This window comes from Pistacia vera, unplaced genomic scaffold, assembly GCF_008641045.1.
Source record: "Pistacia vera cultivar Batoury unplaced genomic scaffold, PisVer_v2 Contig250, whole genome shotgun sequence".
NCBI lineage: Eukaryota > Viridiplantae > Streptophyta > Magnoliopsida > Sapindales > Anacardiaceae > Pistacia > Pistacia vera.
In genome coordinates, this window is record NW_022196058.1 from 1,449,724 (window position 1) to 1,519,608 (window position 69,885).

Sequence of the window (69,885 nt, forward strand, 5' to 3'; positions counted from 1 at the left end):
TTAAAATATCACTTTATTATCCAAATTTATATTCTGACAACGAATAAAACATAAACTCAGTCCAGGCTGTTGAAGTTTTTAAAAAGAAGAGACCGATGAGTTTTTTGGTAGTGGAATATTAGATTTTGGTGGTTGAGATTGATCGGTATTTGACTTGAGAGAGATAATTACGTAAACCTTAATTACTTGATTACCGACGATTGATGGGGTCGATGAGAGTAGGGTTTGAGGGATTTTAGTGAATGATGACCGGAGAAGAGAATGATGGTGGCGTGGGTTAGCAACGATGCCAGAATTAGAAACGGAAAATAAATTTAGATAGTAAAGTGGTATTTTAAAGTACGACTACTAAGAAAATATCCTAAAATTATTATTTGTGTTAAAAAAAGCAATGTTCCAAAAATCGAACCGGACCATGACCCGTTCAAGGGTTTGGTTTCCAGTTTGACAGATTGGATCGGTCGGTTGGACCGTATTCTGTAAAAAAAAATTTAGTCCCTGAATGTTTGAAATTTATCAAAAACACCCCTATAATACTCCCTTAAGGTTTGAAATCTATCCAAAACACCCCTGTCACTCGAAAAGATTGGTGATGGTGGCAGCAACGACGATCGACGGCCAATCGAGGTTTGGAATCATAGGGCTTTTGATGTATACGTGCCCGCGAATCTGATGGTGGTGCTAGGAGTTCCACCGGCGCCGGAAATCGCCGGAATCAACAAAAGATGTCTGACGATCGCGTGAAGTTCAGGTGGACAGCGAGCGACAAAGGCTGGACGACAGCCACTGAAAATGGCTGGGTTTCGTTGTGGAGATGCCATCAAGTTTAATGGCTGTGTTTTCTCCCTCGATCGGTGCTAGAATCCGGCGGGATTCAGCCACTATTGGACCGCGATTCAGCATTATTCCGACAATCCAACCCCCGCTCAATCCGGTTTAAATGTAAATAACGGTTTTTATATAATTTAGGATCGGATATGCCGCCAATTATCGGTCGAATCGATCCGACCGGATGGTCCGTTCTGGTTTTCAGAACACTTAAAAAAAGTAGTTTACTCTTCGCTATTTTGAAAAAGCCGAAGTCCTTAAACAGTCAGATGTCAAACCAAACACGGCCTAAGACTGAAATAAAAGTTTGAAATATGAATTTTTTAAGAATCTCTCTTGGCTTCGCTTATGTCTGGTGTATTCTCCATCACTACTTGTGCAGCTGTGCTCATCAATGGCCAAAGCCAAAGCTCCAAGGCGAACTCTCGAGTCTTACACAGTCAAATCCATCAACAAAACAATTAAACGTAAGTTAAGAGATACTCATCCTCTCTTATATTTTTCAGTAGTAAAGTAAAATTGAAGTTTCAATTATTTATTTTTTTTTTATTTTTTTGTTCTCAGCCGGCGACTGCGTTTTAATGCGTCCGTCGGATCCGTCGAAGTCGTCGTACGTGGCGAAGATCGAGGGGATCGAATCCGACGCGCGTGGCGTCAACGTGAAGGTGCGCGTGCGCTGGTACTACCGGCCGGAGGAGTCGATCGGAGGCCGCCGGCAGTTTCACGGTTCCAAGGAGGTGTTCCTCTCCGATCACTACGACCTTCAGAGTGCCGATACAATCGAAGGCAAGTGTATGGTCCACAGTTTCAAGAGTTACACGAAGCTTGACGCCGTCGGAAACGATGATTTTTTCTGTCGTTTCGAGTATAACTCCTCCACCGGAGCTTTCAATCCCGATCGTGTCGCCGTGTATGTCGCGAGCTTGTTTGGTTTTTCGTTTACTTATGAAGATTTTTTCATGAATTGGTTTATGTTTTGGTCTATGATAAAGGCCATTTTGGTAACTTAGTGATAAATTTGGTTTAATGAAGCTGAATTTTGCTACAAATGTGGAAAAAATGATATTTTTTATATGATTTTGTTCTAATATTATGAAATTTAATTACCAATTATTTTTGCTTCGTTTGATATGTTTGGTAGGATTTTGTATATCACTAATAAAAGCTTCAATGTTGAGAGCACCAGAAAGGAATGTGCTTTTAAGTGTTATGATGAAGTTTTGAGTTGAGATTACCTTAGTTTTACTGTATTTTTTTTTTTTTTTTTGGGTTACTTTTGTAGTTTGATATTTTATCTGTAGATAGTTGTAACTGAAAAAGTTATTAATGTTGCAGGTATTGCAAATGTGAAATGCCTTACAACCCTGATGATCTAATGGTTCAGTGTGAAGGTTGCAGCGATTGGTAAGTTAGTTGTTTAATTCGTTTAAACCCTTTTTATGCCTTTTACATTAAGGGTGTGAAGGAATTTTAATAAAACAACTGGTTTGCTATTGCTCGGGAATAATTTGGAGATTTTCATGTTCATGAAACTGGTTTTCATTTTTTTTTTTTTTTTTTAAATTAACAATTACACAAAAATTAAACTTGAACTCATGTTTCACAATTATGTATGTTCACGTATTTAGTAACATTTATCTGATTTTAGGAAGTCTGGCAACTTGCTTTGCCGCTGACACCACATGTGGTGGAAACATAATTGAATATTAATCTTAAGTCATTAATTATTGAATTTGCTTGTCTTGTTTTTTTGCAATTTTTCTAGTTAATTTACAAAATATAGATATGTTGAGGTTTTTGTAGGAATCACATGTAGTATTTTTTCTATCCACAGACTGAAAATGATTAAATGAGAAAGAAACAAAGAAGGGTGAACCAGCTGTCACGGTACAATTATACTTGTATTGGTGAAGACAGCTTAAAATAGTGGGTTCCAGCTTTGACTGATTGATTTGTTGTATTTTGTCTTGTTCTACTTGAAATTAAGGGGGTTTTGCGAATTAGGTAGAGTGGAATTGTGCTTCGACAGTTCACCTGTGACGACCTATATATTGTCACAGTTTGATTATTAGGCAGCTTTTAAGTAGAAGCACAAAAGATTTGGGAACTTTGCATTGTCTAAAAGATTCTTAGAAGCAACTTCATCACAAATTCACTGTTATTTCCTATGTATTTTAATTTTAACTTGATTTTTCTTTGAATGACTGATTGGAATGGACTACCTGCAAAGCAATTGCCAAACACCTGCCTACTTGTTGTTTTTTATATTCTTAGCTGTACTTTTGCATGAACTGTTAGTTGCTATGTAAATACTTTGCCAATGATAATATTCTGAAACCTGCCCATATCAATGTGGCAGGTAATATTTGGAATGAGCAAGTGCTGTATCTTTGGAGATTAATGATTGTTTGGAAAGTGTGGAGGCTCTTCACGTCTTTTTGCAATTGTATATAAAAAGACTGGACTTTGTTCTTAAATCTAAAGCACCTAGTTACTTATAACAAATAATTAGGATTAAATTTAGAGGCAAGAAGATTGGAAATATAACCTTAAGAGTAGAGTGGAATTGTAAATTTGATTGGATGAGAACTGAGCTTTTAGGGATGATTATATATTTAGTTGAGTTAGTGATATACAAATGTTAATAGGCACAACTTCCTGTGGGTTATACCTCACAGTGTATAGCTTTGGTTGGATGAGAACTGAGTTACCATATGAAACATGTACTATTTGATTTGTTTAAAGGGAGGGGGGAAGTCATAAGGGTGCTTTTTTATTTACAATGTGATTTGGTCTTTCAGTATCTGGCTCTCCAATTTTCTTATATAAAGTTGATTCAGATTTATGCCTATTTTATTGGTTCTTGCTGTTACCAAATGGTTTCATGCATCAAAAACATTAAATTTATAGGAAAAACGTTATGAAATTTTGTGTTTAAACCTTTACAATCTTCAGCATGTTACTTCTGATTCAGGTTTCATCCTACTTGTATAAACATGACTGTTGAGGAAGCTAAAAGACTTGACCACTTCTTCTGTGAAAATTGTTCTACTGAAGGCCAAAAGAAGTTGCAGAATTCTCATACCACAGCCAGACACTCAGATACTAAGGTATTCCCATTTACTGAGGTTATATTCAAGTAGTTAGATAAATTCTCGATGCATATATAATAACTAAGAGATTCTTATTACAACATCAACTAGACAAGCGCATGGAGGCATGCATGGTTTGTTTTACTCATTCTTTCTACAGTTTCACTCATCAGTTTGCGGCGGTTATGTTAATATGTTTAATCATGATATGGAATACCTACTATTTCTGATTAGGAATGTCACGCAGACATGTAATGATAATTTGCATCCTTGTAATGAAGATGTTTGTTTAATCATGATATTGAACCTTGTATTAAAGGCCGGTTCATTCATATATGTAATTTCCACATAGTTGTTATTGTTGAATGGCTTTGACTGTCAGGATCATATTTTTAAGGCCCTAGATTCTAAAGGTCATATGACGTTGATTCCAATTCACTAACATTGATCTCTGATGGAGGTGTTTCAGGTGGATACAAAACGGCGTCGGAGGTGATAGTAGGAACACAAACAAGTGCAGAATCATACCCTGTTAATCTTTGTATAAGCTTCAAGCTGACATGGAGGAAAACTACACCTGCCTGACAGAGTTTAGTGCTTGTGATTAGGTCCAAGAGGCGAACTGGTCTGAAAAAGCTTTGTCTGAGGGACAGACAGACAGACTAGACAGTAACCTCGTTTTCCTTTGAAAGCCGATGATGTGTTAAATTTTCTGTAATTATGTAATGTAAATTCCCCTCCTTCCTTCCCTGTGTCTGGTTTCTTTGTTTATATATGACATAGGTTTGTGTATAAAACAAAGTATTTAGACTTGAAGAGCAATATATGAAACCTTAAAAAGGTCTTTCATACAATGTTTTAAAACCCAATCCGGGTTGAGAACCCGGCAAAGTGACTGGGTCCCAAATTGACCGGTTTAATTGGTTTGACTGACGGGTCGAATTGGTGTTCAAAGGTTTAAAATCTAACAAAAATACCCTTAAAAATTATATATAGGTTTTTATAGGTTTAAAATCTTACAAAAACATCTCAAACACCATTGTTGGCATCAACAAATAGGTTCTGTTTTTGGTGACGACAATACTTTATATTACGACGAAAACACTTTTCTCAGCCTCTTGACCCAAACACATCTCACCCCTCCCCCTTTCAGCTCCTCAATTGCCAACAACAATGTGCTGTTGTGGATGACAATGTTTTACGTTTTTCGATCGATTCATTCATCGAAAATCGATGTCGTTGCCACCATTGCACGTACTAGTCATTTCTCTTCAAAAACCCTAACATTCTAGTCTTCAATTGTTTACGGATTAATGTCCTAATTTCTAAAGTTTTCAATGAATAGAAAAATTTGTAACCTGAGCCAATGAAGGATCTATTTCTTGGTTAAGCCAGTTCAACCAATCAGGTCAGGTCGGCTCGAGTTTCAAAACAATTATTTCATATGTCTTCTTTGATTTGTTTTATTCGGATTCTTTGCCAATAGTGAAAAGTATTCTTTAAAAAATGTTTTTTAAGTAGGTTGAAGTGGTTTCATACGTGACGAAATATTGTCACATTTGGCCTTCATCCATGAAGAAGGCAGCCAATAATTGTATTTAAACATTTTTTTTGTCAAAGAATGATGAGATAAAGCAAAGAAATTTATCTCAGAAAATTTATCCGTACACTATACAAAATTTGGTACTAACTTGTCTTTGCTCGCTTCCACACAATTACAACGCCGTAAAGATCAGATGACGCTAGTAAGTTTTCTCCATGATTCCACGCAACCCCTACGACTGGAAATCGATGGCCCTGCAGTTTCAAATCGTTTGGTTACTTTTGAGAGCAGATTGGTGAATAAAATAGAACAAATTAGAAGCGATCGAAATGGACCTGTAGTTTGTTCACACAAGCATGCTTTGGCCGAGTCAAATCATAGAAGTAGACATTTGAATCCTCACTTCCAGCAACTTCATGTTACATGTCATAATGTCAGCATAAAATAAAACATTTTATTTATGTAACATCGAGCGAAAAAAAAAAAAAAGAGGTAATACTACGCTTACAACTCAATCTCACAAACTGTTTCTCATAACCCGACGTGACAGCTCGCAATAAGTCCCGTCTGTCCAATTACCAGCTGTCACGTCAGGATTGTGAAAGAAAGTTTGTAAGATGCATGAATCTCACTCTTGACAAAACGCCGAGCAACTTCTATAATTCAACATCATTATAAGAAGTGTCTCTTTCTCCTACATTTGATTTTAAATTGTTGATTTCAGTGAACTAAGAAACTTGAGATTAACATACAAACCTATATATTCTCCTTTTTCGAGGGAAAGCAGAGGACAGAAGGAGACTCGAATGCTGTGAACTCGTGAAGCTAATTTGAGGGAGCAACGAAGAGTAAGATAACCTTGTATTTCCAGAGCAACACTGCAAAATCAACGTACCAGTCTTCTGTTAGTGCTACAGACTAAACTTTAATAGCAAAAGGCATGTCCTAAGTACCAGACCTGAAGAAAGTCAAGCTTCCATCTTGAGTACATGTCAGCAACACAGGACCCCGTGCCAACAGAGAGAAACTCCGGTACTGCACGGTTGTGACTGGAGATTTTTGCTTGCCAGTAGATCGATTACGATGGGAACGAGACAATGCACCTGAGTGAGAGTCCATAGTTACTGAGTGTATGCATCCCTGCATATATTAACCCATTTAACAATGTCCAAAAAGGAATATGAGTTTCACCACTAAAGAGAGCAACCATATACAAGATATACCTGGCCATCCCCACAGAAAATTAGCTGACCAGTGTGATCATGATCCATAGAAGTAACTTCACTGTCGAGGACCAGTTTATTAATAATTCTTCCAGTGCTGAAATTGAACACCTGGCAAAAATACAATCAAGTGTTACCAATCAAATGATGGAATGTAACTTGAAATGAAAATATGCCAACATTAAGGGGGATGTGTATAGGGAAGAACAGAAGACTCTCAAATCTACATGTATCCTGGTTTTAATATAGCGTCTTTTGTTCCCTTAACAAAATCAATAAAACATATAAGTTTGGATCTCCAAGAAAAACAAACCAAGAAACCAATATATCCAAGAAGTAAGATAATTTTCTTTCTTAATATGCAGAATGCGAAGGTTTGCAGAGATTACAGTGACTTCTTTGTTTGCATTGCCAACCGAAAGGAAGTTGTTATTTACCTGCACAAAAGACAAAGAAGAAAATGAAAAGAGAAATTGAAATGGTCAAGTAAGTGAACATTCAATTACGATATGAAACATGCATGCCAGACAGAGGGGGAGCAGTTGGTTGCAACATGACTCAATCTTGTGCACATGAACTACTAAAAACAAGATATTCAAAAATAAAAATAAGTTTATATGTTTTAAGTGAATAAAGTTCTGAGTGTGTACTTACAGGGTGAAAACGAATACATAATTGTGGAGAAACTCCATATATTACTCGAATGCAAATGCCTTTTGATAACTCCCATACTCGCACAGTTTTATCCATTGACGATGATGCAATGTATTGATTGTTTGAGGTGAAATCAAAGTCTGAAAATGTATTAGCACTTTAGAAGCATGGTGATACAAAAAATATTGGACCTGAATTTAATTTAACAAAGTGTATATAAAACTCCATTCACTTTAGGAGCTACTAATTAGGCAACGAACAAGAATGCTTATGCTTAGCAATCACATTTACCACTCATTTAATCAAATCTTAAAGAGGTATGTAAGATGACATCCACATTGTAAATGACAGAAACTAGAAGACAAGGCATGGCTGCAAACACTTTACTCAAAAATTTACAAAAGACTACAGAAACAATACCAGTTAATCCAACCTGTGACATCTTTTGAATGTCCATTTAATTGTTTGATGATTGAAGGTGATTCGGAGACAGTACACACTGTCAAGGTTCCATCTGATGCCCCATATGCAAGTAGATCAGAACTCATGTGCCCAAACTTCAAGACAGTAACTGCATATATAAAACCAATCAAGCTGCTTCATAGAGCAAGATCAAAATCTACCACTCAAATTAATGACAACGATGTCAAAGGTTTGATGGGCAAAAATACCAGACGCCTTGCATTGATCAAAGATGCAATGCATTCCTACAAAAGAATATCCAGGTTCAGGCCCTCGACGACGTAACTGATCATTGTCACTTGCAGTTGAGCTAAAACTTGTTCTATGACTTGAAGCTAGATTGCCATTTCTCAGGTCCTGAAAAGAAAGGAAATAGCAACTTACCATAATTACAAGGTAAAAAATAAAATGAAACTAGAATCTTTTAACATGACCTTCTGTAAGCATAAAATTACTGAATATTTATAAAAAAATAAATACTTATGTACTGGAATCTCATACCATTTAGTGATTCATGACAGCACCATATGCATTCAGAAGGAAAAATAATGGAGGTTTATTGAAATTACACATACCCTGCTAGAACTCCAGCTNAGAAAGTTTGTAAGATGCATGAATCTCACTCTTGACAAAACGCCGAGCAACTTCTATAATTCAACATCATTATAAGATGCATCTCTTTCTCCTACATTTGATTTTAAATTGTTGATTTCAGTGAACTAAGAAACTTGAGATTAACATACAAACCTATATATTCTCCTTTTTCGAGGGAAAGCAGAGGACAGAAGGAGACTCGAATGCTGTGAACTCGTGAAGCTAATTTGAGGGAGCAACGAAGAGTAAGATAACCTTGTATTTCCAGAGCAACACTGCAAAATCAACGTACCAGTCTTCTGTTAGTGCTACATAGTAAACTTTAATAGCAAAAGGCATGTCCTCGGTACCAGACCTGAAGAAAGTCAAGCTTCCATCTTGAGTACATGTCAGCAACACAGGACCCCGTGCCAACAGAGAGAAACTCCGGTACTGCACGGTTGTGACTGGAGATTTTTGCTTGCCAGTAGATCGATTACGATGGGAACGAGACAATGCACCTGAGTGAGAGTCCATAGTTACTGAGTGTATGCATCCCTGCATATATTAACCCATTTAACAATGTCCAAAAAGGAATATGAGTTTCACCACTAAAGAGAGCAACCATATACAAGATATACCTGGCCATCCCCACAGAAAATTAGCTGACCAGTGTGATCATGATCCATAGAAGTAACTTCACTGTCGAGGACCAGTTTATTAATAATTCTTCCAGTGCTGAAATTGAACACCTGGCAAAAATACAATCAAGTGTTACCAATCAAATGATGGAATGTAACTTGAAATGAAAATATGCCAACATTAAGGGGGATGTGTATAGGGAAGAACAGAAGACTCTCAAATCTACATGTATCCTGGTTTTAATATAGCGTCTTTTGTTCCCTTAACAAAATCAATAAAACATATAAGTTTGGATCTCCAAGAAAAACAAACCAAGAAACCAATATATCCAAGAAGTAAGATAATTTTCTTTCTTAATATGCAGAATGCGAAGGTTTGCAGAGATTACAGTGACTTCTTTGTTTGCATTGCCAACCGAAAGGAAGTTGTTATTTACCTGCACAAAAGACAAAGAAGAAAATGAAAAGAGAAATTGAAATGGTCAAGTAAGTGAACATTCAATTACGATATGAAACATGCATGCCAGACAGAGGGGGAGCAGTTGGTTGCAACATGACTCAATCTTGTGCACATGAACTACTAAAAACAAGATATTCAAAAATAAAAATAAGTTTATATGTTTTAAGTGAATAAAGTTCTCAGTGTGTACTTACAGGGTGAAAACGAATACATAATTGTGGAGAAACTCCATATATTACTCGAATGCAAATGCCTTTTGATAACTCCCACACTCGCACAGTTTTATCCATTGACGATGATGCAATGTATTGATTGTTTGAGGTGAAATCAAAGTCTGAAAATGTATTAGCACTTTAGGAGTATGGTGATACAAAAAATATTGGACCTGAATTTAATTTAACAAAGTGTGTATAAAACTCCATTCACTTTAGGAGCTACTAATTAGGCAACAAACAAGAATGCTTATGCTCAGCAATCACATTTACCACTCATTTAATCAAATCTTAAAGAGGTATGTAAGATGACATCCACATTGTAAATGACAGAAACTAGACGACAAGGCATGGCTGCAAACACTTTACTCAAAAATTTACAAAAGACTATAGAAACAATACCAGTTAATCCAACCTGTGACATCTTTTGAATGTCCATTTAATTGTTTGATGATTGAAGGTGATTCGGAGACAGTACACACTGTCAAGGTTCCATCTGATGCCCCATATGCAAGTAGATCAGAACTCATGTGCCCAAACTTCAAGACAGTAACTGCATATATAAAACCAATCAAGCTGCTTCATAGAGCAAGATCAAAATCTACCACTCAAATTAATGACAACGATGTCAAAGGTTTGATGGGCAAAAATACCAGACGCCTTGCATTGATCAAAGATGCAATGCATTCCTACAAAAGAATATCCAGGTTCAGGCCCTCGACGACGTAACTGATCATTGTCACTTGCAGTTGAGCTAAAACTTGTTCTATGACTTGAAGCTAGATTGCCATTTCTCAGGTCCTGAAAAGAAAGGAAATAGCAACTTACCATAATTACAAGGTAAAAAATAAAATGAAACTAGAATCTTTTAACATGACCTTCTGTAAGCATAAAATTACTGAATATTACTTATGTACTGGAATCTCATACCATTTAATGATTCATAACAGCACCATATGCATTCAGAAGGAAAAATAATGGAGGTTTATTGAAATTACACATACCCTGCTAGAACTCCAACTTTCCACCTCAAACATTAAGGAGTGTGGACTTAGAGATGGAAGCCATCGCCCACTGATGCATCAACGAGTAAATTAACCTGATGTCAGAATTACGTTGAAACATAAATTTAAAACAGCACCACAAATCAGAAAGTTGCATAGCCATAAGACTTCTTCAGAGGTTTGACTAGAAGGCAAAGCAGAAAAACACAGGCCTAAAAAAGAAAAAAGTAAAAGTAAAACAAACTACTCAGTCATCACAGCTCTGTAAATCGTCCAAATAACAGACTTTTTTTTGACTGAAGAGCATGTCAAATATTCTTTAGTTTTGTATTTGTGTGTGTGTGTGTGTGTGTGTTCAGTAGGGTTTTGTTTATGCTTGTATGCATGCCTATATTTAAAGACTGGAGCCAACAATCAAGGAAAATAACTCATTAAGCTGCTCACAAGCACATGTTTCCTTGAAATAGCAGTGAAAGAATGTGCTTTTGTTCTATCTTGGTATCACATTATCACCTTCAGGAGCATTATAATACTTTTCGGTTAAATTCAACATTTTTGTAATTATGATATCCAACTAGAATTTGAAGTGTTCACTTCTCATGGCGAACTGAATTAGAGTTAAAAAGAAAGTCAACATACAAAATCCAACTCATAAGTAAAATTTTGTCAACCTGTTTCCTGGAGTGCTAGCCTGGCTTGGTATTTGCAATTCCCAATTTCTTGGTCTGCGAATGTAATTACGGTAGGCTACATAGCCTTTCCCATTGCATCTCCAATCCTTCAAAATGGACCAATTTAGAAAGCAATCGCTTATACTTACAGAAATAATGACAATATAATTGCTATTGCTTACTGTAAACAAAATGAAGTAGCTAATTTCCTTAATATCTATTCAAATGAAGATGCTCATAAATTACTTGCAGATGAAAGGAACGTGATTTGTAACAAGATCAACAGAAAGTTCCCAACCATCACTTAGGGGAACATTTCAAAATATTAGAATCTCTTTTACGATATTTAATTAAACCCAAAATAACAGAACTTATTCAAGAATTTAATGGACTACATCAATTTAAATTGTTCACATTTCTTAAAACTAAAGCACTTCATATCATCCAATCACACTATATTCATTTCACCACTCTCCCAGCAAAAGCATAAACACATCAAACAATCATAATCCAACCACAACAAACGCTTATAATTCTACTCTAAACATTCAAAACCATACACATGACCAAAATTAAACATTAACTGAATCATGATAAATTCAAAAAAGTGTTCCTAAATTAGCTCAAATCACACACTAAACATCCAAAATTTCCATTTGAAACACAAACATAAGCAAGCCACGTGGAAACAATACCAGTCGGCCACGGACACCGGACTCCGCTTTGCGGAAAAGAAGGAGACGGCGAATGCCGATATAGCCGGGATCCAAATCGGCACTCGCTGGTTGAAGCAAGCAACTGAACAATTCTGGATCCATTGAATTTACATTTTCCTTGTTATTCCTATCGCTATTTTTGTTATTCTCCTCTTTAGTCGTCGTCGTTGTTGTTGGTGTTGGATCCTCCTCCGCCGTTATATCCGACGCGTCGCCATTCATTCTGAGAATAGAGATCTAACAACCGTATAATTCAAAGTCAATGGATTTGATTGAGGAATTAATCATTTATCAAAATTGAGGTGAAAATGAAGGAAGAGTTGAATCGGTACTGTTGAGCACCTTGAAATGAAAACGCCAAATCGAGATTTGCTTGGTACTTTTATAAGTTTATTATATACGGTTCGTTTGATAAACCATCAATATATAACCAGTTACAGAACCAATTTAATTTTACTGTAGCATTATATAATATTAAATGCTAAAAGAGTAAAATATTTCAACCAAATTTTTACGTCTAAGCCATGCCATAGCATCACTGAAAAGACTGATTATTTACAGTGTGATCTGAATTACCTAAGCCTTCCTGATTACCTCCATCACCAATGGTTGATCCTTTACAGAAGTGCAGTCACCATTTGTGATGCTGTACGCAATGTTGGATACATGTTCCTGTAATTTAGTAAAGGATTAATAAGCAGAAATTTTTGCTATAAATAGAGTTTACTTGTTCTGAAATTTCAAATACCAGAAACAAAAACGTTAATAATATACCAGTGGGATCGTTCATAGACATAAACGTGATCTGAAAATACTGTTAAACAATAAATTTAATTTACGCTCAAGACTATTTAAATTTATGACACTTTTAACTTAATTTTATAACTTTAATCCATATATTTATATTTTGAACCAAGAAAGATCTTGTAAGAATATCTCATTTATCGGAGAGTTATATATATATATATATATATATATATGACACTTTTAACTTAATTTTATAACTTTAACCCATATATCTATGTCTTGAATCAAGAAAGATCTTGTAAAAATATCTCATTTATTAGGGAGTTGTTATATATATATGACACTTTTAACTTAATTTTATAACTTTAACCCGTATATGTATGTCTAGAACCAAGAAAGATCTTGTAAGAATATCTCATTTACGAGGAGTCGTTATATATATTACACTTTTAACTTAATTTTATAACTTTAGCCCATATATTTATGTCTTGAACCAAGAAAGATCTTGTAAGAATATCTTATTTGCCGGGGAGTTGTTATATATATGACACTTTTAACTTAATTTTATAACTTTAGCCCATATATTTATGTCTTGAACCAAGAAAGATCTTGTAAGAATATCTTATTTGCCGGGGAGTTGTTATATATATGACACTTTTAACTTAATTTTATAACTTTAGACCATATATTTATGTCTTAAACCAAGAAAGATCTTGTAAGAATATCTCATTTACTAGGAAGTTGTTTTATATGTATGACACTTTTAACTTAATCTTATAAATTTAGCCCATATATTTATGTCTTGAACAAAGAAAGATTTTGTAAGAATATCTCATTTATGGGGAGTTGTTATATATATGACACTTTTAACTTAATCTTATAACTTTAGCCCATATATTTATGTCTTGAACCAAGAAAGATCTTGTAAGAATATCTTACTTACCGGAGAGTTGTTATGTATATGACACTTTTAACTTAGAGGGTGTTTGTCTAAGCTTATAAGCTGGTCAAACTTGCTTATAAGCTTTAAAATTAAGCTGACCTGTTTGTTTATAATCTTTTTGAGCTTATAAGTTGAGCTTATAAGTAAAAAAAAATAAGTTGGGGGGAGGTACTTTTTTTTTTTGGCTTATAAGCACTCTGCTTATAAGCTAGTTTGACCAAGTATATTACCACATTATCCTTATTTAATTTTAAAATTCCATAGTATACCCTTGTTTAATGTAGTACCCATTTTAGTCATTTTATAATAAAATGTACTTATAAGCCACATTTTACCAAACACGTCAACTACTTATCAGTCACTTATAAGTACTTTAACCAAACACGTAATTGCTTAAAATTTTAAATGCTTATAAGCTAAAATTAGCTTGTAAGTACTTGTTGCTTATAAGCTAATTTTCATAAGCTCAGACAAACACCCTCTTAATCTTATAACTTTAGCTCATATATTTATGTCTTGAATCAAGAAAGATCTTGTAAGAATATCTCATTTACGAGGAGTCGTTATATATATTACACTTTTAACTTAATTTTATAACTTTAGCCCATATATTTATGTCTTGAACCAAGAAAGATCTTGTAAGAATATCTTATTTGCCGGGGAGTTGTTATATATATGACACTTTTAACTTAATTTTATAACTTTAGACCATATATTTATGTCTTAAACCAAGAAAGATCTTGTAAGAATATCTCATTTACTAGGAAGTTGTTTTATATGTATGACACTTTTAACTTAATCTTATAACTTTAGCCTATATATTTATGTTTTGAACCAAGAAAGATCTTATAAGAACATCTCATTTACCGGGGAGTTGTGATATATGTGTCATATGACACTTTTAACTTAATTTTATAACTTTAGACCATATATTTATGTCTTGAACCAAGAAAGATCTTGTAAGAATATCTCATTTACTAAGAAGTTGTTTTATATGTATGACACTTTTAACTTAATCTTATAAATTTAGCCCATATATTTATGTCTTGAACAAAGAAAGATTTTGTAAGAATATCTCATTTATGGGGAGTTGTTATATATATGACACTTTTAACTTAATCTTATAACTTTAGCCCATATATTTATGTCTTGAACCAAGAAAGATCTTGTAAGAATATCTTACTTACCGGAGAGTTGTTATGTATATGACACTTTTAACTTAGAGGGTGTTTGTCTAAGCTTATAAGCTGGTCAAACTTGCTTATAAGCTTTAAAATTAAGCTGACCTGTTTGTTTATAATCTTTTTGAGCTTATAAGTTGAGCTTATAAGTAAAAAAAAATAAGTTGGGGGGAGGTACTTTTTTTTTTTGGCTTATAAGCACTCTGCTTATAAGCTAGTTTGACCAAGTATATTACCACATTATCCTTATTTAATTTTAAAATTCCATAGTATACCCTTGTTTAATGTAGTACCCATTTTAGTCATTTTATAATAAAATGTACTTATAAGCCACATTTTACCAAACACGTCAACTACTTATCAGTCACTTATAAGTACTTTAACCAAACACGTAATTGCTTAAAATTTTAAATGCTTATAAGCTAAAATTAGCTTGTAAGTACTTGTTGCTTATAAGCTAATTTTCATAAGCTCAGACAAACACCCTCTTAATCTTATAACTTTAGCTCATATATTTATGTCTTGAATCAAGAAAGATCTTGTAAGAATATCTTATTTACCAGGGAGTTGTTATATATATGACACTTTTATAACTTTAGCCCATATATTTGTCTTGAACCAAGAAAGATCTTGTAAGATTATCTCATTTACCAAGAAGTTGTCATATATATGACACTTTTAAGTTAATTTTATAACTTTAGCCCATATATTTATGTTTTGAACCAAGAAAGATCTTGTAAGAATATCTCATTTACCAGGGAGTTGTTATATATATGACACTTTTAACTTAGTTTTATAAAATTAGCCCATATATTTATGTCTTGAACCAAGAAAGATCTTGTAAGAATATCTTATTTACCGGGGAGTTGTTATATATATGTCATACGACGCTTTTAACTTAATTTTATAACTTTAGCCTCTATATTTATATCTTGAACCAAGAAATATCTTGTAAGAATATCTCATTTACTGGAGAGTTGTTATGTATGTGACATTTTTAACTTAATTTTATAACTTTAGCCCATATATTTATGTCTTGAATTAAGAAACATCTTGTAAGAATATCTCATTTATCGGAGAGTTGTTATATATATGACACTTTTAACTTAATTTTATAACTTTAACCCATATATGTATTGATATATTAAACCAAGAAAGATCTTATAAAATATCTTCATTTACTGAAAGTTGTTATATAGATGAAACTTTAACTTAATTTTATAACTTTAGCCCAATATTTATGTTTGAACCAGAAAGATCTGTAAGAATATCTATTTACCGGGGAGTTGTTATATATATGACACTTTTAAATTAATTTATAAACTTTAAATCATATATTTATGTCTTGAACCAAGAATATCTTGTAAAAATATATCATTTACCGGAAAGTTGTTATATATATGGCATATGACACTTTTAACTTAATTTTATAACTTTAGCCCATATATTTATGTCTTGAACCAAGAAAGATCTGTAAGAATATCTCATTTATCGGGGAGTTTGTTATATATGTGACACTTTTAACTTAATTATAACTTTAGCCCATATTTATGTCTTGAACTAAGAAAGATCAATAAGAATATTCATTTATCGGGGAGTTGTTATATATGTGACACTTTTAACTTAATTTATAAACTTTAGCCCCTATATTTATGTCTTGAACCAGGAAATATCTTGTAAGAATATCTATTTACTGGAGAGTTGTTATATATATATGACACTTTTAACTTAATTTATAATTTTAACCCATATATGTATTTATCTTGAACCAAGAAAGATCTTATAAGATATCTCATTTACCAAGAAGTTGTTATATATATGACATTTTAACTTAATTTATAACTTTAGCCCATATATTTATGTTTGAACCATGAAGATCTTGTAAGAATCTTTTTACGAGGAGTTGTTTATAATATTATGACACTTAACTTAATTTTATAACTTTAGCCTATATATTATCTTGAACCAAGAAAGATCTTGTAAGAATATCTTATTTACAAGAGAGTTGTTATATATATGACACTTTTAACTTAATTTTATAACTTTAGCCTATATATTTATATCTTGAACAGAAAGATCTTGTAAAAATATCTTATTACGAGAGAGCTGTATATATATGAAACTTTTAACTTAATTTATAACTTTAGCCATATATTTATGTCTGGAACCAAGAAATATCTTGTAAGAATATCTCATTACCGGAAAATTGTTATATATTGACATTTTAACTTAATTTTTATAACTCTAGCCGTTTTAGGTCTTGAACCAAGAAATATCTTGTAAGAATATCTCATTTACCGGAAAATTGTTATATATGACACTTTAATTATTATTTATAACTTTAGACTATATTTATGTCTGAACCAAGAAGATCATGTAAGAATATCTTATTTACGAGAGAGTTGTTATATATATGAAACTTTTAACTTAATTTTATAACTTTAGCCATATATTTATGTCTGAATCAAGAAAGATCTTGTAAGAAATATCATTTACCGGAAAATTATATATATATGACACTTTTAATTTAATTTTATAACTTTAGCCCGTATATTAGGTCTTGAACTAAGAAGATCTTATAAGAATATCTCATTTCCAGGAAGTTGTTATTATATATGACACTTTTAACATAATTTTATAACTTAAACCTCATATATTTATGTCTTGAATCAAGAAAGATCTTGAGAATATCTCATTTACCGGAAAATTTTATTATATTAGACACTTTTAATTTAATTTTATAACTTTAGCCGTATATTTAGGTCTGAACTAAGAAAGATCTTATAGAATATCTCATTTACCAGGAAGTTGTTATATATATAGACACTTTTAACAAATTATAACTTAAACCTCATATTATGTCTTGAATCAAGAAAGATCTTGTAAGAATATCTCATTTCTACGGAGTTGTTATATATATATATATATATATATATATATATATATATATATATTATTATATATATATATATATATATATAATATAATATATATATATATATTGTGGAAGGTGATAAATGATATTAATTAAGGAGTTGAAGCGTAGAAGGCTCCCTTGAGCATTGTAAAATGGTGTCAAATTGTCCACAAACAAGAAACAAACTTGATAAGTTTTCTTTGGGTAAACTCGATAATTGCCTCTCTCGCGATTCAAATCTATTAAATTTATCTCTCAGACACGTGTGACATTGCTAGCTTAATTTATAATTTAGCCCATATATTATTACTAGTTCAAATAAATTCACGTATTTGACTATCTTGAATCAAGAAGATCTTGTAAGATATCTATTTATTGGGAGTTGTTATATATATATATATATATATATATATATATATATATATATATATATATAATATCTTGTGGAAGATGATAAATGATATTAATTAAAGGAGTTGAAGCGTAGAAGGCTCCCTCGAGCATTGAAAATGGTGTCAAACTGTCCAAACCAGAGAACAAACTTGATAAGTTTCTTTGGGTAAACTCGATAATTGCCTCTCTCGCGATTCAAATACAAGATCCCTAGGTACAACTAACCTCAATGACTAAAGAGCTTGTGATTCGGCCAGAAGAAGAGAGACGGGGTCAACTAATTTAATAGATAGAAAATATAATTCACCTCCAAATTTGAGATGTTGCAGTGATGAATGTAACCAGAAGTGTAATTGTAGTATTTTAGGTATAAACTTTGCCCTCCGCCATCTTCTTTATCTGCTATTTTTCACTCCAATAAACCACTTGATTAGAACCTGGTTTGTTTGGAGTCATCCATGGCACTATCACAGCTCTACCCCTTATGATCTCCTTGTGTTATATGAACATTTAAACATCAAACAGAAAAATCAATAATGAAGAATGAAGATATCTTCTGCCAAAAATTATTTAAAAAAATAAGAAAAGAGTACCTGCTGAGGAGCATTATAGCCAGGAGGGACTTGAAAGACATCACATCAGAGGCATAATACATGTAAATAGTGAAAGGACTGTGAGTGTGGTGAACAAATCTCTTTATTGAATATCCAAAGGAAGCTCCATTTTAGATGTTTAAAATTTCTGGGCAAAAGTCAAATTTAAGTAGCAGCCATGTTCATGAAACTTCCCTATGTCTCTTATCAAAGAGAACCACATTTTTACATAAATTTTTCGTTCTATGGTTGAGTTCATCTTTTTTCATTTAGATGTTTTGAGTTCACTTACTTGAATTGTCAGGATCCCTCTCTTTTTTTTTTTTTTTTTTTTGGGGTAGTTGAAATATAATGTCTGGCATGGATTCACCATTCATATTCGTAGGTTTTGAATACAGATTAACACACCCAGAAGTTTGAAGGAAACTGGCTATTCAAACCCTTAAGGATGCCTTTTTTTAAGGGGTAGAGGATTGATACATAGAGAATTTTGCTGACTGTCTGAATCAGTACAGAACACTGCAGATGGCCGGGCGGCACTCTACAGAGATTGACTGAAATTATTTCTGACTTAAATTTATGGTTTTATTCCAGAGAGTTTAGTAAACTCAAGTCTATATATGCTGATGATCAATAGTCATCAACTTGATTCCAATATCTGTTGAAAAACCATTTCTGATCAGCTTCCACTGCATATCCATCTTGATTCCGGTGCCAGCTAAAGTAAGCATGAGTTCGGTTCTTGATGTCAAAAATGTCGTGTCCATAACTAGCTTCACGATAAGCTGAGTAATCCGGCTGTGGCTCTGTCATGCTACAAACACAGAAGAAGAAGAAGAAGAAGAAGAAGCCATTATGTTTAAGTAGACAATAGGGACTGATTATTATTTATACTGTGATCTTACATTGTTGCTAAGCCTTCCTGGTTGCCTCCGTCACCAATGATTATGTATACGGGTGCAGATTCATCCCTTACAGCAGAACAATCACCATTGGTAATGTTGTATGCAATGTTGGATACACGTTCCTGTAATTTAGTAAAGGAGTTGTCAAGCAGAATATGCAGAAATTAATGTCAAATACGAGAATCAAACAGTAGTTAATAATAAATAAGGCCGGCCGGGGCACGCCACTTACAGATCGTTCATAGGCATGGACGTGACCTGCTAATACTACATCAACTTTGTACTGCACAAGCCAAGGCTCATAAACAACTCTCATGGTTTCTCCTTCCATGTTGTTAATGCGTGATTTTTACACCAACGAAACGCACGTATGAAATATTGAGCTGGCTCAAATGACGCACATGAATGTAAGAGAAAACGATAATAAATGCAATGGGGACAGTTTTTAAAGTGGTTCGGATGCTGAGGTAGCAAATCCTACGTCCACTGATGCTTATATTGATGATAAGGGTCAGGTCGCTTTTAGCTGACTGACTTTACAATGATATTATAAGATATCAAATGCTAAAAATTCTAGGGAGAGAGAGAAAGGTTAATCAAGAGTAAAAATATGCGAATCCCCTTAATGAGAGAGAAACTCCCAATTTATAGTGGGATGTATTGAGGCAATGATCACTAAATCTATAAGTTGGTGGGATTATCCGTGCAAATCCTTCTTTATGTCACATTGCCTACCTTCCAGAGTGATTTGCACGATTTAGAGCAGGGAGTGGACATGTGGGATCATCACAGCTTCTAGCTGGCCTGACGCGCATCCACTACTCTGACGGAAGCAGGCTGTGGATGTACCCATAATCTGCATTCCGTAGGCCGACTGAATCTTACGTCAGCCCTTGTTATTTTTTGTAAGGCATAGCACATGTAATGAACTTTGTAGCTATTATAAAATGAAACATGCATAATAACAATCAACCATGGTGTCTTGCTTCTGTTAACTTTTGGTAACTCTTGTTTCAGCCACATATACTGAGGAGTGTATATACCTAAAGAGAAATACATAAGAGATATATATGTATTACAGAAAAAGATTGAACAAGTAAATCACATAATTTAAAGAGTAGGGAATCATTAGTAAAAATATTAAATAATACCATTGATATTCTATAAGTTAGTGGAGATAGAGTAATACTACACTGACAAACCTTTTTCATTAACTTTCTCTAAAAAATGCGACGTGTCAGTTCACAATGAGTCTCGCATGTCAAATAATAAGTCCCGTCTGACCAATTATAAACTATCACGTCGCGTTTATGAGAAAAAGTTGTGAGAAGTGTTTGTCAACCTATCTTTATTCGTGAAAATATGGTAAGAAAAAAGTTTGAACAAATTCTGACTAACTGCTGAGTATGTAGACAGGACTATGATGTATGCTGGACCTCTCTTTATAGAGTACCAAAGGGGAGAAGTACTTCCTGATGCTTTATAAGGCACATAATATCGATTAGTGTAAGGCTTAAAAGGTATTGGCTCGCACTGTAGAAAGATACAACTTTTCTGTTATTAATTTCTTTTTCCATTATACTTTTGAGAGTTTCCATAAACATATATAGTAACAGATGCTTACAATTTCTGGGGCCAAGTCAATATCGTGATTCCCTGCTGACCATATCCATGGTTGATAAGCAAGATTTCTCTCAACAAACCTTCCCCATGTATCCCAAGTGGATACTTACCAGCATAAGAGAGATCTCCAACATACAACACAGTTTTGCCATTATATGGATTATTCTGATAATGAGTAAGTGTGGTGTTTGAATCATAGGTCTGACCAAGATCCCCTGCAATTAACCATCCCCGATTATAGTTATGAGACAACTGCACCAACATATAGAAGAACATATATATATCTTCTGGTTTCAACTAGCTATAGTTTCTACTGACCAATGAGACCAAAATTGTAAGCGACATCAAGGCCAACTTTAGGAGGAGTTTTAAACCAGAACCTCCGTGAAGTTTTTCCCCCTCCAACCACATAATAGTATTTGGTGACAACAAACATAAGATTTAAGAACTAATGCTCACAAATGAAACTTGTTAGAGTCACATCGATTAGACACACTCAACCCTACTGGTTTATAAGAGAGAATAATCATCTCATTCAGCAAAGCTTCAGTCCCACTTCAAATTCTATGTTAGGTTTAATTGAGTTGAATGTTTGATCAACGGGTAAATCAACAGGCATAACCCAACATATGAACTTGACCGTGAGAATGAGTGCTAGAGTTTCATACTAACTAGGCACGATCAAGCCTACTGATTTATAAGAGGGAGTTATTAGATAATAAAAGAAAATCCACCTCCAAATTTGAGATTTTGCAGTGATGAATGTAACAGAAGTGTAATTGTAGAATATATAGGTCAAGACTATGCCCCTAGCCGTCTTCTTTTTATTGCTATTTTCACTCCAATAAACCACTTGGTTAGAACCTGGTTTGCTCGGAGTTATCCATGACACTATCACAGCACTCCCCTCATGGTCTTCTTGTGTTATATGAACCTATATTTGGAACAATTTCATGTCAAATTTTATAACACATTCAAACAGAGAAATCATATAATGAAAGCGTGAAGATATATATAAAGAAGAAGTACCTGCTGAGGAGCATTGTAGCCAGGAGGGACTTTAAAGACATCGCTATCAAGAGGCATATCAACAGTCTCCTCAAGTTTCCTGACAAAACTGCTGGTTTTACCTCCATTATACAACACTGCCACGTTCAAAACCAAACACAATAATATAACTAGACAAGAAGACGAAGAAGAAGATCCAAGCACACCCATTTTTTCTTCTGGCCTAGAATACAAGTTCTTTTATATATATATATATTTCTTTCTATTAATATAATATACCTTTATATATTACAAGTGTTGATCCTTCCATCTCTAGCAAAGCCAAGTTTTAGGATTCGCCCCCAGCCCAAAAACCCCCCACCAACCCCCCCCCCAGCCCACCCCCACCCAACCCCCCCCAATTATCCATATCCATATCCTGAATTTGTTTGGCTGTAAATGAGGAGTTGTGGTGTTAAGTGATATAAATGTCAACACCATATGAGACGATATGGCCCCAGTGGTATTTTTAGTTATAATAATATTCGATAACACAAAGTTTTCAGTTAATATGACCAAAATCAAATAAAGTAAAAGATGTTGAAATTAATGATGTCTATCAAGGATTTAATATCTCCATAGATTCATAGATTGTAATACAAAACACACAAAAGTTTGAAGGGAAATTACCTCCAAGTGGTTTGACGGTTCGTTTAGACTCTTGATATACTACTCAGAGGTTTTGAGTTCGAATCCTCACGACTATTAATAAGGGTAGCTACTAGAGGCTTACTGACGTACGTCAGGTCCCAGGGACTCGTTGAGGTGGGTAAGCTAACCCAACACCCCGAATACCAAAAAAAAAAAAAAAAAAGTTCGAAGGGACTAGCTTAAATCCCTTAATTCTAGGACACACAGGATGCCATTTATTAGAGGTAAAAGAAAAGAACATAAGATTGATACATAGAATTTTGTTGAATGTATGAATAAGTACACGGCACTTGAGCAAATATTTATTAGAATTTAGAAATGCATGCGAGGGCCAGTCTATGGAGAGACTGAAATTCTTGCTGACTTGAATTTTTGTAGTTATTTCAGAGGTTCAGTAAAATAGAAGTTTAATCTGAAGGTTCATCAACTTGATGCCAACTCTGTTGTAAACCACTTCTTATCAGCTTCCTTTGCATATCCATCTTGATTCCTATGCCAACTAAAGTGAGCATGAGTTCGATTCTTGATGTCAAAAATGCCATGGCCGAAACTGGGTTCACGAAAAGCTGAGTAATCCGCTGTGGCTCTATCATGCTGCACCATAAAAAACACACGTATGTTAACTAATATATATATATATAAATGCTACAAGTGCTTATTTATTAATCTGCCATCGATCTTCTCCTTATCTATGCCTTCCTGATTGCCTCCATCACCAATGGTTATGTAAACAGTGCAGATTGATTCTTTACAGAGTGCAATCACCATTTGTAATTCTGTATGCAGTGTTGGATACACGCTCCTGTGATTTAGTAAAGATTGTCAAGTTAAGAGCAAAATTAATACAGAAATCTATTATATATGTATTTGTGGGAGAAGAAGACACTTACAGATCGTTCATAGGCATGGGCGGACCTGAAAATACTACATCAACTTTGTGGTTCACAAACCAAGACTCATAAACTACTCTCATGGTTTCTCCTTCCATGTAAGTTTCACGTAGCTATTATAAAATGGAACTGCATAAAAACAATCAACCTGGTGTCTCGCTTCTGTTAACCTTTTCTAGCTCAGCTTTCAGCCAATAGTACTGGGGAGTGGATCTACCTAGAGAAATTGAAAACAAAGATCTGTGAGTACAGAAAATTGTATGGAAGAGTAAATACAGTTCGATCATGGCAAGTTTCTTACCAACTGCTGAGTATGAAGACAAGACTATGATGATGCTGAAGCTCTCTTTATCGAGACCAAAGGGGAGTAGTACTTCCTGATGCTTTAAAGGGACATATAACGGTGAGTGAAGCTTAAAAGGAATTGTTTCGCCCTGTACGAAGAAATATACAAAATTTTCTGCTGTAATTTCTTTTTCCAGTATCTCTTTCAGAGCTAGCAAAAAATATAAAGAGATCGATGCTTACAATAGCTTGGTTAAAGTCAATATCGTGATTCCCTACTGTAAATACCACATGGTTGATAAGCAGCATTTCTCTCAACAAACCTGCCCCATGTATCCCATCTATTATGTCGAATATGGATACTTATCAGCATAAGAGAGATCTCCAACATACACACAGTTTTGCATTATGTGGATTATTCTCATAATGAGTAAGTGTGCTATTTGAAGCAGAAGTCTGACCAAGATCCCCTGCAAACCATCCCCAATTATAGTTTGAACAATGCACATTCATTAGAAAGAATATATATATGTCTTATGCATAATTCTAGGTCAACAACCCAATCTCACACTCTTTCTCATAACCCTCGACCCAAGTTCACAACTAGTCAACTCCAAATGGACAGATAGCTCTAGCAACGACAAGACCCATTTGTGAGCTATTACACGGAAATTGTAAGAGAAGGTTGTAGATTGGGTTATGGATCTAGCAATTTCATATCTAGTAAGGCTAAGTCCGCAACCCAATCTCACAACCCTCGACCTAACAGTTTCGCAATTGATCAGTTCACAATAGAAGATGTGGCCTATAGCAGCAACATGACTCATTTGCGAGCTAACTAATTGAAGCTGTCACTCAGGAATTGTGAAAAGGTTGTGAGATTGTTTTGTGGACCTAGCATTACTCTATGCATTAATGCTAGGTTCACAACCTTCTCTCAATACCCACGACCTGACATTCGCAATTGGTCAACTCACAAATGATAGGTGGAGCCCATAACAAGCAGGCATGACCCATTTGAGATTGGGTTGTGGACCTATCATTACTCGTATCTTCTGGTTTCAACTAGCTACTTTTTGCTTACCAATGGACCAATGTATAAGGGACATCACGGCCACTTTAGGAGGAGTTATAAACCAAACTTCCTTGCAACTTTTCCACTTCCAACCACTAGTGTATTGGTGTCGAACTGCCCACGAAAGTCACACAAATTAACAAGAGAAAAACTTGAGATTTAACCAAAGCTCACAAGTAAAACTCAGTATGGGTGGGGGGGGGGGGGGGGGGGGGGGGGGTGTTGGTGTGTTAGTATATAAAAAAGCACGTTCCTGTAATTTAGTAAAGGAGTTGTCAAGCAGAATATGCAGAAAACGTTGTAGCTATTATAAAATGAAGCATGCATAATAACAATCAACAATGGCGTCTCAGCTTCTGTTAACTTTTGGTAACTCCTGTTTCAGCCACATATACTGAGGAGTGTATATACCTATAAAGAGAAATAGATAAGAGATATATATGTATTAGAGAAAAAGGTTGAACAAGTAAATCACATAATTTAAAGAGTAGGGAATCATCAATAAAAATGTTAAATAATACTGTTGATATTCTATAAGTTAGTGGAAATACAGTAATACTATATGACAAATCTTTCTCACTAACTTTCTCTAAAAAACGTGATGTGCCAGCTCTCAATGAGTCCCGCCTGTCAAACAATGAGTCTCGTCTGACCAAATGCGAACTAACTAATTATAAACTATTACGTCGCGTTTGTGAGAAAAAGTTGTGAGAAGTGTTTGCCAACATATCTTTATTCATAAGAAAATATGGTAAGAAAAAAGTTTGAAGTCAATCTCATCTCAAATTCTATGTCAGGTTGAGTTGATCTGAGTGCTTGACCAACGGGTGAATCAACAATCATAACTCAACATATGAGTTTGACCGTGAGAGAAAGTGTTTGAGTCTCACACTGACTAGGCACGCTCAAACCTACTAGTTTATAAGAAAGGGTAACCATTTGGTTTTATTGGATCAAATTCTATCAAAACTCAATTAACAAATTAAAAACATAAACTACGGTTATTAAATAGCAAAAGAAAACCCGCCTCCAAATTTGAGATGTTGCAGAGATGGATGTAACCAGAAGTGTAATTGTAGAATTTATAGGTCAAGACTACGCCCGTAGCCGTCTGATTTTCCTTGCTATTTTCTCTCCAATAAACCACTTGGTTAGAACCTGGTTTGTCCGGAGTCACCCATGACACTATCACAGCACTGCCTTCATGATCCCCTTGTGTTATATGAACCTAAATTTGGACCAAACTCACGTCAAAATTTATTTAAATATTCAAACAGTAAAATGAAATAACGAAGTAGTACCTGTTGAGGAGCATTACTGCCAGGAGGGACTTGAAAGACATCTCTATCAAGAGGCATATCAACAGTCTCCTCAAGTTTCCTGACAAAACTGCTAGTTTTACCTCCATCACACAACACTGCCACGTTCAAAACCAAACACAATAATATAACTAAACAAGAAGACGAAGAAGAAGATCCAAGCACACCCATTTTTTCTTGTGGCCTGAATACAACGTTCATATATATATATATATATATATAACATTTGGACGTATAATATTTTATTATAAGAGTATATTATATTAATAAAAAGAAATATCATCTCGAAGATTACTGGTATTGTTTAGAAAATTAAATATGTTTGATTGGTTCAAATAAATTAATGAACAATATGTTTGGTTGGGAGGATGAATGGGTGGGTATGTTATATAGATTACTAAATTGTTCTCCTTTTTAAATATTAATATAATAAGATTTTTTATTATTATTTTTTGAATTATTTCTTTTAACCTCCTATACTTGAAATTTTACTAAAACACTCCAATCATATAAAACTTTAATTTATAGCAAAATCACCCCCACCCACTTCAAGCCACTGCCAACAGCCAGCCACCACCGCTGATCGCCACTGGCAGTCGACGAAATGATGCACAACTGGTCGTATGTGATCGGTTGTACTTCAGCAAAGCTGAAAATGGCCATGGATCACAAATCCATGGCCGGAAAATGACCAAATTTATGACCATTTCACGACTAAAGATATGGCCGTGAGCACGGCCATAAAAACGCCAGATCTGTGGCTATTACCATCTGCCACCGTTTTGTCAAAAATCATATTTTTTAAAATAAAAATATTACTTTTCATTTTGTCAACTATCATATTTTTTTTTAACTATAATATCGATATCACTTCTAAATCTTTCTCCAATCTAGTTGGAAACTAATGCCATCCTTTTCATGTTATTTCTGTGAGTTCTAGAAGTAACATCTTATCCCCGGTAATGTTATTGAAGCTCAGTTCAGTCATCCATTTTAGAACATGGTTAAAGGTCAGGGAGGATTATTATTTACTGTTTAGGATGTTGGGATACGTGGATCGTTTTCCTAATAATTTTCTATGTAAAATTATATGTCTTTAGAAAAACTATTTAATAATAAATACAATTGTAAATATGCATAAAATATTACGAGAATGTAAGAAAACATGATATATTTGATGTAAGAGTTATTGGTAATCCGTTGAGCGTAGTTAGAAACTATGATTATTTCCACGAGTTGTGTACTCTTATATATCATATATATTTATGAAATTAATTATAACGAATTTCTCTAATCTGTAAATGTAAGCGGATTATGCCGAACTACGTAAATACTGTGTCTTTTTTGTGTATTGTGATTTTATTTCTATGTTATATGATTTAGATAAGGAATGGTACATTGTGATGCTTTGTAAGGAACATGATAACAAAGAGTGTTCGATCCTTACAATCTCTATGCAAAAGCCAAGTTTTAGGATTCTCAATTATCCATATCCATGAATTTGTTTGGCTGTAAATGAGGAGTTGAGGTGTTAAGTGATATAAATGTAAACACCATAAGAGACTATATGACCCCAGTGGTATTTTTAGTTATAATAATATTAGATAACACAAAGTTTTCAGTTAAAAATATTGACCAATAAATCAAATGAATTAAAAGATGTTGAAATTAATGATGTCTATCAAGGATTTAATATCTCCATAGATTCATAGATTTTGAATACAAAACACACAAAAGTTTGAAGGGAAATTACCTCCAAGTGGTTTGACGGTTCGTTTGAGACTCTTGAGTATACTACTCAAGAGGTTTTGAGTTCGAATCCTCACGACTATTAATAAGGGTAGCTACTAGAGGCTTACTTGACTGTTAACGTCAGGTCCCAGGGGACTCGTTGAGGTGTGGGTAAGCTAACCCAGACACCCCGAATACCAAAAAAAAAAAAAAAAAGTTCGAAGGGGAACTAGCTTAAATCCCTTAATTCTAGGAACACAAGGATGCCATTTATTAGAGGTAAAAAGAAAAGAACATAAGATTGATACATAGAATTTTGTTGAATGTCTGAATAAGTACACGACACTTGAGCAAATAGTAATTAGAATTTAGAAATGCATGCAGAGGGCCAGTCTATGGAGATGACTGAAATTCTTGCTGACTTGAATTTTTGTAGTTATTTCAGAGAGTTCAGTAAAATAAAGTTTAATCTGAAGGTTCATCAACTTGATGCCAAACTCTGTTGTAAAACCACTTCTTATCAGCTTCCTTTGCATATCCATCTTGATTCCTATGCCAACTAAAGTGAGCATGAGTTCGATTCTTGATGTCAAAAATGCCATGGCCGAAACTGGGTTCACGAAAAGCTGAGTAATCCGGCTGTGGCTCTATCATGCTGCACAATAAAAAACACACGTTATGTTTAACTAATATATATATATATATAAATGCTACGAAGTGCTTATTTATTAATCTGCCATCGATCTTACTCCTTATCTATGCCTTCCTGATTGCCTCCATCACCAATGGTTATGTAAACAGGTGCAGATTGATTCTTTACAGGAGTGCAATCACCATTTGTAATTCTGTATGCAGTGTTGGATACACGCTCCTGTGATTTAGTAAAGATTGTCAAGTTAAGAGCAAAATTAATAAACAGAAATCTATTATATATGTATGTGTGGGAGAAGAAGAGCACTTACAGATCGTTCATAGGCATGGGCGTGACCTGAAAATACTACATCAACTTTGTGGTTCACAAACCAAGACTCATAAACTACTCTCATGGTTTCTCCTTCCATGTAATGTTTCACGTAGCTATTATAAAATGGAACATGCATAAAAACAATCAACCATGGTGTCTCGCTTCTGTTAACCTTTTCTAGCTCAGCTTTCAGCCAATAGTACTGAGGAGTGGATCTACCTAGAGAAATTGAAAACAAAGATCTGGTGAGTACAGAAAATTGTATGGAAGAAGTAAATACAATTCGATCATGGCAAGTTTCTTACCAACTGCTGAGTATGAAGACAAGACTATGATGTATGCTGAAGCTCTCTTTATCGAGTACCAAAGGGGAGTAGTACTTCCTGATGCTTTAAAAGGGACATGATAACGGTGAGTATAAGGCTTAAAAGGAGTTGTTTCGCCCTGTACGAAGAAATATACAAAATTTTCTGCTGTTAATTTCTTTTTCCAGTATCTCTTTCAGAGCTAGCAGAAAAATATAAAGAGATCGATGCTTACAATAGCTTGGTTAAAGTCAATATCGTGATTCCCTACTGTAAATAACCATGGTTGATAAGCAGCATTTCTCTCAACAAACCTGCCCCATGTATCCCATCTATTATTGTCGTAATATGGATACTTATCAGCATAAGAGAGATCTCCAACATACAACACAGTTTTGCCATTATGTGGATTATTCTCATAATGAGTAAGTGTGCTATTTGAAGCAGAAGTCTGACCAAGATCCCCTGCAAACCATCCCCAATTATAGTTATGAGACAATGCACCATTCATATAGAAGAATATATATATGTCTTATGCAATAATTCTAGGTCAACAACCCAATCTCACACTCTTTTCTCATAACCCTCGACCCAAAAGTTCACAACTAGTCAACTCTCAAATGGACAGATGAGGCTCATAGCAAGCAGACAAGACCCATTTGTGAGCTATTACATCGGAAATTGTAAGAGAAGGTTGTGAGATTGGGTTATGGATCTAGCAATATTCATATCTAGTAAGGCTAGATCCGCAACCCAATCTCACAACCCTCGACCTAACAGTTCGCAATTGATCAGTTCGCAAATAGAAAGATGTGGCCTATAGCAAGCAGACATGACTCATTTGCGAGCTAACTAATTGCAAGCTGTCACGTCAGGAATTGTAAGAAAAGGTTGTGAGATTGGGTTGTGGACCTAGCATTACTCATATGCAGTAATGCTAGGTTCACAACCTTCTCTCAATACCCACGACCTGACAATTCGCAATTGGTCAACTCACAAATGGATAGGTGGAGCCCATAACAAGCAGGCATGACCCATTTGAGATTGGGTTGTGGACCTATCATTACTCGTATCTTCTGGTTTCAACTAGCTACTTTTTGCTTACCAATGAGACCAAATGTATAAGGGACATCACGGCCAACTTTAGGAGGAGTTATAAACCAGAACTTCCTTGCAACTTTTCCACTTCCAACCACATAGTAGTATTTGGTGTCGAACTGCCCACGAAAGTCACACAAATTAACAAGAGAAAAACTTAAGATTTAACCAAAGCTCACAAGTAAACTCAGTATGGGGGGGTTAATATATAAAAATAGGAAAATTCACCTCCAAATTTGAGATGTTGCAGTGATGAATGTAACCAGAAGTGTAATTGTAGTATTTATAGGTCAAGACTATGCCCTTAGCCGTCTTCTTTTTATTGCTATTTTCACTCCAGTAAACCACTTGGTTAGAACCTGGTTTGCTCGGAGTTATCCATGACACTATCACAGCACTCCCCTCATGATCTCCTTGCGTTATATGAACCTATATTTGGGACAATTTCACGTCAAATCTTATTACAGATTCAAACAGTAAAATCATATAATGAAAGCGTGAAGATATATATGTATAAAGAAGAAGTACCTGCTGAGGAGCATTGTAGCCAGGAGGGACTTTAAAGACATCGCTATCAAGAGCCATATCCTCAATCTCCTCAAGTTTCCTGATATATCTGCTAGTTGAACCTCCATTACACAACACTGCAATGTTCAAAACCAAGCACAAAAATACAACTACAGAAGAAGAAGAAGAAGAAGATCCAAGCACACCCATTTTCTTGCTTGCCTTGAGCACAGCCTACGACCTCAACCGCATGCATATATATAGTAATATTCTGCATCTATATGTGAGATGTAATATAATATATTTCTCTTTTCTTCACATGTTTATATATTTGTGAGATGAGATATATGTACAACTCGTCGATATAATAAAAAAATGAGTTTACACTTACTACCTAATCTTAAAAACTTTCTCTTCCTATTTCGACGTAGTAGCTTGTAATTGGTCAAATCATAAATAGGTCTCGTTTGGTTATGAGAGAAAGTTTGTAAGATTGGATTGTAAGCTAATCTTTATCCTCTTATTAAAGGTACAATCGAGCTCAGCAACAAGATGTTTGTATCCACAAGGTCTCTAAGGTTTCCATCCCCTATTTAGTAATTATATAGTCGAAACCATTATCTCTCACATATCCATAAATAATTTAGATAGTTATAATAAATTAAAGATCTTGTAGATAGACGTACAGTTTCATGTTCAATTTTCCAGTTGAGTGTTCCACCAGCGTATTTTTTTAAGTTATTATGTGATTTGTGAGCCGAAAATCCGGTAAATCACATGCTTAATATTGTGTCTATATTTAACACGTGAGGATATCATTTATTTTATTGAAATCGAGATCATTAATTAAAGCAATCCCATGTGAGAAAATATTACTTCTAAATCCCCTTTAATTAAGTGAAAATAAAATTATCATTTTCGTGTGTGAAACCCGAGTTCTATTATTTTATTCTACTGTTTATCATATTATTATTTTCGTGTGTGAAACGCGAGTTCTATTATATTATGTTATTATATTGTTTATCATTTTGAGTGATGAGATTATCGTGGAGTGAAAACGAATATGAAATTAATTAATTTTATACATCGTAATAGATATTATAAATTTATCTAATGTGTCACGTTATTTAGTATTATCAATATTATTTGCAAATCACTACCGGGATGGTTTGATGATCATAAAAAAACAAATGAGGTTTTAATATGGTTTCTCAAGTTCGATTCTCTTTAATGGTAAAAGAACAAGAAAAATGTTTAATATAGTCACTCTAGTTTAAGTCTCCACGACCCCTAATAGAATAGTCATTAAAGCTCTTATCGGACCGATAGTTTCAAGATCCTGAAAGATTAATTAAGATACTCGTAAACTCACTCGGGAGGATTGATTAAAAAAAATATCATTTATAAATTATTTATGTTTACATGTTGATGTAATATAAAAAGACATCATTTGAAATAAATAAATAAATAAAACTCAAGATAATACTTAAAAGTCTGACATTATCTTGCAGTTTGGATTAAGATCTATTGATACAAGAGAACATTTTAATTGGTTTGTGGAATAATTAATTAGGGGAGTATTCTAAATTTATATAAATACTGAGAGAGAATATTAAAGAGGCCAGCCATTGTATTGAAGTTTGGACCAAGATGCACAATGAGTTTACCAAAAAAGAGAGCCAGGTAACTGGACCAGACTCACCGGGCACTCCATGGCCCATGACGCAAAAAAAAGGCTAAAAAACTGCATATTTTTGCGTTAACCAATTACGAGTTATCACGTCGCGTTAGTAAGAAAAGTTTATCAGTCTATCTTTATTTGTTAAAGTTATTTAACCAATAGGTAATACTACACTGACAAACAAATCTCACACACTTTCTCTTACAAATCCAACGTGGCACTGAGTTGGCTTTACCAAATCAACTCACGACTTTGACTAGATATGAACAGTCGTTCCTTAAGAATGAATGGTTGTTCATCGTATAAGGAATGCTCATTCCATGAGAAGCGAATGACAGTCCTACAGGAAGGATATGACTTTGACTAAACATGAACGGGCGTTCCTTAAGGATGAACAATCATTTATCGTATAAGGAACGACCATTCCATGAGGAAGGAATGGCCGTTCCGTAGGGATGATGGCCATTCCATGATAGAATGGTCGTTCCTCTAGGTGGAATGGTCATTCCTTCCTACGGAATGGCCGTTCCTTGGAGATGGAATGGTTATTCCTCATCCAAGGAATGGTCGTTCCATCCAAGGAATGGTTGTTCCATCCTAGAAACGACCATTCCTCCATTCATAATAGTCGTTCCCTATGAAGGAATGGTCGTTTCTTAGTTCTTTGAAATCATTCTGAGACAGTTCTGGTGGGGGCTGCCAACTCAGATGCCACGTGAGATTTGTAAGAAAAAGTTCGTAAGATATGTTTGTCAGCCTCAAATATGCACAAATTACAGATCGTTCAACAAAGCACTGTATTGCACAGCACTGGCACATTCAAAAACTAAACACAAAACAGCATCAAAACCTGCAAACAAGAACCAAGGCCTTCTTGAGCTTAATCGTTTTCACTTCATGAAATACAAAAGAGTATTCAGAATAAACAGATTGGTTGTCAACCATGGACATGTCTTTCTCAAGAAAGATTATCATGATGTAGAAACTTTGTACATTTGTTGACTCCAAATTCATGGAAATGCTGTCATGAATAATTGAACACTAAATGGAGTTTTGTGATCTTGGGTTGTTTATTAAGTCCTCAGTGCTATGTATTTTTGTTTCATCTTATATTAGTCTTGTGATAATTGAAGTGTATGTTCCAAAAGATGTCTTGATCGCATTCATTTCCCTAATCACATGTTTTGAATACAGAACACACAGAAGTTTGAAGGAAGCTAGCTTAAAACCAACCCATTAATTCCAGGAATTTCTGTAAATTTCTGAGAGCAGAGGCAAAACAATGATGTGTTTCAAGTCTATAGAGATAATTGAAATTATTTACTCACTGGGATTTTTGTTTTTATTCCAGAGAGTTCAGTAAAATAAAGTTTATGCGGGAGAGTCATCAACTTGATGCCAATATCTGTTGAAAAACCACATCTTATCGGCTTCCACTGCATATCCATCTTGATTCCGGTGCCAACTATAGTAAGCATGAGTTCGATTCTTGATGTCAAAAATGGCATGGCCGAAACTGGCTTCACGATAAGCTGAGTATGCCGGCTGCGGCTCTGTCATGCTACACCACAGAAAAAAAAAAAAAGGCCATGATATTTTAACTATATGCCAACAAATGGAAAACACATCACACAATAGAGGACTCATTCTGTGTATAATATGATCTTACTTGGTTGCTAAGCCTTCAAGATTGCCACCATCACCGATGGTTATGTATACAGGGGCAGATTGATCCTTTACAGGAGTGCAAATACCGTTTATGACAGTGTATGCAATGTTAGATACACGTTCCTGTAGTTTAAGGAAACAAGTTAAAGGAAACTGGATAACACCATATACAATATTAATACTTTCAGACATTAATATTAATAAGTTATAGAAGGAGCACTCACAGATCGCTCATAGGCATGGACGTGACCGGCAAATACTACATCAACTTTGTACTGCACAAACCAAGGCTCAAACATTACCCTCATGGTTTCTCCTTCCATGTAATGATAGTTGTAACTATTATACCACGGCGAATGCAAAAGAACAATTAACCATGGTGTCTCGCTTCTGTTAACTTTTGGTAGCTCATCTTCTAGCCATTTATACTGAGGAGTGTATTTACCTAGAGAAAAATGAAAAAAACGATAGTCGGTTAAGTGGAAGAAGTAAACCACATAATTTTCCAGAGTTAGAGCTCATTAGATGAAATGGATACAAAATCAAGTCTAGAAGTCAGAGACACACAGAAAATCTAGCAAAGGATGCACACACACATCCCTACGAGTTAAAAATTACCAACTGTGCAAACAGCCCTCTTAACTCCACAAACTCACCCAAGGTGACAGGAGAATATAGGTTTCTTATTTGATTTAATGATCATATGAATTGTTTCTCATAAATTTGATTAGCATGTGTTAAGATCCCACATTGGAAGGGAAAGGGGTGGGCACCCTCTCGTGGCAAGACGGTTTCCCAATAAGAGTTACCCAAGCCCATGAAAGACCCATGGCCCAACCCAATTGTTCGAGTTATTGGAGTAGGTTCCTATCAATTAGTATCAGAGCATGATCCTGAACCTATATGGCAGCGCAAGCATGGCAAGTTGACCTTGGGCCCGGGTTGCTATCCGAGAAAGGGTATGGAGGCCCGAGGGAAAGGGAATGGGGACCCGCGTAGTAAAGATCCCACATTGGAAAGGGGGGGGGGGGGGGGGGGGGGGGGGGGGGGGGGCGGCGCGCATGTGAGTTATAAGGACTTGGACACCCTCCCTTGGCAAGCCGGTTTTTCAAGGAGAGTTCTACTCAAACCCATGAAAGACCCATAGCCCAGCCCAATTGTTCGAGTTATTGGAGTGGGCTCCTATTAGCATGACATGAGAAACAAACTATTCATTACCAGGCTTCGAGTTGCATTTACACATGAAGTAGAAAAATCACAACCCTCTGGCCCTCCCTATAAGTTTGTTTCAAACAATATTTATACCACTGAAAAGTTCTTGCGACTGCTGGTTGGAAATACATTTTGCTGCATACATATATTATGCACAATTCAATCTTAACAAGTTTGTTAACAAATACATGTAAAATATCCTTACCATAGGATGAGTATGAAGACAGGACTATGATGTATGCTGAAGCTCTCTTTATTGAGTACCAAAAGGGAGCTGTACTTTGTGATGCTTTATAAGGGACATGATATCGGTTAGTGTAAGGCTTAAAAGGTTTGGTTTCTCCCTGCACAAAGATACAACCTTTCCGTTGTTAATTTCTTTCACCAGTAACTCTTTGAGAAAATTCCAAGCACATTTACTGTTGACATAGCAAGCAATGAGATGAGAGCTCCCACAAATATATTAAGAGTTGCTTACAATTTCTGGGGCGAAGTCAATTTCGTGATTCCCTGCTGTCCATATCCATGGTTGATAAGCAACACTTCTCTCAACAAACCTTCCCCATGTATCCCATCTAACATTGTCGTGGTTCGGATAGTTATCAGCATAAGAGAGATCCCCAACAAACAATACAGTTTTCCCTTTCAGTGGATTCATCTCATAATGAGTAAGTGTCTTGTTGGAATCAAAACTCTGACCAAGATCCCCTGCAAACCATGCCCAACAGTTTGTCACAAATAAAAGTAATTACAAGACAACTGAGCAAACATTTAAAAGAACATCTACCGAAGAGACTATTAGACCATTCAAAGGGAAAAGCCACTAATTATAACCCACAATGGGTTGGCCGAATGGTAAAAGCTTGGGACCAAGGGGTTTGCTCCCCTTGTGGTCTCAGGTTCGAATCACAAGAACGGTTGTTAACATTGTTGGCCACAAACCGCAAGGCTTGTCCTGTTTCAGAAGCCTTGTTCGGGGTGGAGGACTAGTCAAAATGCGCGTAAGCTGGCCCGGACATAACATGTAGCTATTCTAGCTAAACCACTTTAGATTCTGTGTAACCAGTAATCTTCCCACATTATGTTTATGTTTACAGTTGACTTGAACAAAAACAATTACAGATGTTCAACTAGCTTCTACTTACCAATGAGACCAAATGTATAAGGGACATCAGGGCCAACTTCAGGAGGTGTTATAAACCAGAACTGCCGTTCAGTTTGTCCAATTCCAACCACATAGTAGTATTTAGTGTTGAACTGCCCAAAAGTCATACAAACAAGAAAACAAACAGACCACATAAATAAAATTCTCCCCACCAAATTAATACAAAGATAAAGACTCTGCATATACAGAACAATAGAACATAAGCAATGCAGACAGAATCATTTAAGATAAACTAAAATAAAATGAAATTCACCTGCAAATGTCTGATGGTGCAGTGATGAATGTAACCAGAAGTGTAATTGTAGAATTTATAAGTATAGACCTTGCCCTCAGCCATCTTATTTTTCTTGCTATTTTCACTCCAATAAACCACTGAGTTAGAACCTGGTTCGTCCTGAGTCACCCAAGACACTATCACACCCTTCCCCTCATGATCTCCTTGTGTTATATGAACCTAAATTTTGGACCAGCCGCATGTCAAAATTTATTAAAGATTTAAAACATACCCATTAAATCATTCAAGAAGAAAAGCAAAAACATGAGGAAAAAAAAATCCCATTTCTTCAAAAACTAGATAATCCCAGCAGCAGAAAGAAAAAAGAACCTGTTGAGGAGCATTATAACCAGGAGGGACTTGAAAGACATCGCTATCAAGAGGCATATCAACAGTCTTCTCAACTTTCCTGACAAAACTGCTGGTTTTACCTCCATTACACAACACTGCCACGTTCAAAACCAAGCACAGAAACACAACAAAACGAGAAGAAGACGAAGAAGAAGAAGATCCAAGCACACCCATTTTTGTGTTTATTCTGTCGGCCTAGAATTGAGGTGGGCAGGCAACGAACTCAACACATTGTGGTCGTCTTCTTCCTCCTCTCCTTCACATGTATATATATATAGTAATACTGTATATTTAGAAAGAAATCTTATCGTTTTGCCATCAAACCCGGGGAATATTCAGAGCTAAATACGAATATTTAGATTAGTTTTCAACGGTTTTGAATGCTCACAAGACAAGATTCGTTTTTGCTCAACTTAATTAGTTTATAGTTGACTTTGAGTCACGGCAACGTTGTAATAACAGCGATGGAAATTGGAAAGCGCACTGTTTTGCCTCTTAGTACACAGATTTTTTATACCATGCATGAATTATTGAAAATCTGAGTTAACGATAAAACTGATTCAGATAGGAAGAGATTGGAACTGGGAGAAGTCAAAGAAAGAAGCTTGATATTTTAAATAGATTTCTCTACCCCATAACATCTTTTCAATCAGACAGTTCATTGTTTTCTAAAAGAATAAAATAAAAAATAAAAAATTATTTCCATTCCTTTTCCTGGAGCGTGTGTCCAACAAATGCTTTTCCTGAGAATTTGACAGTAAACGACCCTGGGTGGTAGGTTGGGGCAATAAAAACTCTGATATATTATTTAAAGAGTTAACGACTTTTTCCCACCAAAGTTTGTCTTACCGAATTTTACACTCAAAAATTTCAAAATATTACTTTCTCAATCAATATTTATATTTTCGATAATATCTAAAATATATTTCAATTTTTCAGTTGGCATTTGACAGCTTACCAGAGCTAGAATAAGAGGGTTTTTATAGAATAGACTGACAGATGGTGATCAATTAAATCGAAATCAATCAAAAATCAGTTAAAAATAAGAAATTCTAGCTTTGCAGTGATAGAAAATCGACGAGAAATCAGATGTTAGCATGAGAAGGGTTTTATAGAGAAAAGACCGAAGGTTCAAATGGTGGTAACAGAGAGATTTTTTATTACTGAAATCAGTTTTAGATGGTATCATAATATTAACTTTGGGTGAAAAGGTAGCATTTTGAAACTTATTGGGTGGGAAATGTCATTCAGGCAAACCTTGGGAAGGTAGGAATATCCTATTCATAAAAAAATTGACAGTAAATAAATTCATTCACCTAACAAATGAAATTCAAACAATATATAATAACAACATTTGAATATTAATATAAATGAATTTGATTTTATTATTATTGAAAGTCCAGTTAATATAAGGTCGATTACTACAACATTAATAAAAATAATAATACTTAATTCTATAATGAACCAGAAGATGATAGAGATAGCTTAGCTAAATATGCCATTGAAACCATCAAATTAAAAAATTTTGTCTTTTATGACACAACTAGAAATTTGCACAGATGTTTACAGATAAACCATAGCTAACCAAAGTATTTTACTTATACGTCCTCCTAACATGTCATTTGTCTTTTATGAGCAACTAGAAACTTTTATTATTATTATTTTTTTTTTTTTTTTTGGGTATTTGAGGATATTCGAATTAGTTTGTACGTATCTCAATTAATTCAGAACTTTGAAGTTAACAGTCAGGTAAGCCTATGGTGATTATCTCTTATTAATAATAGTAGAGATTTGAACGTAAAATCTCTTGAATAATATACTCAAGAGTCATAAATGAACCGTCAAACTACCTAAAAGTAATTCTATAAATCTTCATTAGCTTATTTATGGTTGTTGATACAGAATTCTGCACCAATCAGTGTGATTCGATCGACCTTGTCGGGATTAAAATCGATATGTGCGTGATTAGTGAAAATCAGCAATGACTATGAATAAAATAAATTAAAAACAAAGAGATTTTTAAAGTGGTTTGTCGAGGTTAACAGCTTACGTCCACTATGTTTTTGTATTTGCCGTGAGAGATTACAATGCAATTCTTATCTGAAAATCGTAATCCATTCCTCATCATTTGAGTGGATTCTTATACAAGCTTTGTACAAAGCAGCGAAAATTAAGAGGATCACAATTGATCTGAACTGTAATTTCGATATTCTCACGATTGGATACTGTGATTACCCAGTAATCGTTGTTGATCAAGTCATTCTCATAATATCTGGGATCTGAAGTAATCTGGAGATTGATTGAATGATTTCTTGAATTGTCTGTGACTAGCTTATGCTGAGTCGAGCTATATCTCGACGAGCTTATACTATATCGATCAATCACAGTAGTCAAACTCATTATGGGTCGAGCTATATCCTTGAGTTGACCTGAGCTTAGTGGAAAAATCACATACAACAATAATAATTTTATTGAGTCAGTCTAGGTTCATAATTCAAGACCAACGGTCTTCAATTGCCCAGTAACGTTGACGGGAAGGCAAGGTAATAATTTTTGGAATGTGAAAGAGATATCATTTAATAGAAGAAGCCAGGATTTGCAGTGATGATGCAGAATGAGTTGACCAATAGGGAGAGTAGGAGGCAGTGGTGGACCAGATTTACCGGCCATCCATGGCCCATGATTCAAATGCAACAAGTGACAAGAGAAAATAGGCCCGCACCCCACCGTCACGGGTGGCCCATTTGGGAGTATCTTGACTCTTGACTCTTATCACTTCACTTTTTAGTTTTTATCGTCTTTCACTTTCTATAGGCTTTACTTTTCGTTTTGTTTTTTTTTTTTTTTTTAATCATGCATGCAATCTTCTTTCTCAACGAATCTTTATTATTATACTTAATTTCTTAAATGCAATAAAGACCGCTCTTGTTCATGTCCTGCCATTATAGAGATGGCAATGGCCCGGTATTTTCAGGTATTCGACCTGACTCAGTCTAAAAAGATCAGACTTTATCTGATGTTTACAGACTTGAGCTTGAGTTTGGACCTGGTTTTAAGGCCTGACCCTGAGTATGGGTCGGGTCTAGCCTAGGCTGGTCTAACAATTTTAAGTATTGATTATACTTAATTACCCTTATACTATATATTTAATTATAAGATTATCTTACATATATATACTCATCTTTCCCAAATCCTACATGGATGGATCATAGATATGCTTTGTGGAAAGTTATTTATATATTTGGTGAGTATTCAAATATAAATTAATATTTAAAAATTGTTTCAAGAATTAAAAATATAAAAAAATGAAATTTATTAATATTTAAAAATTCACATTATAAAAATAGTCGGGCTTGGGCTTGGGCTTGGGCTTGGGCCAAGGGGTACTGTAACGCTCCACTTGAGGTACGTAGTTAAGATTTGATGTATATTACTTAAATGTTCATTGATTCAGCTTCAATTGAGTTTGTATATTGCCATGGTTGGTTGGTTGCCCTTTAATTGAGATGGTATGTTAAGTGGGTTGAGTGTTTGCCTTGAAATTGGTTGGGAGTTGAGGAATCTTGGAATTACAAACTTCGCCGGAGCGAAGAATAGTCTTCGCCGCAGCGACGTTGGCTTTGTAATTGTGCTGTCGGCTCTGTAAGTTTTCACCGGGGCGACGGAAATTGCTTCGCCGCGGGGAAGGGACGACAGAAAAGTTTAGTTGAGTTTCTAGAGAATTCTCCATATGGGTAAAATGACTATTCTACCCCTAATTAGCAGGAAAAGTGGGAAGTAAATATAAGGAAATTTAGTAGAGAATGTGTTGGAGTTGGGGGTGTGTTTGTAATGAATCAAAGGACAAAGATAAAATTTTTAAGGAAGAGCAAGGGCAAAATGGGAAAGAGTGGTTATAATATGAGCTAAAAGGGATTAAGTGTAGTAAACCCTTCATTTCACCCATTTCCACCGCCATTCTCATTCTCTACTTTCTTCCCACTCTCCATTCAATCTTCCAAGATTTCTAAGGAGGTTTAGGGAGCTTTTGGATAATTTTTAGTAGAGATTTCATCTAAAGCATCCTAAGGTAATAATTTTTGCTTTAGATGTAACTTTGCTTATAGTTGTGTTGAAATCTTATTGTTATTGTTGTTGTTTAAAGTGGTAGAGAAAAGCTAGACCACAAAAAGGGAAGGAGAAGTGTTAGAGAAGCCACTTATTCAAAAGGTAAGTAAATCCAACCCAAGTTGAGATGTAAAAACTCCTTTGAGTAGAGATTTATGTATGATTGAATGAATGAATGTGTATGTATTATGTTTGTTGAGATGAGATGAGATTATTAGATATTGAAAAGTATTGAATAGATTGGAATATGAGAAGTATTGAGATTTTATGATGTTGAGTTGAGTTTTAATTGAAGTTGAAGGAAGTTTTGAGCAAACCTTATAGGAGTGTTTTTCTTTGACATGAGTTTAGAGTGTATGAGGGAGTTTTTCTCCCATTTTTGGATGACTAGAGAGAAGAGAAAAGTTATTGTTAAAATAGAGTTTTGTATGCACATGAGTTGTTTGATGAAATGCTCAAGAGAAGCATGAGTAAGAGAAGAAAGCCTTAATTTGTCTACATGACATAATTGCATTTCATGAGTGCATTAATGAGCATGAGTCATCCATATGCATTAATTGCATTAGAGAAAGAGTAGAGAACTTTGAGTGTGAGCTTCATTAAGAGAAAAGAGAGAAAAAGAGAATAGAGTAGGTTGTGCGATGGGGAACCCGTGAGTAATGGGTAGAGTATTCCCGTATGTACGCCGCAAAGAGAGAGAGCGGCTTGAGTATGAGAGAGAAAAGTGGTGTAGCCCGTGAGAGTACATGCGGATGAGGGCTATACCCGAGAGTACCCGAGAGAGAGTTTATACACTCACTTGGCCAAGGGTTCCGAATCCATGCATAGCGAGTCTGATCGGCTAAAACGAGTAGAAGTCACGGAGAGCGGGAATGAGTCCCGGCCGTGCCTCCGGTAAGATGAGGCCATGACTTATAAAAGAGAGTTAGTAGAAAAGAGTTATGGGAAAGAGAAAATAGATAGAAGTATAAAAGAGAGAGTAAATGAGAATTGTAAGGAAAAAATTAGAGAGAGTTACGAGGATAGATGAGTAGAGGATTTACTTACCGAGCATTGTTTTAGTGCTCACCCCGTTGTTTCCTATGTTTTGCAGGATCTATGTGAGGACACGGTCGAATGGACGTCGGCACGCGAGGGGAAGTGGTTACACTGTCTACCATGTTTTTGATAACTTTTGTACTTGATACAAATTTTGTGTAAAGAATGTATATGTTTAATAAAAGAAAAAATTTGGACCCAACTCTTTTTACTATCTTATATGTATTTTCATTATGTATATTTTTGGGAGTATTTGAGTAGAAAGCAGCTATTACAGGTGCTCGGTCCCGAGCTGGCCCATTGCCATCATTACCTACCAAGAAAAGTCTCATTCCTGAGGATCAAGTTTATGAAGTTTAAACTACCTCTAAATAGTTTGACGGTTTGCTTGAAACTTTTAGATGTATTACTTAAGAGGTTTTGAGTTTGAATCATCACGACTACTAATAAGGGGTAATCACTTAAGGCTTACCTGGCTGTTAACTTCAGGATCCCGAAAGAATAGTCAAGGTGCGCACGAGCTGGCCTGGACACCCCTGGATACCCAAAAAAAAAAAAGGTTTATGAAGTTTATGATATGGTTTGTTGCATGCATGTTGGAATAATGTATATGCTTGTTGATTTATTGATGCTAGAAAGAGTATTGTGTAAAGAAAAGAAAAAGAATCATTAAGGATGTTGTTAAATAGCTTATTGCATGCTTTCGACTGTCATTGTAATTGAATATGGTTCTGGTGCTCTTAAATGTGCACGTGTTGATTTGACTATATGTATATTAGAAAGAACAGTTCTATCCTTACAATTGAGTCATACAATCAGATAAAAACTAAAGGATAAAATTATTATTTTATATAAATTTTGTATAATTTTTTGTTAATTGCATGATTCAGTTGTAAACAAAACACGATTTTATTAGAAATGGCATGCATTTGGGCTAGATATCGTATTATAATAAGAATTGATTTGTGTTGATGGGCTTAATTGAATTTGTGGGCTTAATTAGTTTGGTGGGCTAGCCTAAATTAAATTAATTGCTCAAGCCTTTTGGACCCAACGCCTAGTTGTTTGGTTTTCAAAGAAAATGCCGGAGTAGCATTGGGCCAAGCCATTGTTCCAGTCCAAGGAATGTCTTGATCATAATAATCAATAACTTCCACCAAAAGAGGAAAAAAATTAATTACACGCTAAGCTATGTAACAATACCTATGACTTGTACGCTTAACAAACATTCTTTTATTTGTCCTTTTATTTTTTTTATTTTTTTTTTAAAGCCGAAAGTGTTCGGGTCAGCTTATGCATATCTTAACTAGTTTCCCAAAGCTCTGAAGTTGATAGCCGAGTAAATCCCCTCAGTAGTCACCCTTATTAACAACCCAGATGGATTAAACTATTCTTTTATTTGTCTTGTTCATAACATAATACACTATCCAATCTTTTTTTTTTTTTTTAACTTTAATTTAATAAGCTAATTAACTGTTATTAACTTATATCTTTATGTGATAATTTACTTTTGGGTGACTGAATAGTTCGATAGGGCTCTTGGGTGTATTATTCAAGAGGTCTTGAGTTCAGTTACTAATAAAGATAATTATTGGAGCTAGGGGTGTTCAAAACTTCAGTTAACTGATTTTGTGAACTGAACTAGTTTTTTTATTTAGGAATTTTCCTTAATCAAAACCAAACCGGTTTTAATTTAATATTTTATAATAAACTGGATTTTTTTATTTTGATTTAATATATTTATAATAAACCGGTTTATAAAACCGTTACGGTTAACCGGTTCTCATATTCTAGTAAACTGGTAACTGAATCGAAAAATCAGTTTTTATATTTCTTTCAACTGAAATTGGACTAGTTTTTCGAAAAACTGGTTCGGTTCGGTTTCTATATTTCTTTTAACACCTCTAACTATAGCTCTTACTCGGTCGATAATTTTAGGATTTTAGGATATTAATTGAGGTGTACGTAAGTTCATCCGGGACACTCCTGGTCATTAAAAAAAAAAATTGCCATTATTTGGGTTTCAAGAGCCTTAAATGTTACTAATTTTAATATTTACAAACTGATAAAGACAATTTATCACAGAACAGAAATGGATTCCGAATTCTAATCCAACTAACATTCAAAACCGACAGGTCATCCCCTCTATTCGTGGACTCCCAAAACCACACGACAATTGAACTCCACAACCCAATCCCATTAGTAGTCCAACAAGCCAAGCAACCCACCACTCCCACTCTTCCACGTGTCATCTTCCTATTTGTCCACCCCTTCCCCCCAACCTAAGTAACCACCTTCCCCTTCCCCTCTCACGACTGTTAGTTTTTTTCAGCCCTTTATACAAAAAAAATATATATTTTATATAATTATTAAATAATATATCTTACTTTTTATTTATATAAATAGCTTTCCCCTCTCTTTGGATCTTCATTATTTGTTGTTGTTCTCTAAAACATGGATGTCAAAGCGGTGTCGTTTTTGGTCGTCTTTTCTCTCCTCTTTATCTCGGCTATTTCGGCCGATAACTTCTCCGACGATCAGGTGATCCAGCAAGTTACGGACGGCGCCGATGAGCTCTTGGGAGCCGAGCATCACTTTGCGCTCTTCAAGAGAAAGTTCGGGAAATCTTACGCTTCTCGGGAGGAACACGACCACAGGTTCAGCGTGTTTAAGCGAAACCTGAGACGTGCCGCGCGTCACCAGAAGCTCGACCCGACCGCCAGTCACGGTGTGACTCAGTTCTCCGATTTGACTCCATGTGAGTTCCGAAGGACTTATCTCGGTTTGAGGAAGTTGAGGCTGCCTAAGGACGCGAATGAAGCACCGATTTTGCCGACTAAAGATTTGCCTGAGGATTTTGATTGGAGAGAGAAAGGAGCTGTGACGCCTGTCAAAAATCAGGTTTTTATTTTATTTGATTTTTTCTTTGTCTGTTTCATTGTAATATTTAATATTTTTATTTTGTTTATATTAGTGGATTTGGTGTTTATTAGGATTTTTTTAACTAAATAATTAGAGAGCAGGAGGTTGACTTTCTGATCTTCGTTTTTATGTACTGATTTAGGATATGGTAATTTGTTAAATGCTCTCCATTAAGATAAGATTTGTAATAATATTTATAAATTCGATGTTTTATAGTAATATTTATTATTGTTATTTCGTTTATATTACCGTATTTGGTGTTTGTTAGGATTATGATTATTTTAAGTAAATAATTAGAGGGCAGGAAGTTGATTTTTTGATCTGGGTTTTTATTTACTGGTTTTGAATATAGTAATTTGTTAGATGCGCTTTATTATGGTAAAATTTATAACATTTTCTTATATTGAAAGAGAGGTTTCAGTGTGTTTGAGGAGGTGACTTATTAATAAATTTTTTTCCTTTTTAGTATTTGTTTTCATATTAAGCTCTTGCATGATAGGGTTGACTTTGATATTCTTTTAATTGATCTTTTATTGGAGATTATTTCTCAGTGGTGCTTATTTTGAATGCAATTGTGATGAATTATGTATTAATGATGATTGTGTTGGGGATTGATTAGGGTTCATGTGGCTCGTGCTGGAGTTTCAGTACTACAGGAGCTTTGGAAGGTGCTAACTACCTTGCAACTGGAAACCTTGTTAGCCTTAGTGAGCAACAGCTTGTGGATTGTGATCACGAGGTTTGATTCATTTTTGCCTTATCTTTTTATTGCTCTATTTGCATTTGTGAAGAAGACCTGTGTTATATAGTTTATGGTAGATATTGTTGTGCATATGGCATATTGTGACATTGTGTTACACCGGCTTATTCTTCATCCCCCTTGAACCTGCTTTTATTATTGCTCGATGGTGGGTATGACTAAGATTCCTCAAGCATTGCAAGATATCTAATTTCTCTTGGAACTAATCCTCAATGAAGGGAGCACCTATTCTGCTAAAGAAGCCTGGTTCAATGTGGTTGGGCTGGAAGTTCAATTTCTTTTTCTTTAGTGGTTCCTTTTTTGCTAGGTCAGGGGCACTGCAGAACATGCTCTTATGTTTCCTGCAGTACTGCGTCTAATGCCCTTTTGATTCTGTTGTGTGATTGTATAGAGTTATCTTGCCATGAATCCCCTGTTTAACCCTTTGTGATTCCACCGTATTAGGCCACAGTTATATAAGCTCATCTGATGCCCATTTATTGTTTAAATTGACACAGTTTAATGTGTTCATCAACTTTTGCTCACGTACATGTTTCAATGCGATAAGCTTGTATAGTTAAGTGACTCATTAAGCTTAGATTATATTGACTCTTCTAATTGATATGCAGTGTGATCCAGAGGAGCAAGGTGCTTGTGATTCTGGATGCAGTGGTGGGCTCATGAATAGTGCCTTTGAGTACACACTCAAAGCTGGTGGACTTATGCGAGAGGAAGACTATCCTTACACTGGTACTGACCGCAGCACCTGCCAATTTGACAAGACTAAGATTGCTGCCAAAGTGTCCAACTTCAGCGTTGTCTCTCTCGACGAGGATCAGATTGCTGCCAATCTCGTGAAAAATGGTCCTCTTGCAGGTAATTAACTGTTATAGCTTACAGTTATATGTCTCAAGGAATTTTTCTTTGTTGCCTATCGTTTTACAGTAATGGTTAATGGCTATATTTCTCATAACTTTACCTTCATGTGAATGCAGTGGCCATCAATGCTGTGTTCATGCAAACATATATAGGAGGCGTTTCATGCCCATACATTTGCTCAAAGCGTTTGGATCACGGGGTGTTGCTCGTGGGGTACGGTTCAGCTGGCTATGCTCCAGTCCGGATGAAGGAAAAGCCATACTGGATCATTAAGAATTCATGGGGAGAAAACTGGGGAGAGAATGGTTTCTACAAAATCTGCAGAGGTCGCAACATTTGTGGAGTCGACTCCATGGTATCGACTGTTGCTGCTGCTGTTCGTGCCGACTCTGAGTAGTAGGCTACAAACATTTCTGATTTGTATATAAGTTGGTTTAATTCCATTTGGGAAAAAACTTGATTCAACTTTTTAGCTTTTGTCATATTCCCATCAAAGCATAAGATTGAAATTCTTTATGCGATTGGGTTGCTCAAACTATTTAGAGTGTTTTATTTATGACATCTACTGCATCTTCATCTGTCTTTATTGTAAGAATGCTGTATTATCTGGATTTAACTAAATATATGAAACACATGATAGCAAGTCACTGCTATGCTTTAAATAAAAAAGCATTTTATTTGTATGCCTCGTTTTGNGAAATAAAAATGATAAATGTCAAAATTTGAGAAGAAAGAAAGTTACCGGAGAAGCCAAGGGAGAGCAGAGGGTTGGCGGAAGCGAGGCCGGTTAAAGATGGGATGAGTTGTGGTTGATTGTTGAGGCTGAGAGTGAGACGACGCTGGTGGGAAGAAGAGGAGGAGGAAAATCGAATAGAAGAAGAAGAAGTGGAATTGAGTGAAGGAAGAGCTGAACTTAGAGATGCCATACTCCATTTGCTACTACTATCCGTTACGGCCGTTGCCGTTGCCATTGCCATCGCCATTGCTGTGAATTCACTGGAGTGAGTCTGGATAGTTGATGATGAGATAGACTGGATAAGACTTAAAATCACAGCTGCCAGATTATGGACTCACTCTTCCTCAAAGCCCATGCCATTTCTCTGTACATGATCCAGCCCAGATGTTTATCAACTTGGGCCTAGTATTTTAGATTTAAAATTTCAAGGGTTTATAACAAAAACCCCCCTGAGGTATAATTAGATCACAAAGATCCCCATAGTTTTAGTAATAACAGAAATTCTCCTGCCTTTAAGTTTTTTGTATTAAAATAAATGGCATAAGGGTAATGTGATAAATATAAATAAACCCATCATGCTAAATTATTAGGGGAAATTTTGTTGGGTTAGAGTTAGATTAAGCGTAAGCTTCATGGGTTGAGAAAACCCCTTTAAAAAAAAAATAATGGCAATGTTTGGGGCATTATTTCTGCTTTATCCTACCCAAAATACATGTTTTTTTTCTTTATTCTGAAAATTTAATTATATTATATTCAACTATTTTAAACTCACTAGATTTGTTAATTTAACTAAACACCCCAAAAAAAGTTTAGGAATTGATAACAACACCCCCACCTACCCACATTTGCCAGATTCCGACCACCGCCGAGGGAAGGTAGCTAAAATATGGCGTAATGGCACACTACGGGTTGGATCTACCCGGTAGTGCGCTGATATAGCCTTTTCCAACCAGATCTACCATGGATTTGGCCGAAAAAGGCTAGAGCTAAGACCAAAGATCTGGTCGTTGACGGCCAGATCTTTGGCAATAACTGGTCGTCAACAACGGTCATATCTTTGGCCATTGTTGACAATCAAACGTGGTCAAATCTAGCCGAAAAAGGTCATATTGGCTCATGACCAGCCAGATCCAACCTGTCGTATGCTATTACGACGACTGCTAGCCACCTTCTAGCAGTGGTGACCAGCTACTGACATTTAATGGATGGGTGGGGGGTGTTTTGTTAATTTTTAATGTTTTATTGTAGGGGTGTTTAGCTAAATTAATAAAGTTAATGGGTGTTTTGTTTATTTTCAAATCCTACCTCATAATAACCAGGGGTGTTCAAAAGAACATGTTGGAACCGGAACCAGCGGGTACCCGAGGTTTGGTTCCTGTTCCTATCCAGAATCGACCGTCAACAGGTAGGTTTCGGTTCCAAATTTTTTGAACCGTTATTGTGCGGTTCTGGTTCCTATAGTTAGGAACCAGAACCAGGAACCAAGAACCGAGACTAATATAAAATAAAATTAAAGATTAGGGGGGTAAATAAAAACTTTTGTAGAAAAAATAATATGAATACATTTATATTTATATTTCATAACATTTAAAATAAGTTGGTTTGACTTTTGAGAATCTACCTTTACAAAGTAATAGAGTTTTTAATTTTGAATTTATAATTTGTAATCTTATTTTTAGTAACAAGTGCCCTGTGGGGGGGTATTTGTAAGTTTTTAAGGGTTTTTTTTATCATTTTAAAAACTTTTGGGGGGTCATGAATTTTATAGGGTACCCAGAACTGGAACCGGAATCGTTGTTACATGTTCTGGTTCTGGGTACCTAGGAAATGGAACCGTCGATTCTGGTTCCAATTCCTTCAAAAAATGCAGGGTACCCGGAACTGAACACCCCTAATAATAACCACCCAACTTAACTTTTTCAAAAATCATACTCAAAATAATAAAACAAACACACCCAACAATTTTTTTTTTTTAAAATACATTTTGTTCCTGAGATTTGATCTATAAGGTCCTGAATAATTTGAAAGTACACTTAAGGTTCGTATCAGTCAACTTGATTATCCTCAGCCAAAGTTAACAATGGCAAAAATAGCTTGAATGCTTTACACTACCAAGTCCAATATGGTCATCGAGTTTATTATGGTTTAACATAGTCTAGTGTTATTCGATAGAGATCGTATCCTTCGTATTTTTATTAAGGATACTCTCGGTAAGCTACTTAATTTTACAATTAGTTTTGTCTTTAAATAAAACCTTCACATTATGAGAAACCAAGATTATTGATGTGGTTATATATGTTCAAACCTTCAAAAATTATTCGAATATTTTCTTTAAAATCTAGGGTCAGTTTATTTTATTATTTTGGATAGGATTTTGGGAATAATATTGGATAGTTGAATAGGGGAGTATTACGAGGTCAAATTTAAAAATTTACAAAAAAACCCTAGGTTTGCTAATTTAACTAAACACCCCAATATATAAAAGTTTTGTAAAATGACAAAAACATTTCCACCCATCCACAGTGCCAGATTTCGGCTACCACTGTCGGAATCTGGCCAGAAAATGGCGTTACGACGTAGATCGGTCGGATCTGGCCTTTTCCGGCTAGATTGGTAAATTACCAGCTAGTTCCGGTCGTTTGTAGGCCATTGTGACAGATTCCGACTACCACTGACGGTGGTTGCTAGAATCTGGCAAGTATGGGCAGGTGAGGGTGTTTTTGTTAATTTTTAAACTTTTTTCTGGAGTTATTAATAAAATTAATAAACTTAAGGGGTCTAAAAGTAATTAAAAAATATACTAATATTTCTCAAATAACAAAACAAACAATATTTGGGGAATAAGATTGAGAATATGGGTATAAATAATGTGCCAAAAGGAGCCTAAAATATCCTTGATTTATTAATTTTTGTTTTCTTATAATTAACAAAATTGTCGGTTAATGGTCATTGACTTTATTTATTTATATAATTCTATCAATTTTTAATACTACTTTCAGAAGATTAGGGGTATTTTAGAATTTCACAAAAAAATTTAAACCGTTGATAATTGATAAAGACCTAAGTGTCATTTTCAGATTTAATTGGACGTGATTGTAGTTGAAACTAAATCTCAGGAACGAAAATGTATTTAACTCTTTGCTTTTTAAAAAAATTATCTTTGAGAGGTAAAGTAAAAAAAAAAAAAAAAAAAAGCAAAAAGCGAAGGGGAGTGGAGATCCACTTACTGTTTAGTAAAACAAAGAGAGAGGGACTGGACTGGGTTTCACTCTCACTCACTCCAATCGCCACTGAGAAAAAAGGCAAAGGAAGACAGACGAGACGAGAAGAGACGAGAAGAGAAGAGAGGTTGGATTATTTGTTATTCAAGTAATTCTAGTTATGGAGGTTTAACTAATATGTAATTTCCATTTTTCAATTGTCCTTTTTTTTTAAGTATTTTAAAGAAGAAAGTGCTTGTACTGAAACAGCGAGGAAAAAAATAGCTTTGGCAGGGCGAAGAATGAAACTCAGCCTGAGCGCCATCAGGAACGTTACGCAAGTGGAAAATGGGCAACTGTGGTACTAGAGAGGAATCGGCCGTTGTTACCAATGCTCAAGGTCTTCAGATCTAACTTCTCTTTTTCATTTATTTGTTAATTTTAGGGTTTTATTTTTTAATCATTCGTTTTTGTGGTGTTCGACACTGTTACAGTTCAGCAGCTACATATTTTATCGTCTTTGCCTGTTAAAACCGAGAAGAAGCACAGTCGTTCTGTGTCAGATCTGAGTGATTCTTCTATTCCACGTAATTTAGAGGATTCTAGAAGCAATGCGGTGCTTTATACTCATGTAATTGCCTTCACTTTGTACGAGCTCGAGACTATCACTAAGAGTTTTCGCTCTGATTATATTCTTGGAGAAGGTGGTTTTGGAACTGTTTACAAAGGTTACATTGACGAGAATGTCAGGGTTGGTCTTAAATCTCTCCCTGTCGCTGTAAAGGTTCTCAATAAGGAGGGCCTTCAGGGCCACCGTGAATGGCTTGTATGTCTTTCTGTCTCTCTTTCGTTTCATTGTAATGTTGTTTTTTCAATTAATTAATTAATTGTTTTTCGCAGACGGAGGTCAACTTCCTCGGCCAACTTAGACATCCAAATCTTGTTAAATTGATCGGATATTGTTGTGAGGATGATCACAGGTTACTTGTGTATGAGTTTATGTTCAGAGGAAGCCTTGAAAATCATCTGTTTCGCAGTATGCACCTGTCTTTTCTACTTGTTATGCTTGTTATTCCATATATTTAGAAGCATTGAGCAAATTTACAACTTCTCTACTACCTGTAAATATCTACTATATGCTTAAGTCAAACAATTTGAACTTTTTCACTCCGTGTTGTAGGATCTAAATGCAAATCCTGTTTGGTTTTGATTGCTTAGGAAATTCCCTAGAAGGTTCTACTCATACTCATAGCCTTTTCGTCCTTTTTGGGTGGTGTTATTGTGTTACTCTATTACTTCCATTGTTGAGTGTTGTCAACTTTGCACTTTATATGTCTTGGAAAGTGCTCTTTAAGATAAAAAATTCGCATGAAATACAGTTCATTGTTTCTCAAAACTTAATCAAATGTAGTTAGGATAATAACCTCAAGCAGATAGAAACCACAGATTTTTTAAGAGAAAAACTGCTGATTCCACCCTAATGAAAGGGTAAAATCAAGAATTCATGATCAGGTGTAAGTGTCATTTACACGGAAGAGAAACTTTCAGTTATAATTTTTGTTTCCCATATTCAATAGTTAAGAGCATGTCATACTCAAATGCTTCTTGCTTCAAATGGGGTGTTATTTATCTGTACTATTCATCTTTGGAAGAGGCTTCTACATTGCAATATCAACTTTGAATTTTATTAGACTATTTTGTTAAAATGTTATTTAATTTATTCATATAACATTGTGGTGATCTATTGTCCTGTGTGTGAGTTACTGAGGAAAATAATGCTGACCAAATAATAGCAATTAATTCTGATGACATTAGGGGGCATTATTTTCTACTTAGTTTCCAGTAACATATCAGTTTTTCATTTAAACAAAGTGTTTCCTGATGCATTTAGAGGCAACTGTTCCGCTATCATGGGCCACAAGAATGATGATTGCTCTTGGAGCTGCCAAAGGGCTTGCTTTCCTTCACAATGCTGAAAGGCCAGTTATATATCGGGACTTCAAAACCTCTAATATATTGTTGGATTCTGTGAGTTAAAACTTCAAACATTCCATTTTACAAATTTTCTATTAAGGTCGTGTGGTATATTTGTTCTTGTTCATCAAAGTTTGTTGTCTTGGAATCTTCAGGATTACACGGCCAAACTTTCTGATTTTGGTCTTGCAAAAGCTGGACCACAAGGTGATGAGACCCATGTATCAACTCGAGTGATGGGTACATACGGCTATGCTGCTCCTGAATATGTAATGACTGGTATGCCCTCAATTTTATCTTAGAAATTCCTAATTTATCAGTGCTCTTTTGTCCTAATCTATATAGGAAGATAAAAAGGAAATCTTTAGTTTGAAAGCTGTAATCAACTGGTAGTTGTTTTTGAATCTATGTTCTGTATATAAGGAGAATGAAATCTTTTTTTGATGGCATTGATGATAAGAACTGCATGATAGAGAGGTGGCATGGGATTCTGTGGTGTGATGTTACTATCTGATACAAATTGGATGATATATCATATGGGCCATTTTAAGGTTCTTTACTGGAGTTTTACTTGGGTTGTCTCTTGTATACCTGAAATTTGAGTCTTTCTTCTATTTTTACATTAACATGTACATATTAAGTACCGGTATATTTTCATGTTATCTCCAGAACCAGAAGTAATGCAAAATTTCTTGGTTATGAGAAAGGACAATGTAGTTGATGGGGAACAAGAAATTTGATGAAGAAAAGAATAAGAAATTAATGATTCATCTATTAACTAATAAAAGAACATTAGTAAGAAAATAATGATTGAACTATGAAGTGATAGAACATATGGTGGTAGTTTGACACCGGAAAAAAAAAAAAAAAAGTACAAAGGAAGAAAAAAAAAAAAAAACCATTGATGGAAGGGCAAAATTTCCATACTTGTCTTGTAGTGAGGTTTTGAAAAGTTTTGAGAGACGTTTGTAATGAAATTCAGAAGTGAAAGTGAGGTTTCTAAAAACTTCCAGAACTCTTTTAGTTTGCATTAATTTTAGCCAAAGGGTTGAAAATATCCTGTTATGTTTCTTGATGAAACCAGAAGAGTGGAAGCTTTTGCCTTTGACAATGGTATGAAGTTTAGTGTCATTGTTGATTTCTGGCAACTAAAACTCTTCATTCAATTTCCAAACAAAAATGAAGGAATAAATAATAGATGATACTGAAGACGGGCTTCCACTCTTAAGCACATTACTGTGTTTAGCCTTGTAACACCTCTCAGGAACCAACTGAAATCATGGATTTTTTGAGAAATTGTGATTCCTATCCTTCCCATAGCATTTTTTATTGTTAAAAGTACAAGTGATTAGTGAATTTCAGTAATTTGGTGCATTGTTGAGTGCATCCTACCCTATTATTGACCCCTTGTTCTTCATGCCGACTAATTTTTTGAATTCATTTCTCATGTAATTTGTGGCTTTCCTTTAAATAAGTCAGTAGATGAAGTAGCAGTGATGTCTGTGTTGTGCATGTGAGCAGTTTCATGTTTCTTGTACTTAAAAGAATTCTAATTTCTGCTAGTGCTTGTGCATTAATAAGATCTGAATGAATTGAACAGGCCACCTGACTGCCAGGAGTGATGTATACAGCTTTGGAGTTGTTCTTTTGGAGCTTTTGACTGGAAGAAAATCTGTTGACAAAACAAGACCAAGCAAGGAGCAAAGTTTGGTAGATTGGGCCCGGCCAAAACTGAATGACAAGAGAAAAATGTTGCAAATAATTGACCCTAGATTGGAAAATCAGTACTCAGTGAGGGCGGCTCAGAAAGCCTGTAGCTTGGCATACTATTGTCTAAGCCAAAATCCTAAAGCAAGGCCTTTGATGAGCGATGTAGTTGAAACTTTGGAACCTCTACAATGTACTAGTGATGTTGGTAATGAAGTCTCATTATCACTGACCCCAACCTTTGCCGTTAGTGGTGCTAACGCTTTTGCAATGGGAGGAGTCCCAGGTTACCGGGTGCGTTCTAGGTTCGGCAATAATGTTGGTCCTGGTGCTAATTGTCGATCGCCCAATCCAAATTGTTCGCCCGGTGGTCCTGCAGCATGCAGGGTTAGATGAAAAAATGTGAGCTATTGTATACTTGTTTGGTGTGCGGTTTCCTCTCCAACCCCTTTTCAAGATAACAAAAAATTTCTTGTTAAATCATGGGTGCATTTTCTTCTTTGTACTTAATGTACACTGTACCACTCTGAACCCAAGCCCCCTGTTAATTGTTGCTAGCCAACACGGTGGCTTGTGTCGATTTTCTAATTGTGTTCGTCGAGGAAATTTGCCATGTTAAATATTTGTTCCTCTACATACACATATTTTGAACTTGTAGCTTTTGTTATGAACTGTTAATGCTACTGTTGATATTGCGAGGATAACAAGATTTTGTGGGTTTCTGCAACTCTTGATAATTTAGGGTTATCAATTCTTGATTGATTCTATCTTGAACATGAAAACCCTAACCCTAATTATTTCACTACAAGATGTGTGTAATTTTAACTGCTTATGTGAGAAATGGAAATATCGAACTACTGTAATAGGCTCAAAACTTTGTAGAATCTCTAATTGGTAGCGAAAATATCTAAACTGACCCATGATGTCGAATCAATTATTAATCTCTTCTCCACCACATATTTTTTATGCACAAAATCCCCAGCTCCAACCCTCATCGTCCTCTCTCTCTGTCTGGCTCTTTCTGTCGCTGTATCTGTGTCTCTGGTTGCACGATGAATTATGGAATCAAAGTACTAGCGTTGGTTTTATTGATCGTCCATTTCAGGGCAAGGGTGGCTCAAGGACTAGGTGTTTTGTTTAGATTAAATGTATAAGTATATATATATATATATGTTAATCTGTAATTAATTCACTTACCATAAATGGTTATTAATTATTAAATGCAGATGGAGAACTACTACAGCCAATTGGAGGTACTGAGTACAGAGTTATGGAGGTGGTGGTGGACAATAGACGAAGGCTTACACCATTTCAGCTCTGCTTGCTCTGCAAATGCTGCGGCGGTTCAAGTTCCAGCACCACCACCTGTGTAACCATTCCCTGTTGCTTTGGGATCGACTGCCGGCTTCCCAACAAGCCTTTTGGGGTTTGCGCATTCGTTCCCAAAACCTGCAACTGTACTTCCTGTGCCCATCAAATTTAACATCAAATCTACTGTTATATATATATATCTCATATTTTTAAATCAAACAAGCATTTTCCATTTCTATTCTCTTCACGTAAGTGTTATTGCTTTCATGAAATATCAAGTAAAGGAAATACATATCAGTGGCCAAGCCCTGCTGTTTGAACATTTCATATACATTCATTTAGCTCTAGTTTCCATGTGCTTTCTCGCTCTGCAAATGCATATCAGAAGTTAAGTTAGACATGTGCTTTTCTCAGAAAGTTTAATGCATTGGTGGTGAAAAGGTGTTGGATTTTTCTTTCATTCTTTTGTGTGTGACCTGGAAGCGCACTACCATATAAGATGGGAAGGTTAATCCTCCATTAACATTTGTTTAATTGCATAACCTTATTCCTATCAGATTGCTTTTTCAGTTTTGAGTTTGATGATGGCTGCTGAAACTTACCACTACCAGAGACACTTACCTGAATTCTATCCATTTCCTGATAGAATATATTTAAAAACTAAAAGAAGGTATAATCACTACAATGGAATTTAATTGCTGTCACAAAGTCAATGCTCTGAATGTCTTCATCTTCTTCATTAAAATAAAAATACTTCCATTTCCGAAGATCAAAATCAAACCCCCTTTCTATCCGCATGTTAATATATAAACTACAGGAGTTAATGCAGTACACATTCTCCATTAAGTAAATTATCGTTTTCGCCTTTAGTTCACATTTCTTTATCGCAGTTACATTATATATATATATAAATATATACAACTACCACCACGAACCTAATGCTTTTGCCAAGTGTGATGATATTAGACCACTAGCTACTACTTCACACATGAACATCAAAAACAAATATATTATCCCGTTTTTGCATAATTCTAATCCATTCTTGTCCATCGAGTAGGAGTGAAATCGAGTCGAGTCGAGTCGAGTATCTAGATACTCGAACTCGTCTCGTTTGCTATAGTACCAAGTTCTAGTTCAAGTTCGAGCTTGATTAATAGAGTTCAAACTCGAACTCAGTACCAAAAAGTCAAATTCGAGTTTAGTTAATCGAGTTTTAGTCAAACTTTTTGAGTTTAATTAAGTTTTAGTCGAGCTTAATCGAGCTTTTTGTACAGTAATCGAACTTGACTCATGGGATTATTCGAGCCAAAGCTGAGCCACTCGATTTTCTCCCATACGGTGGAGTATATAAATCAGCATGCATATATACAACGACCACCACCAACCTAATGCTTTTGCCAAGTGTGATGATATTAGACCACTAGCTACTACTTCACACATGAACATCAAAAACAAATATATTATCCCGTTTCTGTATCATTCTAATCCATTCTTGTTCATCAAGTTGGAGTGAAATCAAGCAGAGTCGAGTATCTGGGTACTCGAACTCGACTCAGTTACTACAGTATTGAGTTCGATGAATCGAGTTCGAACTCGAACTCAGTACCTAAAAGTCGAATTCGAGCTTAGTTAATTAAGTTTTAGTTGAGCTTAATCAAGTTTTTTTAGCTTTTTGTACAGTAATTGAACTTGACTCATGGGATTATTCGAGCCAAAGCTGAGTCGAGCTTGAGCTGCTCGATTTTCTCCCCTACCTTGGAGTACATAAATCAGCATGCATATGTACTTTTGATCTCTATAAACACAACAATTTAATTGCAGAGTCATTCATTAATTAGGTTGAAATTTGTTGATGCTTGATTTTAGATACCAATGACTCGCATATGCAAAGTGCTAAAAGAGTCTTAGAAATTACACGTGATGAATCTATGACATTTGAATATGGTAGTGAGATTATATATGTTGTAGAAACGTAAATAATATACTGACAATAGAGGTTTTTATAGTGGTTCAAATGCTTAAAGCAACTCCTACATCCACTGTTATTTTATTATTTTTTGACTATTTTTATGATATTGCCCGTAAGACATACAAAGATGAAGAAATACTCTGCTTACAGAGAGAAAGAATAAAGCTCAAATCTATGCCTAGCTCTCATATGCCCAACCCCCCTTTTCGTGAAGAGAGGTGCTCATTTATACACTTTTTAGGTCAATTTAATGAATGCTTTTGCAAGTTGCTCTGACACATGGAGACTATTCCTTAATCCTTATCTTTTTGTTTTAATAAAGTTGGGATAGGTGTGCGGTCCTCATCCACTCATAGACAAAACTTGAATCTGCTGGGTTAGTGACAACCGTATCCCTTCTATCTTGGGACGATATAGCAGCTCTTGGATGACACAAAGCCTTCATAAACTCTGATTGGTTGGTACTGATATCAGTGCGATTTTTTAGGCACAACAAAATTAATTAACTTGGGGTTTTAGGAGGATTTAATTACTTACCTAATTGCTGGTTTCTGCTTTGTTTCAAGTGAGGAAACTGCAGATGGTTTAGGTAATTGGATGGATGTCTGTCACTGCAATGAAGAAAGTCATCTTTTGTTTTGTCAACAATGTTACGCAAGTAGCTAATCTGGTCTTGTATATATTCATGAAGAAAAATGATGCCATAATATTCAACAAAAAGACTGATTATTTAGTGGTTTCCTGACTCAAAATTTTAAACCAAGTTGCTCTAGTTTAATATCAACCGCAGATTAAATTAATATTAATGCAGGAATAAACCCTCGTCAGATTGGCTGTCCATCATTCCATTCTTTATCTTGCTCTCTTGTTTTATTCACAGAATTCTTCCCCGCAGGATAAAATTAACATTAATCACTGTACGCGTGTGTTGGGAGAATCAAATTGAAATTCTCTGGATAATCAAGACACCATATAAAAACAAGAAGAAAGAAGAAAAATATACACATTCGTACACGATGATTTCATTCTGCTGAGCTTCTTCCAACTAAAACCCACGTTTATATAAAGTCTTGGCCTTTGAATACTGTCCCTGGAGATCAACTTGATGCATAATTTAATGAAAAATTAGATAACGAAGTTTCTTTATCACGACAAAGAATGTGATCACATGAAGGTTTGAATAATCCTCCGCCACTTGATTTATACTATACTATAGTATTATAGCTAGCCCAGCAGCCATTGTTTACCACTCCGTACGATATGAGTTTTCCAGTAAAGCAAAAATCCATTTATTATGTTAAAAAAATAGGGCTGACACGGAGTCTTGTCAGCATGATTGGTTAGAACTTAAAATGGTTCTATGATCGTTTAGATGTGGTCATATTGCATGATGATGTGAGTGACATGCTCTTGTCAGTGTAGTGGGTCTATGCCAGGTTGGCAAATGGTTGGAGATGATCTACGTGTCCAATCTTTATACAAATCGAGAAAATCACTCGGGTAGGTGAGCAATAGGATATAGAGAAAGATTTGCACGGTATCCACCCCACTCACAGATTTAGTAATCATTACCTTGATTCATCCTATTATAAATAGATGTCTCCTCTCCCATTTGTGGGATTGGCTAATTTCACTCTAGAATAGTATACTCTCTCTCTCTCTTGTATTCTCTAAGTTGTAGCTCAACTCGTTGAACGCGGCATAACTTTACTCATTAATACAATATTAGTGGACGTAGGATTCGCCTTGTGAGCATCCGAACCACTTTAAATATTGTTCTTCACCCTTTATTCAATTAAATACTTTCATAACCACGTGTGGTTTCTAAGCCCATTTAACATTTTTCACGTGCGAATAGTTAGTGTCAAAATCAAGCATAAATACTGTTGAATTGACATCTACAGGACTGGGACTGATACAAATGTATACAACAAAATATATAGATGTTAATGATGGGTGTTTGATAATGGCTTCCCAAAGGGAAAATATGGGAAATGATGGTTTCCCTTACTTCCAAGACCGCTAACTTTTGTGTGTCTCAATGTAACATGATTATGCATGAGCAAATTCAGGTAAAAGAGGAGGCTCCTCTTATTAAGAAATGGACTGGACATAGTTTTGAAATAAAAAAAGAAAAAAGAAAACCAGATGAATAAATGGAGGGGGCCTAGGGGTGTTAGTTGTGTAAGCCACTAAGCTAGACAAAAGTCCGAGACAAAGGTCTCTCTTTCCACGCACGTCCTTTTTTTTTTTAATATTAAATTAATCCATTAATTAATTAATCCATCTTTGGAACTGATGAAGTTTGGACTTTGGATTGAGTATATAACTACCACCACCACCGTCTCCTCTCTTTATATATATCAGCTCTCTATATCTATCTATATAACTCTCGTTGAGTTTCTTTCTGGTTCTGGGTACTGCAAAGAAGTTGCATGTTCAGTATGTCTAAAGTATATCCGGCTGAGAACAAACATAATGGTTTGATGATGTCGAAAGAGAAAGTAGTGGAGGTGGAAGAAGATGTAGTACGACGTCGTCCGTGTATGCTGACTGTATGGAAGAGATCAAGCATGAGTTTCCAAGGGACCGACGGATTCACAGTGTTTGATCACCATGGGAGATTGGTTTTCAGAGTTGATAATTATTCAAGGAATAAAGCCGCTGGTCTCGTTCTCATGGACGGAGCTGGGAATGGTTTGCTATGTTTGAAACCCCAGGTAAAAAAAAAAAAAAAAAAATCTTTCTTTTCTCATCATCAATATGTATGCATAGTAATTGACTCTTGACGTTCGTGTTTGATGGGCAGATGTTAAGCATGCAATACCAGTGGAACGCATACAGAGAAGAAGAAGAAGAAGAAGACGACCATGGAAAGAGGTCTAGAGTGTTCTCAATGATGAGAAGGTCGCCGGTGTTCTTCCACAACGGCAAAGATCAAGCGGACGTTTACATGGGAGGGAATAAACAAGCTCAGTCGAATAGACCGGATTTCACAATCGAGGGTTCTTTCAGGACTCGAAATTGCAAGATCAAGAATGCAAATGGAGAAGTGGTGGCGAAGATCTCTCGAAAGAGAGTCAACTCAACGATTTTACTAAGCGACGATGTCTTCAACCTGGTAGTTCAGCCTGGTTTTCCCACTCATTTAGTTATGGCGTTTGTAATAGTATTGGATCGCATATGCAGCAAGCCATTTGCTCCAGTTTTGTGTTCTTAATTGAGACTAAATTCTTCCCTTTCCTTGTACAAATTATAGTTTCATAATAAGTTCATTTATACCAAAATTTTCATTATCCCCCCCATACATCCCTCTAAATCAATGATATAGTCGGACGCACTATTTTGGCCATGCAAGTGCAACGGATTTATAAAGGATTTGACATTTAACATAGATTGTCTTTCTTTAGACAAAGACTCTCTTGTTTTTTCCACTTTTTGGATGATGTCAAATTCTTATCTTCTAAAAGAGAGGTTTACGATAACTTCTTTTAAATCGCGATCGTTAAATTCAAAGTTTTTGAAGGATTAGTCGATGTATGTACAAACCGACTCAAATACCCTTAATCATCCTGTACAAAACTACAAATTTATAATCTGATTAAGATAGCTAGTTGAACCGGTGAAAATTATACCTAGTTTTAACTTTTAAAGAATCAAGAGGGAAGCTAATAAAGACCTTAAAATCCATTTATTTATAGTACAAAACAATATTAATGGCAAGTGTTAATACTCTTGGAAGATTCTTCTTTACCTATATTCCTAATCTATTCTCCAAATAATGTTTAAAGAGAAACAGTAAACATTTTAAAGAGATAGCGGAGGTATTATATAAGAAAACAGCTTAGGGCATGTTTGGCTTATTATTTTTAATCTATATTCCTAATCTATTCTCCAAATAATGTTTGGCACATTATTCCAGAAATATTATCCTATTTTTTTAATTACTTTTAGACCCCATAAGGTTATTAATTTCACCAAATACACCCTGAAAAAAGTTTAAAAATTATCAAAAATACCCCCGTAACTCATACTTGCCAGATTCCGGCAACCACCGTCGGTGATAGCCGGAATTTGTACAACGGCCTACCTTCCGACCAAAAATGGCTGGAAGTTCACCGATCTAGCCTTTTCCAAATCTGGTCGTGAACGACGGCCAAAGAAATGGCCGTCGTTGACCGAAAACGACAGCCATATCTTTGGCTTACGGCCAAAGATGGTCGTCGTTTTGGCCTTTTCCGACCGTCGCAGCCACAACAGGCCGTAGATTTGACCTTTTCCGGCCAGATCTGTAGTAGATCTGGCCGGAAAAGGCCATAATGACGCGTTACGACACAGATCTGACCGGTCTGTGTCATAACACAATTTTTCGACCAGATTCCGACAGTGGTGGCCGGAATCTGGCACTACAGGTGATGGGAGTGTTTTTATCGTTTTATATATTAGGGTATTTAATTAAATTAACAAACCTGGGGGCTTTTTCATAAATTTTTAAATTTTACCTCGTAATACTCCCCTATTCAACTACCCAATATTATTCCCAAAATCCTATCCAAAATAATAAACCAAACGCACCCTTAATAATTTGTTTAATAAAATAATACCCTAATATATATGCCATACAAGGATCTTTTCACTTCAAAATTTTCTTACTGGAATTAACTTGTCATTTGCCTCAAAAGAAGAAGAAGAAAAATTTTCTTTCTAATATTTATTTCCCAGAAAACAGAGAATTCACATTCAATCCTCTTTCTGCTAACCTAATTAAAAGGAAAAAGGGGCTGCCAATGACAACAAACATAGCAGACAGAATTGCTCTTTTCATCTGAGTAGAAGCACTTTAATGGGTACAATAAAATCAGTAATGCATAAAACTGAAGCAAGCTCTTATACATATGACAGGCTGAACCTCTACCCTAAACTCTCAATTATCGCCTTGGAATCTAATTCCAACAAAGTGTGGTCCAAAATTAGAAGTACAGAATTCCGTGACAAGATTGACTCAGCAATCGCATATGATCTTCAATCACTTATCTCTATCGAGTCATCCATCATGTTAATACACTGATAAATCCATTCACTACTTTAGTAAATATGCATCCACCAACCTATGTGCACCAGATGGTCTGATACATCAATCAATCATCAGACAAGAAAGTCTTGCCTTCATAATACTTTTTCTCACTAGCTGCCTTTTTCTCGTTTCGCTTCTGCAGAAAAGAAAGAGGGTAAAGAAAAATCTTAGGTTAAAACACAAAAACACAATGGCAGAGATAACACGCGTCTTAAAAATGGAAAGAATCTGATAACCACAGGGTCAGACGAGCTGATTATAGGTTAAACCTCATAACAAGCACAGGGCCCCTCTGTTCAATCATTTCTATCAGACATACAGATCAGTCGTAACACAATTTTAACATGATATTCATTTCAAGTGGACACAGTCAACAGGAATGGATCACATTTATTCAGCCAACAAATTGGATGCCCATCACATATTCCAAGGTTGGAGGACAATTAATAGGTCTAAACAGGGACTAGCCATACTAATGACAGTGGCAAGAAAATGACATCTTAAAAAGGTCATTTTTCCGGTTCAAAATAAGGCATTGATCATGGTGTGATTGCTGCACAGAAAGCTCCTTTATTCAGTCAAGTGCTATCATGGTCATACATTTGTAACTCTCGACAGAATTGGTGACTGTAAAAGGTTGCAAATTTTTTTTTTTTTTTTTTTAAGTATCAGAGATAACAGGGTTTGGAAGTGAACCTGGTATGCCTCATGATTTGCAACAATCCTTCTGATTATCGTGGTAGTTGTGATATCCAGTGGGCTTTCCAAAACTTTAAAGATACCCATGCTAATCGGAACTGCATATGGATTGTCACTCTCCTGTATAACAATGAAATGTCAGAAAAATTGAGCATATTGGAACCTTATTAATAAATGTAATATAACTTTTAAAGGAAAATGACGCATGAATAATTTTATAAATTTAAAAAAAAAAGATAAACACCCAATGGACGTTAGTTGTTTCAATATGGGACAAAAGCAAAGAGTCATACCAGGCCACAAAAATAAAAAATAATATGTAACGCCGGTCTTTCACGAGCAAAAGCTACAAAACTTGCAGCCGTTTCTTTTTGACAGATTGGAATGTTTCGCACCGTTAGATTTTATTTTTTCATGGGACCCAGATGATAGTGACGTTTAGTTGACTATTTTATTATCTACCAATGCCATTACCAAGTTGTGGCGTTTGGTTTACGTTCACCTGTCGTTTTCATCGTCCTGTCTTTTTCGAACTTAATGGCGACATGGGAATATGTAAATGAAACTCCGCGGAGTGATGGTGTCGACACTATAGTGTCACCGCTGGTCACATGAACTTTTAGTGAAGCTAGGTTATGTGACGCAAATAATAAGAAGCACAATAAAAGTTGTGGGCCGGGTCCATATTGAAAATTTGAAAATAGTGGCCTTGCCTAATAATAGATAATGTTAGATAATGTTGGATATGGTGTTGTTGTTGGTGTATACTATATACTTCTCTTAGTTTTGACAGACTATTTATTTAAGACAACTAATTTTGGGCTTGATTTAGGTTATAAGTTCAAATGAGATTAGATTTCTATTATGTATTTTTTGTAATAATTAAAAACATTAGATGTGAAGATAGAGCAAAGAGTGAGTTACCAATATTATTCATCTTTTGTATTCTGTAGTTTTCTGATACTCAATAAAATCGTTTTGTTTGAATGTTGGACATAGATTCTTAAAAAAGGAATGAACCAGAGTAAATTATTGTGTTCAGTTATTATTTTATGTTTTTCTTATGAGGTGTTTAGCTTTCAGAGTTCACAAATTTTCCTTTACTACTTTTATTTCACATGAAGATTTAATTTTAATTTACACGATTTCTGTTAATTGAAAACGTGGATTCATATATCATTCATCAATCACATGGCTACTAGATTTGGTAGAAGTGGTAACAAGTGATAGGTGAAAATATTTGCCAAATGTGGCATAACATTTGAAGATGATTGCATAATACGAAATGGATAAACTAGAATGTTGGTGAAAGCACAATAAGTTGGGCCAAGGGAGATTATTCTAACGTATGTATTTATCCTCTTATGGAAAAGGATTCATAATATATCTATTCTTTGGATAATCATCAAAGCCGGCTGGCTTTGGATAATGCATGCATGGCTTTGGCATGGGTGGGGGATCACCCCCTTTTTTTGTTTAACAAGGAAACAACACAATTCTTTAGCTCCTAAGTTTGACAACGATGGCTTCTGCATTATAAATTTGTCCTCGTGATTCTCATCTTTTGCCAACTTCTCATCGAGTCCTGAAGCTACTAGGAACATGGTTGTGGCTAGGGGTGAGCATGAGTAAAGGATAGAACCAGAACTGGCCCTGTTAGGATCTGGTTTCAGTTTTGAAAAATTGGAATCAGGAATTCTCGGGTCTGGTTCTGATTCCAATAGTGTTGGAATCAGGAATCAGAACCAAGGTCTAGGTATCTGGGTAGGAACTAGGACTGAATTATAATTTTTGTAAACTGTTAGGTGTATTTGTCATTTTTTAAAAGTGGGGGTAATTAAAATTAACCTGGGTACCGAATCGGAACCAGAACCTATGTTTCAAGTTTCGGTTTCATCTAGGAATTCTGATTCCAGTTCCCTAAAAAAATACAGGGTACTAGGAACCAATCACCCTTAGTGGCTATAATGTAGTCATGTAAAAGTGCATGTTACAAATTTTATATTGTGAGTTTACAAGTTTCATGTTTATGTATTATTATAGTAATGTACTTTGACACAACCCTTAGGGTTTGCTTGGGTGTTTTATGGTAGCAAGTATGAGGGTAAACCATCGTAGCGGTTTTGAGGGTAGACCATCATAGCGGTTTTAAGGGGTTTTTAGTAGCGGTTTTTAAAACATCCAACCTCTGCTTGGAAGTTTATTTTCCAGCGGTTCTAACAGTTTTTTAAAATGATAAATTTACATATATGCCTATAAAAATACCCTAACTCTAACAAGTACTTGGGAGTTTTGTTTTTTCAATTATAAGGTAAGAGTTCTTTATTTGTTTTCTACTTATTAGTATTTTATAACTTCAAATGTGATAAAGTCTTCTTATCCTTCTTCATCATTCTTTGCAGCATCTGGAATGATTGAAAAATTGTAATTCCACTTCTCTAAGAAAGCATCTAGAAATGAGATTTTAATATTTTTTTTATGATTAATTTTTTTTTTTTGATATAATTGAGATAGTTTTATAGTGGATAGGATATTTGTGGAATAAAATTTTAAAACCAATCAAAACGCCCCAATTTGGAGTGTTTTATAAACCCCTAAAAAATACACTATACTAGTTATGGGTGTTTTCGAGCCAGTCAAAATTAGTGCATAAAAAAATCTGACAAATAATAATTTTAAAATACTTTAAAATCAGTATAATTAAAAACCCAAAAAAAAACAATGGAAAAAAAACTCCCACGACCCTCAATCATATCCAAAGGATGGAAGTGGACAAAACTACATGGTGGATTCAAATTAAGCTAATGGTTTGATCTCCATCTCCAGGAAAAGGCTCAAAGATATAACCCAAAATATATCAGAAAGTAAAACAATCCTTATTCCTTAGAAGTAAAAGCCCATGAATTTGTGGCCCAAAATTACAAGGCTCAAAATCCAGAATCAAAACGAATCAACCCGGAGTCGGTTGCTCGCTAAGCTGCACCTACTGGTCAGAAGCTCGTCGTCTCTCGCAACGCAAATTTTACGCACAGAGAGAAATTAAACAACCAAGCGACGACTGGTAGGCTGGGCATGGACCTCTAAACTATTTCCCACTTAAACCTAGTCATCGTCAGAAGATTCCATAAAAATCTAAACTTTCATTTACAGCAGGCCCCAAATTGAATCCAATTTCAAATTCAATGTCCTCCTCTTCATCAGCACCATCCTCAGATGACGAACTCAACCCTAACCCTAGCCCTAAACCAATCGAAGACGAGTTGTCATTGGCGTCAGTAATATTGACCGAATCCAACGGTAATGGATCAGTGAATGAGAATAGTGAATTGGCGTGGGGGAGGAAGAGTTCTGAGGTAGAAGTGGAGGCGGATGGGTCTTCCAGTGCTAGCAGTAGTGGGTATGCGGGAGAGAGAGGGAGCAGTAGCGAGACGAGTAATTCGAGAATTGATGAGGATGAAATACAGGAAGTGAGGAATGATGATGGTTTTGGTGATGGAGTTCACGATTCTCAGGCCGCTTGGGTGCCTGGTAAACGCCACGTTGATGAGGTGAGTCAGTCGGTTTTGGTTGTGCTTTGTTGATTTGGAATGTGTTGAATTTTGATTTTGTAAATTGTTGGAGAATTTGCTGTCCAACTGAGTGTGGAGAAGGTCTTGCAATTGATTTCTCAATGACAGGAAATGATGGACCAAGAGTGGGAGATTTCTTGTTTGTGTAGTGCATTGTGGGAAGTTATTGTTTCATTGAATATGAAAATTTTTACATTTTGTTTAAGATGTTGAAAGTTTGATGCTTAATGTAATGGACCGGGCAATTAGTATATTGAACATTGTCAGTTTATTGTTGGCATTTTTTTTTTAAATGTTACAAGTTTGATGCTCAATGTGATGAGATGTGCTATTGTCCTTAAAGAGTTCCAGTATTCCTGTATAGTGTCCACAAGTGTAATGTTTCTAGATAAAAATTTAGCAATGTGTCTAGCAGGCAGTGTACTTTTAACATTTGAAGACTACACACACACACCCAAGAGAGCTATGGGAATTGCACATTAGCAAATAGTTATGGAGTTCAAGCTCTATAAAGAGTGAAGTTGAGACGAGTAGAAGGATCGTATAGTACTAATCTTCTGTTTATGAGTATATTTTTCAATGTTATATCCTGTTTGATTTATAAATAAAGTGCAGGATGATGCTTCCATATCATGGAGAAAGAGAAAGAAACACTTTTTCATTTTGAGTCACTCTGGGAAACCAATATATTCCAGGTTTGTCTCTTGTGCTTATGAAATTCAGCATTCTGTAGTGCTCAAGTTGCATCCATCTTGATTCACAGTGGAGGAAAATGTTTTAGTATCTGTTTCAGTTTTTCATTGCATCTTTCATTGACTTCCAGATATGGAGATGAACATAAGCTAGCGGGCTTTTCAGCAACATTACAAGCAATTATTTCCTTTGTGGAGAATGGGTATGTGGCTGCATCTGTTGCTTTATTTTAATGAATTCACAATGAAGCATGTATCTGTTCTCAGGGTAATCTTTCTTAGCAGTTGTATTACTGAATTTTAGTACTTACCTCCATTAATTGCTTTACTGTTTTTCAGTGGTGATCGTGTCAAATTGGTTAAGGCAGGGAAGCATCAGGTGTTTTTGAGTTTTCACTTCTTCTAGCTGATTTAAATTTTTACTTCAAGCTCTTAACGTTCTAATAAATCTTTGTTTCTTGGGTTCTGATAAAAACTGTGTTTTTGTTTCCTTGCTAATATAACATTTAAATTGAGTATTTTGAAATGTATTTTGTCATCCTAAATTCCAAGAAAGCAACAATGGCAAGATGCAATGTAATGGTTAGCTTAAATGTCTTTTCTTTATGCCTTGTGGTTCTGCATGAGTTTGCTGATGTTATAATTCTCATTTAGAGAGTGAAGTCTTGATTTTTTGAATCTGTTGACTTAGATTGGGTTGACATTTCTGTGTGTCCAGGTAATCTTTCTTGTGAAGGGACCAATCTACTTAGTTTGCATTAGCTGCACAGAAGAGCCTTATGAATCATTAAGGGGACAATTAGAGCTTCTATATGGCCAGGTTATTACAATCTCCCGCTTAGAATTTTGATTTCTGGCAGCTGTGTTTTACCTGTTGCTGTACCAACAGATTGTGATTTACTTTGTTAATTACCCTTTACATTATTAGGCCAGTACAGTTTTAATAAACCAGAATCATTTTGATTGTTCCACTGTCATTTGATTGATATGGTATCAATGCAGATGATACTTATTTTAACAAAGTCCGTAAACAGATGCTTCGAGAAGAACCCAAAGTTTGATATGACACCCCTGCTTGGAGGAACGGATGTTGTCTTCTCATCACTCATTCATTCTTTCAGCTGGTTTGTTTCTCTGACCTTTTTGTGAATGTTTATATTTGTTTTGACCTTTTTTTTTTTTTTACCCCTTTGTGGGTTTCCTTATTTTTTTTTTTCTATCTTCGTTCAATTACCTCTTTTCTCTATTTTATAGGACAAAAGTTGTTGAAATCTCTCTAATTCAGCAGAATTTTTTCAGTCAGCTGGGTGTGGTTGCTTATTTGTTTAAATTGAGCACCAAAAATAAATAAATAAAGAATTTAGGATTTAAAATGGTGTAACGGTTAAATATTCCAGGTTAGGCTGTTTCTGTCTGGCACTTATCTTGAATTTCTTATGCTTTGATTTAGGGGTATTATACTATAAAGGTATAGTGGTAAGGTATGGTTTTGGGGCTGATATATATAAAATAAGCCAAATCGATAGATGCTATTCCTAGGTAGTAAATAGTGAGAGTGATAATTTTGGGATTGCTGATTTTAGGGTTTATGCTTGAAAACCTAGTTAGGGTTTCAGAATAAATCAAAACTTCGGAGATTAGGTAGTGGTAGTCTAGATCTAGTTG

General features: G+C 35.3%; 8 protein-coding genes, 1 long non-coding RNA gene and 2 pseudogenes across 11 annotated transcripts in view; 5 read left to right on the plus strand and 6 right to left on the minus strand.

Moving 5' to 3' along the window:
• The first annotated feature begins 1,174 nt into the window (after positions 1 to 1,174).
• LOC116132402 (chromatin remodeling protein SHL) lies at positions 1,175 to 4,771 on the plus strand. 2 transcript variants are annotated; one of them, XM_031418053.1, is made up of 5 exons: positions 1,175 to 1,295; positions 1,393 to 1,738; positions 2,164 to 2,232; positions 3,803 to 3,938; positions 4,390 to 4,771. In XM_031418053.1, the coding sequence occupies exons 1-5, from the start codon at positions 1,223 to 1,225 to the stop codon at positions 4,414 to 4,416; spliced, it is 651 nt and encodes a 216-aa protein (XP_031273913.1). In that variant the 5' UTR covers positions 1,175 to 1,222; the 3' UTR covers positions 4,417 to 4,771. The 2 variants fall into 2 exon arrangements, with proteins under 2 accessions (XP_031273913.1, XP_031273914.1); XM_031418054.1 differs by lacking the exons at positions 3,803 to 3,938; positions 4,390 to 4,771 and adding an exon at positions 3,188 to 3,796.
• A 675-nt stretch (positions 4,772 to 5,446) lies between these two features.
• On the minus strand, positions 5,447 to 12,457 carry LOC116132396 (WD repeat-containing protein 13). The gene is made up of 12 exons (XM_031418046.1): positions 12,059 to 12,457; positions 11,364 to 11,470; positions 10,693 to 10,762; positions 10,342 to 10,489; positions 10,104 to 10,241; positions 9,671 to 9,810; positions 9,406 to 9,453; positions 9,017 to 9,127; positions 8,752 to 8,933; positions 8,550 to 8,671; positions 5,799 to 5,875; positions 5,447 to 5,717 (listed from the first exon to the last, which is right to left on the minus strand). The coding sequence occupies exons 1-12, from the start codon at positions 12,299 to 12,301 to the stop codon at positions 5,607 to 5,609; spliced, it is 1,497 nt and encodes a 498-aa protein (XP_031273906.1). The 5' UTR covers positions 12,302 to 12,457; the 3' UTR covers positions 5,447 to 5,606.
• A 6,905-nt stretch (positions 12,458 to 19,362) lies between these two features.
• On the minus strand, positions 19,363 to 22,599 carry LOC116132353 (annotated as a pseudogene).
• An 887-nt stretch (positions 22,600 to 23,486) lies between these two features.
• LOC116132342 lies at positions 23,487 to 26,819 on the minus strand (annotated as a pseudogene).
• Positions 26,820 to 28,356: 1,537 nt separating this feature from the next.
• On the minus strand, positions 28,357 to 31,478 carry LOC116132354 (purple acid phosphatase 10-like). The gene is made up of 8 exons (XM_031417996.1): positions 31,275 to 31,478; positions 30,975 to 31,175; positions 30,754 to 30,865; positions 29,884 to 30,113; positions 29,649 to 29,787; positions 29,342 to 29,562; positions 29,129 to 29,250; positions 28,357 to 29,034 (listed from the first exon to the last, which is right to left on the minus strand). The coding sequence occupies exons 1-8, from the start codon at positions 31,461 to 31,463 to the stop codon at positions 28,845 to 28,847; spliced, it is 1,404 nt and encodes a 467-aa protein (XP_031273856.1). The 5' UTR covers positions 31,464 to 31,478; the 3' UTR covers positions 28,357 to 28,844.
• A 2,617-nt stretch (positions 31,479 to 34,095) lies between these two features.
• Positions 34,096 to 38,195, minus strand: LOC116132352 (purple acid phosphatase-like). Its single transcript, XM_031417995.1, has 8 exons — positions 37,584 to 38,195; positions 37,233 to 37,433; positions 36,960 to 37,071; positions 36,293 to 36,522; positions 36,020 to 36,158; positions 34,827 to 35,047; positions 34,604 to 34,725; positions 34,096 to 34,495 (listed from the first exon to the last, which is right to left on the minus strand). Exons 1-8 carry the CDS (start codon positions 37,776 to 37,778, stop codon positions 34,306 to 34,308), a joined length of 1,410 nt encoding a protein of 469 aa, XP_031273855.1. The 5' UTR covers positions 37,779 to 38,195; the 3' UTR covers positions 34,096 to 34,305.
• A 6,944-nt stretch (positions 38,196 to 45,139) lies between these two features.
• LOC116132355 (cysteine protease RD19A-like) lies at positions 45,140 to 47,932 on the plus strand. The gene is made up of 4 exons (XM_031417997.1): positions 45,140 to 45,650; positions 46,291 to 46,410; positions 47,040 to 47,286; positions 47,406 to 47,932. The coding sequence occupies exons 1-4, from the start codon at positions 45,204 to 45,206 to the stop codon at positions 47,684 to 47,686; spliced, it is 1,095 nt and encodes a 364-aa protein (XP_031273857.1). The 5' UTR covers positions 45,140 to 45,203; the 3' UTR covers positions 47,687 to 47,932.
• A 3,306-nt stretch (positions 47,933 to 51,238) lies between these two features.
• Positions 51,239 to 55,613, plus strand: LOC116132384 (probable serine/threonine-protein kinase PBL8). 2 transcript variants are annotated; one of them, XM_031418036.1, is made up of 7 exons: positions 51,239 to 51,373; positions 51,496 to 51,625; positions 51,720 to 52,051; positions 52,126 to 52,261; positions 53,117 to 53,253; positions 53,355 to 53,478; positions 54,800 to 55,613. In XM_031418036.1, the coding sequence occupies exons 2-7, from the start codon at positions 51,574 to 51,576 to the stop codon at positions 55,300 to 55,302; spliced, it is 1,284 nt and encodes a 427-aa protein (XP_031273896.1). In that variant the 5' UTR covers positions 51,239 to 51,373; positions 51,496 to 51,573; the 3' UTR covers positions 55,303 to 55,613. The 2 variants fall into 2 exon arrangements, with proteins under 2 accessions (XP_031273896.1, XP_031273897.1); XM_031418037.1 differs by having other exon boundaries at positions 51,248 to 51,373; positions 51,511 to 51,625.
• A 4,940-nt stretch (positions 55,614 to 60,553) lies between these two features.
• LOC116132385 (protein LURP-one-related 17-like) lies at positions 60,554 to 61,491 on the plus strand. The gene is made up of 2 exons (XM_031418038.1): positions 60,554 to 60,906; positions 60,996 to 61,491. Exons 1-2 carry the CDS (start codon positions 60,622 to 60,624, stop codon positions 61,404 to 61,406), a joined length of 696 nt encoding a protein of 231 aa, XP_031273898.1. The 5' UTR covers positions 60,554 to 60,621; the 3' UTR covers positions 61,407 to 61,491.
• A 1,376-nt stretch (positions 61,492 to 62,867) lies between these two features.
• LOC116132392 lies at positions 62,868 to 64,081 on the minus strand. The gene is made up of 2 exons (XR_004128400.1): positions 63,957 to 64,081; positions 62,868 to 63,396 (listed from the first exon to the last, which is right to left on the minus strand). It is a non-coding gene; the product is annotated as an uncharacterized LOC116132392 (long non-coding RNA).
• Positions 64,082 to 66,937: 2,856 nt separating this feature from the next.
• LOC116132379 (vacuolar fusion protein MON1 homolog) overlaps positions 66,938 to 69,885 on the plus strand; it is a 6,751-nt gene continuing 3,803 nt past the window's right edge. Inside the window, exons 1-6 of the mRNA XM_031418032.1 lie at positions 66,938 to 67,507; positions 68,144 to 68,223; positions 68,352 to 68,423; positions 68,560 to 68,599; positions 68,939 to 69,040; positions 69,223 to 69,344. Of these exons, the coding sequence (XP_031273892.1) occupies positions 67,142 to 67,507; positions 68,144 to 68,223; positions 68,352 to 68,423; positions 68,560 to 68,599; positions 68,939 to 69,040; positions 69,223 to 69,344 (782 nt within the window). The 5' untranslated portion in view covers positions 66,938 to 67,141. The remainder of the gene's footprint in view (positions 67,508 to 68,143; positions 68,224 to 68,351; positions 68,424 to 68,559; positions 68,600 to 68,938; positions 69,041 to 69,222; positions 69,345 to 69,885) is intronic.

Bases quoted from the DNA above. Each gene is read 5' to 3' on its own strand.
- LOC116132354 (XM_031417996.1), bottom strand. From the start codon at position 31,463: ATGGGTGTGCTTGGATCTTCTTCTTCTTCTTCTTCTGTAGTTGTATTT. The intron at 29,788-29,883 runs GTAAGCATCGAT...TTCTTCGTACAG, and splicing joins TTGACTTTAACCAAGCTATT to GGCGAAACAACTCCTTTTAA. The intron at 29,563-29,648 runs GTAAGAAACTTG...CAATTTCTCTAG, and splicing joins GTCTTCATACTCAGCAGTTG to GTAGATCCACTCCTCAGTAC.
- LOC116132385 (XM_031418038.1), top strand. From the start codon at position 60,622: ATGTTCAGTATGTCTAAAGTATATCCGGCTGAGAACAAACATAATGGT. The intron at 60,907-60,995 runs GTAAAAAAAAAA...TTTGATGGGCAG, and splicing joins TGCTATGTTTGAAACCCCAG to ATGTTAAGCATGCAATACCA.
- LOC116132396 (XM_031418046.1), bottom strand. From the start codon at position 12,301: ATGAATGGCGACGCGTCGGATATAACGGCGGAGGAGGATCCAACACCA. The intron at 11,471-12,058 runs GTATTGTTTCCA...TCCATTTTGAAG, and splicing joins CCGGTGTCCGTGGCCGACTG to GATTGGAGATGCAATGGGAA. The intron at 10,490-10,692 runs GTATGTGTAATT...CTTTCTTTTCAG, and splicing joins AAAGTTGGAGTTCTAGCAGG to GACCTGAGAAATGGCAATCT.
- LOC116132352 (XM_031417995.1), bottom strand. From the start codon at position 37,778: ATGGGTGTGCTTGGATCTTCTTCTTCTTCGTCTTCTTCTCGTTTTGTT. The intron at 36,159-36,292 runs GTAAGCAACTCT...ATCTTTGTGCAG, and splicing joins TTGACTTCGCCCCAGAAATT to GGAGAAACCAAACCTTTTAA. The intron at 35,048-36,019 runs GTAAGGATATTT...ATTTTTCTCTAG, and splicing joins GTCTTCATACTCATCCTATG to GTAAATACACTCCTCAGTAT.
- LOC116132355 (XM_031417997.1), top strand. From the start codon at position 45,204: ATGGATGTCAAAGCGGTGTCGTTTTTGGTCGTCTTTTCTCTCCTCTTT. The intron at 46,411-47,039 runs GTTTGATTCATT...ATTGATATGCAG, and splicing joins TTGTGGATTGTGATCACGAG to TGTGATCCAGAGGAGCAAGG. The intron at 47,287-47,405 runs GTAATTAACTGT...ATGTGAATGCAG, and splicing joins GAAAAATGGTCCTCTTGCAG to TGGCCATCAATGCTGTGTTC.
- LOC116132384 (XM_031418036.1), top strand. From the start codon at position 51,574: ATGGGCAACTGTGGTACTAGAGAGGAATCGGCCGTTGTTACCAATGCT. The intron at 51,626-51,719 runs GTCTTCAGATCT...ACACTGTTACAG, and splicing joins CGTTGTTACCAATGCTCAAG to TTCAGCAGCTACATATTTTA. The intron at 53,254-53,354 runs GTGAGTTAAAAC...TGGAATCTTCAG, and splicing joins CTAATATATTGTTGGATTCT to GATTACACGGCCAAACTTTC.
- LOC116132402 (XM_031418053.1), top strand. From the start codon at position 1,223: ATGGCCAAAGCCAAAGCTCCAAGGCGAACTCTCGAGTCTTACACAGTC. The intron at 1,739-2,163 runs GTATGTCGCGAG...TTAATGTTGCAG, and splicing joins AATCCCGATCGTGTCGCCGT to GTATTGCAAATGTGAAATGC. The intron at 3,939-4,389 runs GTATTCCCATTT...GAGGTGTTTCAG, and splicing joins CCAGACACTCAGATACTAAG to GTGGATACAAAACGGCGTCG.